The sequence below is a fragment of the Rhinoraja longicauda genome, chromosome 22 (genome assembly GCF_053455715.1).
Source record: "Rhinoraja longicauda isolate Sanriku21f chromosome 22, sRhiLon1.1, whole genome shotgun sequence".
In the NCBI taxonomy this organism is placed as follows: domain Eukaryota; kingdom Metazoa; phylum Chordata; class Chondrichthyes; order Rajiformes; family Arhynchobatidae; genus Rhinoraja; species Rhinoraja longicauda.
The window spans coordinates 34269938-34341823 of NC_135974.1; the positions used below are offsets into that span (position 1 = coordinate 34269938).

General features: G+C 43.7%; 2 protein-coding genes across 10 annotated transcripts; one reads left to right on the plus strand and one right to left on the minus strand.

Moving 5' to 3' along the window:
• Window positions 1–5064: 5064 nt before the first annotated feature.
• Window positions 5065–33196, plus strand: LOC144604549 (uncharacterized). Of its 8 annotated transcripts, none has more exons than XR_013548734.1 (6): window positions 5065–5300; window positions 12478–12630; window positions 16937–17137; window positions 21961–22074; window positions 26303–26369; window positions 28782–33196. XR_013548734.1 is itself a non-coding variant. In XM_078419100.1 (6 exons), the coding sequence occupies exons 1-5, from the start codon at window positions 8364–8366 to the stop codon at window positions 28335–28337; spliced, it is 495 nt and encodes a 164-aa protein (XP_078275226.1). In that variant the 5' UTR covers window positions 8098–8363; the 3' UTR covers window positions 28338–28370; window positions 28782–33196. The 8 variants fall into 8 exon arrangements, 2 of the variants coding, with proteins under 2 accessions (XP_078275226.1, XP_078275227.1); XR_013548732.1 differs by lacking the exons at window positions 5065–5300; window positions 12478–12630 and adding exons at window positions 8098–8406; window positions 28258–28370; XM_078419100.1 differs by lacking the exons at window positions 5065–5300; window positions 12478–12630 and adding exons at window positions 8098–8406; window positions 28258–28370 and having other exon boundaries at window positions 21961–22064.
• A 5828-nt stretch (window positions 33197–39024) lies between these two features.
• On the minus strand, window positions 39025–69624 carry LOC144604550 (YTH domain-containing family protein 1-like). Of its 2 annotated transcripts, none has more exons than XM_078419102.1 (6): window positions 69385–69624; window positions 65247–65271; window positions 64041–64120; window positions 53841–55370; window positions 47372–47411; window positions 39025–40470 (listed from the first exon to the last, which is right to left on the minus strand). In XM_078419102.1, the coding sequence occupies exons 1-6, from the start codon at window positions 69409–69411 to the stop codon at window positions 40427–40429; spliced, it is 1746 nt and encodes a 581-aa protein (XP_078275228.1). In that variant the 5' UTR covers window positions 69412–69624; the 3' UTR covers window positions 39025–40426. The 2 variants fall into 2 exon arrangements, with proteins under 2 accessions (XP_078275228.1, XP_078275229.1); XM_078419103.1 differs by having other exon boundaries at window positions 69381–69624.
• Between the last annotated feature and the right edge of the window lie 2262 nt (window positions 69625–71886).

A 71886-nucleotide genomic window follows, 5' to 3' on the forward strand; every position in this document is an offset into this window, starting at 1 on the left:
TATACGTTTCGATAAGATCTCCTCTCATCCTTCTAAACCGAAGATAGACACAAAATGCTGGAGCAACTCAGCGGGGCCCTCTGAAGAAGACCCTCTCGACCCGAAACGTCACCCATCCCTTCTCTCCAGAGATGCTGCCTGTCCCGCTGAGTTACTCCATCATTTGTATCTACCATCAAAATAAAACTCCTGTTCGAAATCGCCTTCAGATTCGGTAACTGCACTGAGGTCTCTCGTTTGACTGTAAACAAACAATGCCTCAAAAGCGTAACTGAAAAAGGAAAGTCGTCTTTATTTTTGTTTTCGTCTACAGCGTGCGAATTTCATCCGAGTGATCGGTTTCCTTATTTTGCCTGGCGAATCTGAGCCCAACACCCAAGTGCGGTGGTTCATCAACTTAATCTGAACAGACGGCAATACTCTTGTTGGGTTGCGATTGTTTAGGCAGGTGCTGTACAAAATCTTCTCTCTTGCCAATGCAATGTTTACATCCATGACTTTCATTCTCAACCATGGACGCCAAATGCCTCTTGCAACTCAAAGAAGCAACCTTCCCCCCCCCCCCCCCCAACTCCCCCTCCCCACTCCTCCTCTGGTCGGCGAAAGGGAAATGTTATTGGGCAGCTGAATGGCGCTTGGTGCCAATGGCCAGTATTGAACATATTTCCCCAACTGTCTCTAAATTTCGTTTGTCATGGTATTAAATGGTGGAGGAAGCAACAAAAAATAATTAGCTGATTGAGAATATTTATTGTGTTATTTTAAAATGGCAATAAAAGTCACCAATTCATGAAAGTCCGGTTTTTGAGCAAATCGCCCTTGTAGATAGATACAAAGTGCTGGAGTAACTCAGCGGGTCAGGCAGCATCTCTGGAGAAAAAGGAATAGGTGGCGTTTCGGGTCGAGACCCATCTCCAGACTCTAAAATCCCAATCGCTCTTGCATTTGTTTCAATGGGTCAGAACAAAAGACGAAATTTCATCCAAAGATGATTTTAAACTAATAGATGATTTTTTTTTTAAAGGTCGCTTATCGTTTAATTACTCTGTTCAGAGTTACCAGCGCTATTTGGCGCAAACCTTCTAAATGATTGAAAATGGTGATTTCAAAGTCAAAATGTGTCCGCTCCCTCGCCCTCGGGTTTCAGATGTCCTACGTGAGTCTTACGTGGGACCAAACAACTTTACTGAACTTTAAGGTAGCTACGCCAAACTAACGCTGGGACACGCTTGGAATTATTCGTCTTTTCACGATGGTATGGCGCCCTACAAATACACCTTATTTTAACATGGTTCATTTACAAACCTTTTTACAACGTCAACTAAGATAAAAGACTTCTCGGCGAAGGATGGAAGATGTGTCTTTTAACCCGATAACCCGTCTAGTCCAAACCCTGCCCTTAGAGGTTGATACATAACTGAACACACAGGTACAGTTGTCGTTATTACATTGCAGAGCCATGTTGATTGATTCTGCTATTCCTGGCAGTGTACAGTAACTGGACCACACTCGCCCATCCGGGATGCAAGTCGCATTTTGTTCAAATGCAGTCCCATTTCTGATACAATTAACAGGGCCACTTAAACCGCGTACTCAACAGAGAGGGGGGGGGGGGGGAGGGGGGGTTCTCTCCAAAATTCCGGGAGTCACATGGGATAACACAGTCTTATCCTGACAAGGTGCATAAAAGTAATCTTGTGAAGGAGAGGGCCCCTTTGTGATGTGTAGGCGAGCACAATGTAGCGGCGGCAATGAGCGCCTTGCTTACCTGAAACTGACAGGATTTCAACATTTCCCGCGGGTGATTGCCTCAAAGTCGGGCGATTGCCTCAAAATCAGCCTAAAATCATCCATACTCCAATTTGGTCCAAGTATGTGGCTAAATAATACAGAACTCAAGTTAAAAGTGCCTCTGGTCGCACTTGGCCTGTGGCTGTTATGGGTTGTCGTGACCGATGGTCACAAGGAATGTGGCCTTATTACCATTTTGTTTTGTCCCCCGTCTCAAGCTGGCGTCCTTTCACGGTTCCCCATTCATTCAACGCATACTCTTTATTGTAAGAGACGCGCTTGTAGGCCTCGGATTGTTCCCTTTTAACAATGATTTCTTTTGTTTAAGCCTTTCTTTTATACTCCACGATAATGCCAATGGTACTCCACCACGAGGTCTCCACAAATGTTTGCAAAATTATACATTTATATCTTAAACTCAGAAACGGGCGCGCATACAACAGACATCAAAACATTTAACCCTAATTTGATAGCGAAACTGTAAAAAAAATATATCCAAGCACATTGTGGAGAAAAGTCCTTTCTGATCTGGGCGAGCGGGTACTTAAAAAGCGTTAATAATCTGTAACGTGCATTTTGGTTGTTAAAACAATACCTTGTGAAAACAAAACTAATTGGGATTAAGAACAATAGGAATCGTTTTCCAAGATAGACTGGATGCGGTGCTCCCTTCTTTCCTAAGAACAATTCTTTCTTGCTTTGATTATTTAAGGCCACAACAAGACATAACAATATCAAAAGGAAATATATCAGGAAAATAAGCAAGATTAAAATCCTTCAAAACCTAGAAAATGGACTTTGCAACGCGAAAATAAGAGTTGAAATGATTATATCGGGTTTGATTTTAGCTGCAAGTCAAATATGGTTCTTTTTTTTGTTTTGCAAATTCAGGAGAACGTGTATCAATTATTAGTTGAATTGGTGAATGATTTGTCAGTGGTAGGTTTGCAGCTGTGATCGCCAGCTCGTCATTCTGCCTGGAATGTGATTCTGATCAGGCCGGACAACGGTTAAAAAAAAAAAATCCCATTCAGTGCACTGAGCGATTCCCATGAGGCGAAGACCTATATTAACATTGTCTTCAAATGCAACCACGACTACAACGCTCGGCAAAAGAACCCACCACTAACACGAGGCCGGGTCAGATATATGGAGCTGTAAAAATATCAAAGGGTGTTAGCGGGCCTAAAAACGTCATGTTTTGTCTGCAAAAAATATATATATATTAAGCAAGGAATGTTGTTTCATTTAAAGGGGGCGGGTTGGTCGGACGGACCCTATTAAACCAATCGACCAGGGGGGGTCGATCGTTGTTTTCCACTCTATTGTTAGGGGTTTTGTTTAAAGTTCATTGATTCTGGAAATGGAATCGCCTCAGCATCCTCTCGAACCACATGAAAGGGGAGGGGGGGGGATGGGGGGGGGGGGTCAGTTTAGCTTCACGACACATCATTTTTAAGTATGAGTGGGCCTGTGATAAGATTCCCGCATTAACTGGGATAGATCTTGACGTTTTCTGAACTGTCCTCTGCTTTAAAACAATTCACATTCTTGGACTAGCACCTCTAGTTTTAGTTTCCCGGGTTATTATTTTCCATCCTCACGTCCATAATCGGCCTACTCGGAGACATCACACGACTGGTCTGGTCGTTTAAGGAGAGAAAAATTCTGAAAATTAATTGTTTCAAATTGCAATAAGGGACCTTGTATCTCGTGAGTTGATCAAACTACATTTTGGAAATCAGTTTAAAGTGTTGAGGTGGAAAGTGGAGAAAAAAAATCCATCAATCCTAAACGATTTGGGGTATTTTTTTTTTGGGGGGGTGGGTATACATAAATTGTTCCCGTTATCCACGTCTACCTAAGTCTGCGCATCCCTTTGCATTGTGATGTTGAACCACGCATTTCAAGAAATAGAATGAAATAGGCTCATTTGAACGCATGGAACAAATATATATAAGAGGGATATCGGCATCGAAGTAGAGAAAAGTAGACAATGTTTGGGGAAAAATTAATGGTATTACCAAACTAAATTTTGGACATAATGGATTTTCATGCCAAGCCACTATTTAACATTGCCTTGCTATCAGCAACGGCTGTATATCTGACTGCCTTGTTCCGCCTCGCTTCATTACACACGGTTTGATTTAAAGTCCAGTGCACAGTCCGAAAGGACGACAGGTGAAGTGATTTGGTACAACCGCGCCTCGGAGCCGCAACCACGGTGGTTGAGGATAAATACTGCACTTAACAGTACATTAAAAAATGTTGTAAGGAAATATTAAAATAAGGAGATAGAGCTTATGGCTTTCATCAATCCCTTAAAATTGCCCTGCAAGACAAGGCCAGGAATCAGCGTCATTGTTGGGTAATTATATATATTTAAAAACTGACAATCTACTAGAAAAATGCAAAACTATTGGGTGATATGATTCTTTATTTGTTTTAATAACTTCAAATGTATCGTGCCCCCACCCCCCCAAAAAAAAAAATCGCTGTGCATTGTACATAAGAAGCGTGATGGGGCCGGTCATTCAATTTAACTCCAATTTTTTTTTAAACTATGCATTATATTGTAAAGCATCTAAATCGTTTTCCGACTTTACTAATGGAACTATTCTGCTGGAAGATGTGTCCTTCGTTGTGTGTGTGTGTGTGTGTGTGTGTGTGTGTGTGTGTGTGTGTGCGTGTGCGTGTGTGCGTATGTGTGTGTGTGTGGGGTGTGTGTGTGTGTGTGTGTGTGCGTATGTGTGTGTGTGGGGTGTGTGTGTGTGTGTGTGTGTGCGTGTGTGTGTGTGTGTGCGTGTGTGTGTGTGTGCGTGTGTGTGTGTGTGTGTGTGTGTGTGTAACATCTTTACTAGCATGGATAATTCAGTCATTGCAGGCGAAAATACGGTGCGTGACAATAAAGGCTGGTGTTCGCGTTTAGAATGATGGGTTTATGTGAAAATGTAAAAGTGCGTTTTTAATTTTTTTTTTGTGTTTTATAACAAAATCCACGATTATAATTTGTCTAATATTCCCCACTGCAGATGCTTACATAACTGACCCCTGCGATAAGCAGTGGCTGTATGTGCGCTATTGAAGCGTGTCCATTGAGGCGTGCAAAAGGGGGGGGGGTTTGAAACTCCCCGGGGTGTTTATTTTCTGCCTAGGCCAGAGATAGAACGAGAGCAAGGAGGAGGGGGAGGGGGAGGGGGACGGTGGTGGTGGAGGGGAGGGGGGAGGGGAGGGGTGGAGAGAGAGAGAGAGAGAGAGAGAGAGAGAGAGAGAGAGAGAGAGAGAGAGAGAGAGAGAGCGAGTGTCATTGTAACGTTCAGGGCGCAGCCTCGCTCAGATGGAGATGTGGAGACGCCGACAACCCGGGAGCTCGGCGTGCGCCATCGACGGCACTGAATGAGTTTGCCAGTAAAATATCAGCTTCTTTTACAGATATGAATCATGAAAAACGAGGAGAGCCGGCGGGCTGAAGGTCGGAGTGACCGCTGTTTGCACGGAAGCTGAAGCAGGCTAGTGACTTTACTGTTTATTGCAGCGATGTCTGGTCCAAACCCGTCTCGGAGATCAATTTGCCTTTGAGCCATTGGTCAAAATTAAGAAATCATTTAATATTGATCTACCAAAGGGTAGGGCGCGGGAGCGGGAGCTTGCTAAGGCGGCGGAGTGGTGGATGGGGGGGTCTATACATGGTCAGAAGGGTTTGGCCGCTAGAAATTGCCGCTGCCGTTCCCCTTGCAGTAAAACGCAGCGTTTCTCTGCAGCCTCTTGTGTCGAGCGTTAAGGCGGCCGCTAAACCTGAACCAGCGACCCTCTCCAGCTAATGGATGCATTGTGCGTTGTCGAGAGGGCAGCGCGCCTTCTTATGGACTCACCGTCCATCATGTAGTTTGAGGTGCAGCCTAATACACGTGCCGCACCAGCCCCAAGCCCGAGCAGAATGAGCGGCACAATTGCAAGGGTCTCATTTTTGATCTCCGCGTTATATTCGCGGTCAAGCCTAATGCAAGGATTTGGGAAGTTTGGTTTTGGGGTTTTTTTTTGGTGATTTTTTTGTTGTTGAAAGAAGGCACTGGATGCAATGGTCAGAATCCCTCCACGTAGCGGTTCTTTGTCTGGCTTTTTTTTTTAAATCAGTGGGTGGTGGGAGAGGGGGGGGGGGGGGGTGGGGGGGAGAAAGGAAGAAAATGGCGAGCGACAGTCGTTTACATTTTCTTCCGGTATTCCAATCAATTTGCCTGCGCTTCATGACGCGCCACAACAATAAGCATATCGTCGCCATTCGGAATATGGCCACCAAATTGATATATATATTTTTAATCGCATGCATGTAAATCGCAATCCCATCCAGTAAAAATAATAAAGACTTCACCCTCAAAGCCCATTTGGCGCCTTCTACAAAAACTATCTGACCAGGGCTGGTCATTTCACGTCTATCTCTGGGTTTGTACTAACACTCCGCACCAAATGTTTTAGCCAAGATCAAAGAATTTACAATTAATAATCGATTGTACCTCAATCTCAAACCTACTTGTGCATGCATTGCAATTGTATGTTTCACAAAGGCCAATTGTACACCGCATTTAAACTAATATTATTATTATTATTAATTTAATACGTTGCTCTTAAAAAATAATTTCGTTGTTTTATCTTCGCCGAGCATTCACCAATAGAGTACTGTATTAAATAGCTGATTCGAGTTTTCGATTCTCGGTTTCCACAAGGGGAAAGCTACCACGTATTGTTAAGTGCAGGAAGGAACTGCGGATGTATTGTTAAGTGCTCGCCCAGATTCGTTGCAAAGTGCTGGTGTGGGATAGAATTACGTTCAGAGTTTGGTGCTGTAATATGTCGGTGACTTAAAGCACAATACAGTTCATGCTCCACGAAATGGCTGAAATATGTGTACACGCTATATTGGTTTGATTCGAGAAAGAAATATAAATGTTGTGGTGCTTTGATTCAACAAGGCTTAACGTGTGTGCATTTGTTTTAATTAAACCTTTCAGCCGAGCCCAAATCTTGCATGTTTTCAATGTCCTTGTATGCAGTTAGTGCACTGTATAGAACGACTCTCTGCAGCCTGAAGTAGGGTCTCGACCCGAAATGTCACCCATTCCTTCTCTCCAGAGAGACGCTGGCTGTGTCCCGCTGAGTTACTCCAGCACTATGTGTCTATCTTCGGTTTAAACCAGCACCTGCAGTTCCTTCCTACGACTGCCTGCCACCGAGGCATTTGGATGTGTGTTGCCAGATCTTGCTTGGTTTCACAGGCAGCAGAAATTCACCCCTGTCAGAGCAGTGTGTGGATTTAGTAACAGTGAGATCACCCTCATAGGGTTTTTTTAAAAAAATAGTGCTGATTCGCTTCAACACCATGGACAGCGACCAATTCGTTTACATGGTCCAGCACTTAGGTCTGGTTTCAATAACTTACAATTATGGCCTTTAATGCTGTTTACACGACTGGTCATTGAAATTAACCTGAAGTTTAACAATAAAAATCTAGGCATGGACAATGTCAATTGCCGTGAATGTCCAACAGCGGGGATAGGTGTGTGATATATAGGCACAAGGAACTGTAGATGCTGGTTTACATGTGTGATGTGTACAGAGGAGGCAGGGAGCGCTTTATGGTTGTAACTGTGGAATATTAAAGAATCGGGAATTTTTGATCAAGATCAAAATGGTAGTGGATTTTCGGCTTCAGTCGCCGGCAAATTGCACCAAACGCGATTAGGCATGGGCCTGCGGCGAGCTCAGAACTATCTTGCAGGTCTTGTGTTCCAGCGACGCATCAATTGGAATAACCCGCCTGCAAGATCGCGGTAGTGTAGGATTTCACTCTTAGTTTCAAGGGCATCCTACTGGTCGGGGTTTGGTTAATGGCGCAGTGTGACTGCCCCACCAATGACGTCATGGGTCCCAATGTAATCCTCTTGATCTGAACCCAATCAGCAGATGTGGCGCTTGTCTGGATGGGGTGGATTAATCCGTTAGACTGGATCAGCTCAGATCAGCTGCGCGCCACGACTGGACCAGCCTGCCACTAGTCCCATAAAGAGACGGGATAAATTGTAGAACCTCGTCCGCCTCTTTAAACAGTCCGGGACGGAGGTGAGGAAGAACAAGAGCTCGGACCACCGTTTGGCGTCTACGATCTCCCTCCTCTCTCTTTCTCTCTCTCTCTCTCTCTCTCCCTCTCTCTCTCCCTCTCTCTCCCTCCCTCTCTCTCCCTCTCTCTCCCTCTCTTTCCCTCTCTCTCTCCCTCTCCCTCTCTCTCCCTCTCTCTCCCTCTCTTTCCCTCTCTCTCCCTCTCTCCCTCTCTCTCCCTCTCTCTCCCTCTCTCTCTCTCCCTCCCTCCCTCTCTCCCTCCCTCTCCCCCTCTCTCCCTCTCTCTCTCGCTCCCTCTCTCCACTATTCACAGAACGAGATGGCCAGGAGAGCAGAGAGATCAGTCGCCTCTTTTTCTTTCCACCACCTCCTCCTCCTTCTCCTCGCTCTGCACTCCTCTGGTGAAGCGAGCGAGAGAACAAAACAAAAAAAAACCCTAACGCGTTTGGAGCTCGTTCACAATGGATGGTCCGGGCACATTCGCTGCTGGTGACTATGGAACCGGTAAAGCTGCTCAAGGCTAGTGTGGTGTTGTAGTGCTGAGTATCTGTGGGTTTGGGCGGAACAAGGTCTTGGTACGCTCTTATTTGGGAAGAAAAGAGTGGATTTTGCAACCGATCTGAAACAGCTGGAGATTGAACGTGGAGATTAAAATGGAAACATGGGCGCGAGGCTCCTGTGATATTAGAGATTTTAAATATATTTATATATATATAAACTTTTCTTGGACAACGGCGGCGGTGGGGAAGGGAGGGATGTGGATAACAACCGATGAAGATTGTGTGGCTTTTCTGCTGTGTGTTCTACCCAGCCATTTCGACAGGACGTTTGTAGATGGGAATGTGGAACCGTGTACCCTAGTACCTGCATGGTCGAGGTTGGGATTGCGAGCCAAGCGAGGTAGCTGGCTGGCTGATGCTGAGTCTTGCTCTCCGTGTTCACGGCGGACCTTGATTTAATATCCATACAATTAAGGCACGCGGTGAATGCCAAGAGAATGGCCGTCAGACTTCACTCACCTCCAGTGTAACCGGGCACAGCAGCCGGCAAAGCTCGCACAGTGTACGCGCATTTAATCACACAGCGCAAGCCTTTGTATAGTTTAAAAAAAAACTATTTAAGACACTGACACGTTAGCAAACCACAGTTTTAAAAGCAGGGTTTCAGTTTAAGTATTTAAGTGCTCTTCGTGCTTTCAAAATGGTTTAAAAAAAACAGAAAATAGGATAGTATACGCTCAAGGTTTAAAGTCAATGACAGACAGATTTATCATCTCTGAAAAACGCAGAGAGTGAAACAGTTTGTAATTATGATTTTGTTTATTTTTAAAGATTCCCCCCCCCCCCCCCCGCCCCCAATCTCTATCACCTTGTATCTGTATGTATCCTGCTGTCTTGTATATACAAAGCATCGTAGATCTTGTATATTTTCGGCGCTAGATTAGGCGCGTTCGCCTCTGTATGCCTTAATTCCCCACCATTAAATGACATTTACTTCCCAAAATGCCCGCTGGTTTCAGCAGTTGAAATTATTTTTTTGTGTTTGTACGTGTCTCGATAATGTCACAGACTCTGTTCACTTAACCGAGCCCTGAGGTTAATGGCAATCGCCCTTCGTTGCTCCATGACATTTTATAATAAAATAATGTCATAAAATGATGTAAGTTTCTAAAGAATGGATTTAGATGGGAGGGGAGGGGGAGAGGGGGGAGGGGGGAGGCTAGCAGAATCTCGAAACAGGAATATTTAACACTAACATTTTATTTTTAGAGAAAATTTCCAGCAAAAATCCAGCTTTTTAATTTGTTGCGTGCGGACTTATTCCTGTTCATAAAATGACCTCGATTTAGTTTTGATTCAATCCCATTAGTTTTTTCCCTCTTTCCTCGCGGATTGCTAACAAATACAGTATTCGCAGATGTCAAATTGAGGTCGCACATATTACAAGATTTCATTTTAAGCGGATTATTTAAGAGATACAGAAATAGGCGATGTGATAATTGCCATCTGCGGTGGTTAAAATCGAGGCTTTGTTTCAATACAACATTTGCTTCGCTCGAACCGAGATTTCAACATCAGATTTGAAGGGTTCCTTAGATCCCGATTGAGTCGTTCACTCAACTCCCCATAACAGTTAGTTCAAAGTGACTCTTGCAGAGTGGCTGATTTGTTAAAATATAGTGTATGCATTGGCCTTATTTTTAAAAAATGGTTAACTATTAAAGCCAACTATTAAAGAAAGCGGCGTTTAATTCCATCTGTTCTTAAAGCAATAACATTCATTAATTTTAACAAATCGATCTTATGATATATAATTTCCACCCGCTTCATCTCATTATAGGTGAGATTCGTACAAAATAATTTGTTTTGATTTTTTAATATGGGATTGCTAGGAATGAATGCGAATTTATATATATTTTTAGAGGGGGGAGGGGAAAGAAAAAAAAGTGTCGTTTCTGCTTATAGTGTTATGCATTTCCAGCGACTAAACATGGTTTAGAATTAGTGTGAGGAGGGAACTCGCAGCTTCTGTAGGTATGAACGCGTTTGAGAAGCAGGGATATGCTTATGGCGCTGTGTGAGACACGCCTGGAATAGATGCGGTTTTGTTGCATTGCGCTTCAAAATGTAGACCTATTGCGCGTGTGTGTGTGTGTGTGTGTTTGTGTATGCACACGCTAAATCTAACAGAGCACCCAATCCTTCTCTCCAGAGATGCTGCCTGACCCGCTGAGATACTCCAGCATTTTGTGTCTATCTTCTGTTTAAACCAGCGTCTGCAGTTGCTTCCTACACTGAGTGTACATTTGTTTTTTTGTGCGTGTGTGTGTGGGTGGGTGGGTGGGTGGGTGGATGGAGAATACCAGTGAGCAGATAGATGCACGACAGTGCACATTGTATGGCCCTGGTTACTGGGCTAACGCAGATAAGGAAAACAAGGAACTCGGAAATCGCATTAGATCCCCTTAAAAGATGAAGGATGTTGCATTTTGGCATAACAGTCTTTATTCTTATTTATCAAATCTTGGACATTCGCGATCTTCCCTCCAATCTGTTGGTTAATAAAATCCCAAAGAGAGCCAATATTAGTCCACGTGAGCGTGGGCGCTTGGTGGAACTAAATTGTTGTTGTCTTCTTTGATGGTTTTCTTTGTGGACTGTTAACAACATTGTCCTTGTGATAGAGGGGGGCGGGCTTCCCTTTCACGGGCATGCGATGCAGTTACACCGAGGTCGACGTAACCCACCCCCCCCCCCAAAAAAACCTTAGTTCTACCCTGAAGAGACTACATGTAGGTTGTTTTAAGCGAACGCCAGCCAGCTCGCTGCACAATGCGGTAGAGTTGACCCTTCAACGTGGGACTGCGGTGGCGGATGTTAAGAGTGCGCCCCCTTACAAGCGTACGTCCAACATCACCCAACCCTGCAATGCCCAGGAATTGGAACCAAGATCTCCCCCTCTCTTCCCTCCCCCCTCCCCCCCACCGTTTGTTTATGCCAATAACATCTGCAATTTGGAAACCTGCAGTTACTTCAATTCTGGGGTGGGGGGGGGGGGGGGGGAGGGGAGAATGCTCTAGTGCAAATGAAACCAGATCAACTTGACATCGTTACCCCAGGCAAACGAGAATGCGCAGAGCATTATCCCTTGTCTAACTGTTGACCACTTGCTCTGAATGCCACAAAGCTGGCGATCATGACAAAATCTCAGCAATTGTGCTAAAACGTGGGTGTTTATCATTTAAGCAAGGGGCAATGAGCGTCAAATTAGAAATCTCTGGCACCTCCAGACTCAGGAACAGCTTCATCCCCACGACCATAGCTGCCATGAACCGGTCCTGCTGAGCCGGATGGTCACATCGCACAGTGAACCGGCACAGATCTACTTGCACTTTATTCTGTTTTAAAACTGTTCCAATTTGTTTCATTGGGCTGTTTAAATTAATACTGACTAGCTAATTAATTTATTGCATCGTATGGGAGGCGCATTCCCAATCTCGTTGTACCCCTGTACAATGACAATAAAGATATATTGTATTGTATAAAGCGGACAATCGTGAGAAAGTCTCAAATGATGGTAAAACGTGTGGAGTGTTATTATTGGTGCAAGGGGTGACGAGAGTTGAGTTAGACATTTCAATTTTTCCAACCAGTATTCTCCTGAACGAGTGTTCTTCTTTTTTTATAATATAGGCGCCTTTGTTTAACGTTTCATCCAAATGACAGCTCTTCCAACAACGCGGTTCTTGCACTGCAATGTCAGGTTCAGAGTTCAAGTCCCGGACTAGATCTTGAGTGGACAGTAATGTGAAGGCAGAACGGCGACCACTGACGCAACGCGTTGGAAGCGAGAACTTCGTGCAGTCCTTCCTGCAATGAGCTCATTCTGCAGCAACGCTAGGATGCATTTTGCCGAATGAGCAGAAAGAAATCGGGAACTGGATCCGCGATATAAAATGACGACTATGGCTAATTTTGCTGACCGTTTAAAACATTCAAAGTGCCCGTTGCTTTACTGATATTTTTTTAAACGTCGTGCATTATTTCAATTTTCTAATCATATCTTTTTTTATAGGATCAGTGTAGGAAGGAATTGCAGATGTTGTTTTAAACCGAAGATAGACACAAAATTTTGGAGGATCTCAGCGGGACAGGCAGCATCTCTGGAGAAAAGGAATAGGTGACGTTTCGGGTCGAGACCCTTCTTCAGACTGGCACCAGGACAAGGGTTAGACTATTATAGGATCATGTCAGATTTGACAGGGATTTTTTTTCAGGTTAGGATGGAAAATGGAGCCCCCCAAAATAAATCAGGATTCAACTAAAATCTAAACGTGAAAGACACGCAGGATATTTATAGCTGAAATTCAGATAGGTTTTCCAAACATTGATCGCTCTTAAGCAGATCAATGAGTTGCATTCCGGTGCAGTTTGACTCCACTGTTAACAGTGGCGTCTAACCTTCTCTGTGTGGAAAAAGAAAGCGTGTTCACTGATCCGCGGGAGTTCATGTTACGCTAATGGCTTTTTAGTTTCCGACATTAATATATTGGAGATTGAGCTTATATCTGAAGGTAATGGAACATGTTCGCCCGTTGATGAAATGTCGATGTTTAAAGCTTGCAGCGCGGATAATTCATCCGGCGCCATACGGACAAGACTTTATCTGGGTCTGGAGGTTTCACTGTTAGAATGGCCTCAGTCCTGATTATTTACAACAACAACTTTCCCTGATTTAGCGCCCGCGATACCCTAAAACGCCCATTTGCAATTGACAGGATTTTTAACAAAAATCAAAAATTGTTCAAGATAGACACAAAATGCTGGCGTAACTCAGCGGGTCAGGCAGCATCTATGGAGAGAAGGAATGGGTGACATTTCGGGTCGAGACCCTTCTTCAGACTGAGAGTCAAGGGAGAGGGAAACGAGAGATATGGAAGGGCAAGGTGTGAAAACGAGAGATCAAAGGGGATGGAGCTCGGTTCAGATACTTGAAAGTGATTTTAAAAAGCAGAGTGGAAGGATTTATGGGGGGGGGGAGGAGGGGGGGTTTCAGAGTGAAGATAGACACAAAAAGCTGGAGTAACTCAGCGGGACAGGCAGCATCTCTGGAGAGAAGGAATGGGTGACTTATTCAGTCTGAAGAAGGGTCTCGACCCGAAACGTCACCCATTCCTTCTCTCCAGAGATGCTGCCTGTCCCGCTGAGTTACTCCAGCATGTTGTGGCTTTCTTCGGCTTAAACCAGCATCTGCAGTTCCTTCTTACTGATGTCAGTGCGACGTGTCTTATAGGCGGCAGGTATCCAGGTCAATGGTGAAACGACCAACGTCGCTGGCGATCCCGAAAGGGGGGGGAGTTGAACACATTCATGGTCGCCCACTTTATTTTTTAACAATTATCTACGACAGATGTAGATGATTCGGTGACACGGAATCTGTAGACTTACAGAGAGAGACACAGTTACCGCAAACGCTGCAATGTTGCGCAAAACGCAGAGCTGGAGGAACTCAGCGGGGCGGGCAGCATCTGTGGAAGGAATGGAATAGGCAGGCGAGGTTTCGGACCAGTCTCAGTCTGCAGAAGCCCACCCTGCCCACCCCCTCCCCACCCCGCCCAACCCGCCGAGTTACTCCGCCACTTTGTGTTCTACATAGACATTATAGGTCGTTTTGTTTTTAAAGAAACTATTTTCTTTAAAGAGCAATCGAGGTGGGAATGGTTGAACTCCAACTGTCAACAATGACCCAACCACACACCATTTCTTCCCCTCTTGCGGTGTCTGTTATTTCAGAAGAAATGATCACAGTCTAACATTAACAGAGGAGATATCCCGGACTAAATGAGCCGCAGTATCGCAAACCGGCTTCAAATTGGCGATCATTTATGTTAAAACTTGCAATGGAATTTTTAAAAAAGTTACCGTATTCTGAGATACAAATGCTGGAAATAGGCAGCGTCCCACAGCAACAGAGATGCGGGTTCGATCCTGACCTTGGGTGCCGCCTGTGTGAAGTTCGCACGTTCTCCCGGTTTGCTTCCACATCCCACAGACGTGCGGGGTTGTAGGTTAATTGGTCCTCTGTTAATTGCACCTCGTGTGTTTTGAGAGTGGACGAGAAAGTGGGATAACGTGGGACTAGCGTGAACGGGTGATGGTCGGCGTGAACTCGGTGGGCCGAAGGGCCGGATTCAATCCTTTTATCTTTAAAACTAAAACAGGTCGGTGATTTTAGGATGAGGATCAGGGACAAGTCAAGTGTGTAGGAAAAAAACCTGCAGATGCTGGTTTAAGTCGAAGGTATTTATTCACAACATGCTGGAGTAACTCAGCGGGTCAGGCAGCATCTCTGGAGAGAAGGAATGGGTGACGTTTCGGGTCGAGACCCTTCTTCAGACTGATGTTAGGGGTGGGGGCGAGTGTCCCCTCAGTCTGAAGAAGGGTCTCGACCCGAAACGTCACCCATTCCTTCTCTCCAGAGATGCTGCCTGTCCCGCTGAGTTACTCCAGCATCTTGCGTCTACCTACGGGTCATGTCAAATTCCAAATTTGGGCTTCGAGCTTTCTGATGAAAATCACATTTATATTTTTATGAATCCCACTCTGCAATTGCAAAATTTCCTGTTACTGTTTCATAAATTATTTTGATACGAAAATATGGGCTCCACCTTAAGCGTTTTTCCAATTTATAAATCTGTTATTTGCATAGTTTATATTCAAAATCTTCGTACATTTTTGTTTCAATTAATATAAAATTTTGCCCGCTTTTTCTATGTTTATGTCTTGTTTTATACTTCACAAACGTAATTTTAAATATGACCAAACATAAACGAGATTTCGGTTTTTAAACATGCCCCAAAGTCCAAATCAGACACAGTTAGTGTCGTCTTCCCCGCTGCCAACAATGAACCATTCAACATTTCCTTGAGTATCATCTGCTTTGATCTGTGTCTTTCACCCCTTACCCTTCCCACATCTCTCCCCCCCCCCCCCCGAACCACAGACTGAAGAAGGGTCTCGACCCGAAACGTCGCCCATACCTATCCTCCAGAGATGCCGCCTGTCCCGCTGAGTTACTCCAGCATTTTGTGTCTATCTTTGATGATTTGACTTTATGCAAGCTGACCCGGGTTGGTCATTAAGTGAACTTTATCAATGCATCACGCCGCTGAAGATCTCTGACACACGTTAACTATATAAATATGAAATTCGAGTTTAGCTTGCCTACTAAAAAAAAAGTTTATTTTCCAAAACGATTCTTTGCTACCGATAATCATATATACCGAGAGAACAGGAGAGACCAACGTCTTAGAATATATCGACACAAGGAACTTCAGATGCTGGTTTACCAATAAAAAGTGCTGGAGTAACTCAGCAGGCCAGGCAACATCTCTGGAGAACATGGATAGGCACAAAGTGCCGAGGTAACTCAGCGGGTCAGGCAGCATCCTGACTACGGGTGCTGTCTGTATGGAGTTTGCACGTTCTCCCCGTGACCGCGTGGGTTTTCTCCGGGTGTCCCGGTTTCCACCCACACTCCAAAGACGTACAGATTTGTAGGTTAATTGGCTTCTGTAAAAAAATAATGTAAATTGTCCCCTGTGTGTGTGTGTGTGTGTGTGTAGGATATTGTGTCAGGGGTGATCGCTGGTCGGTGCAGACTCGATGGGCCGAAGGGCCTGTTTCCGCACTGTATCTTTAAAGTCTAAAAGACCCAGGTCAACACATGAGCACAGCTTCCATACAATTGCCTTACAACATATGTGCCCGTGTTTAGGTTGCATCTAAACATGCTCCAAGACAATAGACAATAGGTGCAGGAGTAGGCCATTCGGCCCTTCGAGCCAGCACCACCATTCAATGTGATCATGGCTGATCATTCTCAATCAGTACCCCATTCCTGCCTTCTCCCCATACACCCTGACTCCGCTATCCTTAAGAGCTCTATCTAGCTCTCTCTTGAAAGTATCCAGAGAATTGGCCTCCACTGCCTTCTGAGGCAGAGAATTCCACAGATTTACAACTCTCTGAGTGAAAAAGTTTTTCCTCATCTCCGTTCTAAATTGCCTACCCCTTATTCTTAAACTGTGGCCCCTGGTTCTGGACTCCCCCAACATTGGGAACATGTTTCCTGCCTCTAACGTGTCCAACCCCTTAATAATCTTATATGTTTCCTGGTTCCAAAGACATCCTGGTTTTGTAGTTAATGGTATATACCCTGACCACACATCACGTTTGGTTTCACGAAGATAGACACAAAGATGCTGGAGTAACTCAGCGGGTCAGGCGGCATCTCTGGAGAACATGAATAGGTAACGTTTTACAGAGTGCTGGAGTAACTCAGCGGGTCAGGCAGCATCTCTGGAGGGCAAGAACAGGTAACGTTTCCCATTTCTGTCGTGCTAGGAAATGTCACCCATTCCTTCTCTCCAGAGATGCTGCCTGACCCGCTGAGTTACTCCAGCATTTTGGGTCGACATGCAGTCTGAATGTTGCCTATGTGTGATTAATATGTGCCCTTTCTCCATTTTAAGGCTCCCAACCCTCGAAGCACCCTGCTGTTCAATCTTCTGCTCATCTATCCGGACAAGGTTGGCGTGCCCTGTACATTGATAGAAATGCCGGATTCCTACCTCCTTCCTGCAGTTCGCAACAATACTGCTTTCTGCCGCGTTTTGTTGACAACAGACTGCATTATCGGTTAACCTGCTCACCTTCTCCCATTCACCATGCAGGTAAATGGAATATTTTATCCTTCTATTTATCACTTGGCTCTCTAAATTTTTTACCAAATCCAAGTGTTCATACATTTATTTTATCAATGTGAACGTTTTTTTTAATGCAATAAAGCTTTTAATTAAACATTAATTACCTGGCTATAGAATTCGTATACAAATCTAATATGCAATTATTCAGTGCAGAATATAACGCGGAAAGCATTACTTCCACGTTAGTAACCACAGAGCAGCACGTCATGTGGGACTGTGGGTGGATTAGGACCATCAATTGCATTATTAAAGCAGTTGGTGTCAGAGGGAGCAACATGCATTTGTCTGGAGCCAATCCCGCAGATTAATATTGGTCACTTCATAGCTTCCTGGACCATATCAACATGTTGGGAGATCCACCTCTACCTCACCTGGACCCACCCATCCTAAGCAGCTCTTCACTCTGCTCCTCGCCTCTGAACAAGGGTCCCCACCTGAAACGTCAGCCATCCATGTTCTTCAGGGATGCTTCCCGACCCACCGAGTTACTCTGGTACTGTGTGTCTTTTCTACACCCCTTTATATTGGCCATCTCCCCTCCACTGCTATTGAGGGCATGCAGCGTAGGTTTACTAGGTTAATTCCTGGAATGGCGGGACTGTAATATGTTGAAAGACTGGACACGTTGGAGGCAGGAAACATGTTCCCAATTTATTCACAAAATGCTGGAGTAACTCAGCAGGTCAGGCAGCATCTCGGGAGAGAAGGAATGGGTGACGTTTCGGGTCGAGACCCTTCTTCACATGTTCCCAATGTTGGGGGAGTCCAGAACAAGGGGCCACAGTTTAAGAATAAGGGTTAGGCCATTTAGAACTGAGATGAGGAAAAACCTTTTCAGTCAGAGAGTTGTGAATCTGTGGAATTCTCTGCCTCAGAAGGCAGTGGAGGCCAATTCTCTGAATGCATTCAAGAGAGAGCTAGATAGAGCACTTAAGGATAGCGGAGTCAGGGGGTATGGGGAGAAGGCAGGAACGGGGTACTGATTGAGAATGATCAACCATGATCACATTGAATGGCGGTGCTGGCTCGAAGGGCCGAATGGCCTACTCCTGCACCTATTGTCTATTGTCACTCTTTCAGACCAAAGGATGGGTCTCAACCCATTGTTCATTCCCTCTTCAGATGCTGCCTGTCCCCGAGTTCCTCCAGTAGCTCGAGATTGAGTTTTCAGTTCAAGATTCCAGCAGCCTTCATCTCTCCACTGTCCCTCCTCCCACACTGTTCCCATTCTTGGAATTGTATGGATATTAGAACAGTAAAACGGCATTGGGTGCAACCCATCCATGTTAGCATCATAAAGTCACAAAGCATGGAAGCAGGCCCTTGACCAAGTTGCCCCATCGACACTAGTTCCACTGTTTACAATTTTACTTCAGAGATACAGCGCAGAAACAGGCTCCTCAGCCCACCGAGTCCATGCCCACCAGCAATCACCTTGAACACGAGCATTTCCTGCACACCAGGGTCAATTTACAATTCCTTTTTAAAAACTGAAGCCAATTAACCTGCAAACCTCTATGTCTTTGGAGGGTGGGAGGAACTCGGAGCAAACCTTCGTGGTTACAGGGAGAATGTACAAACTCCGTACAGACAGCACCCGTAGTCAGGATCGAACCAGGTTTCTGGCGCTGTAAGGCAGTAACTCTACCTCTGCGCCATAATGCCGCCCCTGCACCATCTGCCTGTGTTTGGCCCATATCCATCCAAACCTTTCCTATCCATGGACCCATCCAAGTATTTTTTAAATGTTGGTACTTATCTGACACCCAATCTTTCTTATATTCCTTTCCCTCCCCTGTTCAACCACCTGACCACTCACTTTCTTATATTCCTTTGTTCAACCACCTGACCACTCACTTTTAAACATTGAAATGACCTCTATTGTGGATAGAATATATTTTCGCATTAAGTTTATTTTTCCCTTTCCAAACAAACTATCTTGCAGTTGTTCCTGTTATATGCATCCTTTAGCCTGCAGCCTGTAACAGTGTAGTGTGCATTAACATTGAAGAAACTCTCTGTGCATCTCATTGTATATTATCTGCCTTTGTTATGGTTTATTTTCCAATGTAAATGGCAATATAAGTGTTTATTCATAATGTGGATTTAATAAATCTGTTTTTAACCTTAAACTGGAATTAATCGCATTGTGTAGAAATGCATAGTATACTTTTTAGTTAAGATAGACAAAATGCTGGAGTAACTCAGTGGGTCAGGCAGCAACAGACAATAGACAATAGGTGCAGGAGTAGGCCATTCGGCCCTTCGAGCCAGTACCGTCATTCAATGTGATCATGGCTGATCATTGTCAATCAGTACCCCGTTCCTGCCTTCTCCCCATACCCCCTGACTCCGCTATCCTTGAGCTCAATCTAGCTCTCTCTTGAATGCATTCAGAGAATTGGCCTCCACTGCCTTCTGAGGCAGTGAGGCACATATGGAGTATATTGCAGATTAATTGATCTTAGATTTATTGATTAAATAAATTGACTTGCAGCTACAGAATTATGTATTAAAACCAGCAAGAAACAACCAGCTTTATTGCTCCCTTTGATTCCAGATATATTGTCTTAAAATATTAGCATGGAATATAATTGAGAAGTTTAAACTATTCAGTATTAAACTTTAGATCTTTTAATAATGTCTTGGACTACAAACATGTTTCCATTCAGGCTACAGTTTTTGGCTCAAAAGATATTATTGACAAATGAATGGAACATTTTCTCAATGAAAAACAGTGATAAAGGAATGTAATAAGTTAATGTAATGTGTACATGTTCTAAGATCAGCGACCATCAAGGACAAACTGCAGATGAAGTGTCAGAAATGTGGAGTAAGGGTTTTGGCAAACTTCCATAGATTGACCGGATTAAATGGGTATTAGATACAAGATGAGGTTGGACAATCTTCGATTGTTTTCTCTGGAGTATTAGAGGCTGAGGACAGACCTGGTAGAAGTACATAAAATTATAAGCATAGATAGGGTAGGTAGCCAAAACCTTTTCCCCGCCAGGGTGGAAATGATGAAGACTAGAGGCCATAGGTTTATGGTGAGAGGGGCAAAGTTGAAATACAGAGGGTGGTGGGTGTCTGGGGTGGAGGTAGAGATAGATATGATAGTGGCACCCTAAAGCTTTTTGGATGGGCATGTAGATACGCATGGAATGGAGGGAGATGGGTCGCGTGCAGGCAGAAGAGATTAGTTTAACATGGTGTTATGTTCTGCATGGAAGTTGTGGGCCTCAGGGCATGTTCTGATGCTGTACTGTTCTGCTTTCTGCATGTACATAGCCTTGAAGTAGTACAGAGATCCACTGCATGGAGTGTGGAAACTTTGCTGAATAAGACCAGGTCTCGAAATGAAGTCTCACATTTTGGTTTAGTGCATTTGGGCAGATTAGATTTCAGGCTCACATTAACACTATCACATTACCAGCTCTGCCTCAGTACATTCGCATTATTTCACGCAAGTGTATCGCATAGAGGATATAGCGAATTGCATGAATTTTTAATAATGACGCAATTCTGGCGAGATATAATTATTTTGACATGGTTTAAATAATTCAATGAGTTTTGATGGTGAATACAGTACATGTTATCCACATGGACTTTCAGAAGGTATTGGGGTATACAATGTGACAGGCTAGCTAGCAGAATTGGGCTTGTGGGAATTATGGGATCAAGGCATGGACAGATCAACCTAAACGATGCATGGTGGAGAGTGAATGGTTGTTTTTCAGATTGGATGCTGGTAGACCCTGGTGTTCTGCTGTGGTCAATGCTGCAACCATAGATTGTTGATGCCACATGGGTGCCCAGGATAACATTTCCAAGTCAGCACTGGCCGATGGTTGGGGATACAGTCAGCAGTGAGGAGAATGTGAACCACAAGACGATTTGGACAGGCCATCCGAAAGGCCTGCAAGTCAGAGAGGTGACATTTAATGTAGAGAAGTGCTATAATTTGCCAGATAGAATAAAGAGAGATGGTTTCGACATAAGGCAGTTCTCAGACTTTACTTTGGACTTTAGAAATACAGCGTAGAAACAGGCCCTTTGGCCCACAGTGTCCACTCCGACCAGTACACTAGCTCTATCCTACACACACAGGGGACAATTTACAGTTAACCCAAGCCAATTAAGCTACAAACCTGCACGTCTTTAGAGCGTGGGAGGAAAGCGGAGCACCCGGAGAAAACCCACGCGGGCACCTGGGGAACGTGCAAGCTCCGTACAGACAGCACCTGCAGTCGGGATCGAACCTGGGTCTCCGGTGCTGTAAGGCAGCAACTCTACCGCTGCACCACCCCTTAAGTTGTGCAGAAATGGGGGGACTCGTTGGAAAACAAACCCTTCAAAGTGGATGTTATGTGGAGTGATTAGTAAAACATACAGGGTTCTTGGAATGATTAGTAGAGGCACAGAGTACAAAAGCAAATGGGTTATTTGGAGCCCAGACGGGGTTCAAGTGCACTCTCGTCGTTTTGTCCGGATTAAAGGAGATGCCAGTTCACCAGTTGCCAGAAAAAAATGTTTTCATTTAATACAGATGCAATGGATTGAATGACCATCCCCTCCTATAACAGTTCAATGATTCTAAACTACCAGCTGAATTTTGAAATCATTTGTAAATGTGACCGATGTTTCTATCAGTAATTACACAAATCATTGGTTATATTTGATCAGTTCCAGTAGAGTTTCCAGTTTTTGAGGCTGCCAAATAAACACAATGGAACAACCTTTATCTAGGAATGTTCTTCACGTGAATTCTGTCTTCTGCTCTCCTAAAGGTGGCGATACACAGGGGGAGACATCATGTCTTACTGGATGGAGCACGATCTACAGGCTTCCGCACCGCCTACAAACCGACTGTCTGCATGTACAAGTTGGGACTGTGAGTAGAGGCAAGTTATTGGATAATGGAAGGTATGGAAACAGTCCACCCTACATTTGTCACCAGAACACAACACTTATTCACTTTTAGGATCATGATTGAATCTTCTGATTTCTCCCTCCCATCTTGGGTTGCCAACTGTCCCGTATTAGCCGGGACATCCCGTATTTTGGGCTAAATTGGTTTGTCCCGTTCGGGACCGCCCTCGTCCCGTGTTGGTAGGGTCGCCAACTTCCTCACTCCCAAAGAAGGGACAAAGGGTGACGTCATCGCCCCCGCGCCCCACGTCACCTCACCCAGCCAGCGGCCACGTGCTCCCGGCCCGGGCAGCCGCCATTATTGGTGGAGCGGGAGCACGTGGCCGCTGGCTGGGTGAGGTCACGTGGGGCGCGGGCGGGGCGGTGATGTCACCTTGTCCCGTATTTGGGAGTGAGGAAGTTGGCAACCCTACTCCCATCCCACCCCTCCTCCTCCCCCTCTTCCATACCAAGGAAACTCCAGCAATCTTCTAACAACAAGGACCTTTGCAATGCCCATTTTCCATGCACATAGGGATTAAATGATAAACCAGATCTGTGTAAATTAGCTGTATGTTTTGAGGGACAACATTGAGGGACAACAAAAGCTTAATCGGCATTTGGATTCCCTCCAGAGATAGTAATCAAAACCACGAAGGAATACGGTGAACCTGTCAACCCATATTTACCTAATTAACTTTACTTAATTATTTACCACATTCACTTTTAATGCGCGGTATAAACAGAATATAACTCGAAGACCTTTGGGAAATCATTTATTTCACATGACTGATGCTTATCATTAATGAGGATGGATGGAGTTGCAGTCAGATAGAGTCAGGACATACTACGACCCACTTCACACCATTACTGGCTGTGAACTACCCCCGCGAGTTTCGGCTTAGCCCAGGAAGCTGAACGTTTGAAGTTAACACTGCTGGTAAAGAGCTTTCTGCACCGTACCATAAAAGAGGAATTCAGGATTAATTGACAGTGAATCAAGGAGCGTGCTGCCTTTATCCCCCAAGCCCCATTACATACCCACATCTTACAAAGACCACGGCGCTACACACAAAAACACAAGTCCAGTTGGTGTTTGCATGCTGGGATGATGTTTTGATTTTTTTTTAAATTATCATTTAGATAGTTAATTAGGAGAATTGGAAACTAACCATTAGTAGCTTGGCAATTTCATCTATTTTTGTAAAAATATATAAAAGTAAAATCTTGCCTGCTCATCAGAGAAGAAGGAATCCCAAATCACTATTTTTATACCACATTTCAGCCACTATTCCATTTTTAAATATTTTAAAGATATTTTTTTCCATTTGAAAAAATGTTCTACAAACAAAAATCATGTTGCTCATTATTAGTCACTATTTCCAAGATTCTTCTTCTATTACTTAAATGCAAAATACCAAATTTCATCAAGCAAGTTCATATTTAGTCCACAATGATTGTGCAATAAATTGATTTAATTCTTGCGTAGAATTCTTGCCTAATGAGTTCTCCCTGGAGCATCCAAGATTTCAACATCTTCACCCAGGCTTCACCTCATTGTCTGTTCCTGGAATTAGCTAGAAAAGATGTGAAGAAATCACTTACTGTTTGTTCACTCACTTATTCAAGAATGTTTCATTCTTGAAAAATTATCAAGTTTGGTCGATAGTCTGATGGTTTGAAATGTAGGGACCCTTCCAAAGATTAAAATAGGAAAGGAGAGGAGTTAAATCAAAGGAGGGAGATTGGCCAAACAAAGACCGGATTTTAAAAATTATTATAAATTACTAATAGCATCTGATCACGAGGAGAGTCAAAACTCCACAGTTGGGATGCTGATGGAAATGTTTTAAGTAGAATTGTATCAAAACCAGTTTAAGATAATAATCAATGCTGATTCTAAAAATAGTCAAAGAGACAGTAACGTAAAAGATCAAAATAGGATAAATATGGAAATGAACTAGTCCCAAAGACATGCGCGTTTGTAGGTTAATTGGCCTCTGTAAATTGCCCCTAGTATGTGGGGTTGCATAGAACTTGTATGAACAGCTTTTAGTTTAGAGATACAGCGTGGAAACAGGCCCTTCGACCCACCGAGTCCGCACCGGCCAGCGATCCCGCACACTAGCACTATGCTACACACTCGGGGAAGTGGACAGAGTCACAGGGAGATGTAAACAAATTCCTGGGCCTTTAAGTTGCCGAACTAGGCTCTTATGCAATAAGCCAACACGCTTTCTACGGTACGCTGACAGAAGCTCGAGAGTATTCGTTGACGTACCGAGTCTCCAAAGGAAGTAGAGGCGATGATGGGCTATCAGGGTGGATTTTCACAGATGCACATGCTTAGGAACTTGAAGTTGTTGGCTCTCTCCATCGACTCGATGAAGGCACGTTTATAGCACTTCTTGTACATCCCCTCCATACCTTGTGGTGGACTGGGCAATGTCCATCAGTTTCTGCAGCCTCTCGTGTTTTTCCGTGAAATGCTGTTGTTTAGAATTTGAGCCTTTGACAGATTATCATTGCACTGGACCACTAATATAATCAGTGCATGCAAGGCTAGTTATTTTTTTAAATATCATCTACAACCTTACCTTTTTATTCTTTGGACTTTAATAATAATAATAATTTATTTGAAAAAGGGACAATGTACATTAATTGACATTCAAACAAATGTAAATGTACTCGAGTTAGCCAAGAGGCTAGTTTTCATCGACAGTCCAGATGTTGTTAGGCCTGATGTTGTTAGGCATCCTTGATGGCGAAGCTGTAGCAGTTGGTTGCGGCCTGCAGATGCTCCTCCTTTAGAGACACAGCGCAGAATCAGGCCCTTCGGCCCACCAAGTCAGCACCAATGTACTAGCCCCATGTACTCGCACTGTCCTCCACATCAGCGACAATTTATAATTTTACTGAAGCCAATTAACCTACAGACCTGTACGTCTTTGGAGTGTGAGAGAAAGCCAGAGCACCCGGAGAGAACCCACCTCACAGGGAGAACGTACAAACTCCGTACAGACAGCTCCTGGAGTCAGGATCTAACCCAGGTCTCTGGTGTTGTGAGGCAGCAACTCCACTGCTGCACCACTGTGCCGCCCTTTTAAAACTGCAATTCCTTCTAAATAATTACTAATCCTTATTTCTTCTACCATGCTGAAATTCCTTCTGAAACATTCCTCAAGCTGCAAAATTCTTCCCAAAGTACCCTGAACAGAACACAGTGAGGGGCAAGGATGGGTTTTCATAAGTGATAGGGGAGCAGAATTAGACCATTCAGCCCATCAGGTCTACTCCGCCATTCAATCGTAGCTGATCTATCTCTCCCTTCCTTCTCCGTGGATTGTCACCTTGTCGTGGTGGAGAAGCTTGTGTGGTCCTGAGATCCTGAGAGCGATGCCGTCTGGAGCTACGCTCCTGGTAGGGTCACCCATGGCGGTACGGTCGAGGGGGAGGTCCCTGACAAAGAGCAATCCAACCAAGACCTCAACGGTGGAACAGGCGGAGGATGATGGCTGACTTTAGTGGAGCGTCACAACGGCTGGGAAGGCGGATGAAAAAGGGTCCCCGGTCGTCTTGGACTCCGTGCCACTGGATCCTGATCCAGATCTGTCAAGGACCGTGTGGTGGCTGTCTGTGCACCAGTCTCCCCACGTTAAACAAAGTCACGCACAGGCGTCCTATCAAGACAGTTATACTCGCTTCGATTGACCACCAATGATGATTTCTCCCTCTCAACCCCATTCTCCTGCCTTCTCCCAGAACCCCTGACACTTTTGTTAAAGGGTTTAACAATTAGTTTATTTTTATTGTTCTCCTTGCCTTGCCTTTATCAATAAATGCCAAAGATCCATTTTAACAGCCTCACTTTGGCCTGCTACCTTCAACACTGTGTTTACATTTACTCCCTTTCCTGACTGTTCCCAGCAACATTTATAATTTCACACCTCCCACCAATACATCCAACATTTCACTGGTACATTCATGCCCTCTTGTTTGGTCGGCTTGTAGCCCACACATTTCTGTAACTATTTAATCTTTGTTGCTTTCCGTCCCGTTACACACATTCCCCCTTTCAACTTTCCTGCACCGCTCCTTATTCCTGACACCTGCAAGAACACTTAACTGCTGACCAATTCCAGTTGTGACACAAGGTAATCTTCCTGAAATGTTAACTTCACATCTCTCTCTCTCACTCTCTCTCTCTCACTCTCTCCACAGATGCTGCATGACCTGCTGAATAATTCCAGAAAATTGTGTTTTTATCTCCATCTTAAACCCACCGTAGGTTAGTATCTCATGTGCATGTTCATTACAGTGCAGTTGTGCATTGTGCTGTGTTTAACAGTGGGAGGGCAGATCAAATGAATGGTCATCTACAGGTTCATCCCACAGATAATTGACTCTTTACCATAACACGCCACCTTAGTTTAGTTTAGAGATACAGCGCGGAAACCGGCCCTTTGGCCCACCAAGTCTGCACAGACCAGCGATCCCCGCACAGTAACACTATATCCTACACACACTGAAGACAATTTTACAACTATACAAAGCCAACTAGCCTGCAAACCTGCACATCTTTGGAATGTGGGAGGAACCCCGGACACCCGGAGAAAACCCACGCAAGTCACGGGGAGAACGTACAAATTCCGTACAGACAGCACCCGTAGACAGGATCGAACCAGCCTCTGGCGCTGTAAGGCAGCAACTCTACCGCTGTGCCACCGTGCCACCCCTCTATTGTAAAGAAAACATTTGGTCTTTTTACGAGAATATAAATACACTTTCCTCGTGCACAAAAATTATTAATTTAGTTTAGAGATACAACATGAAAACAGGCCCATCGGCCCACTGGGTCCGCCGGCCATCAATTCCCCATTCACACTAGTTCTATGTTCTCCCACTTTCACATCCACTCCCTACACCCGAGGAGGAAGTGACTTTACTTTAGGCTTCAGGGATACAGCACAAAAACAGGCCCTTCGTCCCACAGAGTCCACGTCGACCTGCAATCACTGGGGACGATTTACTGAAGCCAATTAACCAGCAAACCCACACGTCTTTGAATATGGGAGTAAACTCACAGTCACAGGGAGATCATGCAAACTCCGCACAGTCAGCACCAGAGGTCAGGATCGAACCCGACTGTCTGGTGCTACAAAAACATAGTACATGTAGAACCACAGCTGATCAGATTTTTGATGGCAATTACCCTACAATCAGCCAGTTGTTTCTCCAGTTCTTAACCCATAGTCTGAATGCAAATTCCTTCCAATCTTTTCTCGAAGAAGCAAAACCCTACGATTAAAAAGTTTGCCAAAATCCTTGCAAGGAAGGACTCTACTCTGATAAGCTTTGATCTCACTTTTATATTTTGTTCAAACGCCACAAATCGGTGGGAATTAGCACAGACTCGTTCATGCAAGAGTGTCAGACAGCCTAAATATATGTACCATTACTACAGGTAGCTCTGAAAGATTATCACGAGTGTGTTAAACCACTCTGAGCAAAGGCAATGGGAATGTGGCAAGTCTAAGCAATGGATTAATCGATAGTCAAGTCAAGTCAAGTCAATTTTATTTGTATAGCACATTTAAAAACAACCCACGTTGACCAAAGTGCTGTACATCTCATTAGGTACTAAGGAAAAAAATGAAACATACAATAGCACGCAAACAGTTCACAGCGCCTCCTCAATGAGCCTCAAACGCTAGGGAGTAGAAATAGGTTTTGAGCCTGGACTTAAAGGAGTCGATGGAGGGGGCAGTTCTGATGGGGAGAGGGATGCTGTTCCACAGTCTAGGAGCTGCAACCGCAAAAGCGCGGTCACCCCTGAGCTTAAGCCTAGACCGCGGGATAGTGAGTAGAAGCAAAATCCGCGGGATAGTGATAGAAGCAAAGCAAAATAGATACGGCAACCTTCAAAATAAAACAAAGCGCTGGAGGAACTCAGCATCACAGAGGAAAATGGACAAGTTATATTTTGGTTCAGAACCCTTCTTCAGACTGATGGGTTCTGACCCAAAATGGTGTTTGTCATTTTCTCTCCACAGATGCTGCCTGACCTCCTGTGTTCCTCCAGCACTTTGTTTTTTTAAATCACAACTCCAGCATCTGTGGTCTCTTGCATTAACCTTATAAGAAACCTTCTCCTTTATTGAACATTCCACCCACAGGTGGGCTGGGAACATCAGCACACGCCACAACATTAACTTTACACTCCATTAGTTTCTCATCTCCAAAGAAGTCCATGTAGTACTAAAGGACACAAAGTGCCGGAGCACCTCAGGTAAGGCAGCACCTCTGGAGAACATGGATAGGTAATGTTTCAGATCAAGACTCTTCTTCAAAATGATTGAAGGAGGGGGGGGGAAGTGAAGAAAGCTGAAAAGGGGAGAGGCAGGACAGAGCGTAGGAAGTAATAGGTAGATACAGGCAAGGGAGGGGGAGTATGACAAGCACAGTTTGAACAAAAGCGGGAGACAAGAACAGAAGGTGTGAGAGTTTTAGAGAGTTGCAGATTGTGAAGCCATGTGGAGGAGTGGGGTGTGGGGGGGGGGAATATGGGGCCACTGGGTGGGGGTGGGGGGGGTGGGAGGGGGGATATAGGGGGGCACAAGGTGGGGGGGAGGTGTGCTTTCTATGTAGTACAAGGCAGGGACTATAACCATTTACAGGAGTGCATTCTCTTACCTTCTAGTTGCTTAATACCATCGTGAAATATTTTCAAGATGTTTTCAAGATAGAAAAATGATGTACTGAACAATCCGACCAAAGTCTAGTTTTTTTTCTGGACCGTGAGTGATTTTCTTCTTCCAGAGAGCAAATGCAATCGAACCAACAAAGTCAAGTCACACTCCGAAGATTGGTAATTGTAACCAACACCTGATTCTATCTCTCCACACACACCAATCACCAATGTTTACCATGCGAGCTACTTAGTTCAGTAACTAACTACCTGTACTTGAGAATAAGTAAGAGCATAGAAAAGGTTTACACCTGAGATAATCTCTGAGTTTTGTTTGATGCTAAACGAGTGCAGAAAAAAAAGTTTTTTTTTTAGCTTTTATTGAAACAGAAAATAGTTCAATATAAACGCAGGGATGTAATGCTGAGGCTTTATGCAGACCGCATTTGGAGTATTGTGAACAGTTTTGGGCCCCATATCTGTGGAAGGATGTGCTGGCGTTGGAGAGGGTCCAGAGGAGGTTTACGAGAATGATCCCAGGAATGATTGGGTTAACATATGATGAGCGTTTTACAGCACTGGGTCGCTGGAGTTTAGAAGGATCAGGCGGAACCTCTTTGAACTTTACCGAATAGTGGAAAGGCCTGGATAGAATGGATGTGGAGAGGATGTTTCCACTGGTGGGACAGTCTTGGACCAGAGACTACCGTCACAAGGAGAACATACAAACTCCGTACAGACAAGCACCCGTAGCCAGGATCAAACCCGGGTCTCTGGAGCTGTAAGGCAGCAACTCTACCGCTGCGCCACCGTGCCGCACCTACTTTGGGCATCTCAGAATGATCTGATAGGCTGGCCATCCGTGTGAGTAGCTTCCTTCTTATAAAAGAAGAGCTGAGATGGGCTGTGAAGTTCATAATCTGAGGAGTCCTCTGAATGATGTTCAACTTGACAAATGCCTGTATCCGACATCGTTCATAAGTTCTAGGGAATTAGGCCATTCGGCCCATTAAGGAGAAACCATGCATCAGTTGGATTTGGAATATTGGTTCTTCAACAGCACCAATGTCAATCTTCCACGGTCCGTGGTCTTTTAATAAACCACACTTTGATCTGGGCAGGTCATAAGGTATAGGAGTAGAATTAGGCCATTCGGCCCATCGTCTACCCCAACATTCAATCATGGCTGATCTATCTCTCCCTCCTAACCCCATTCTCCTGCCTTCTCCCCCTAACCTCTGATACCCGTACTAATCTGGTCCTTAGCATTAAGTTGATAGACGCAGTGCTGGACCCATGGAGGTTCCAACAATTGGCCTACCAGGGCACCTCCTTGCCCGAGGTCATCTGTTGCCGGCCCTGATTTGCCCAGTTCGTTTTGTTTCAGCATTGCTTGCTCCACTCACCCGACTACAATCCGTCTGAAGAAAGGTCCAGACCTGAAATGTCGCCTAACCCTGTTCTCCAGAGACGCTGCCTGACCCGCTGAGTTGCAGCAACATTTTGTGTCTTTAGTTTGGGTAATAATAGACAGTGAGCGAAGGAAAAGCAACTGAATTTAATAGTAACAGTGGACTTGTGGAAAAAGGCAGCAATCATCCATTTTGAATGCATAAAACATATGGTATGAGGTTAATGAATTATTTGCACAGATGGAGATAAATGGCTTTGATCTAATTGCCATTGAAGAGTTAAGAGTTGATAGTAACTAAGGTTATAAAAATGGATATTTAAGGGTGCAGCACTTCAAGACAACTGGGATGATAATACAAGATAATTGCCTGGAAAGGTATCACTAAGTGCTAAATGCACCATATAATAAACAGATTAGCATGTTTAGCAGTGATCTCATTTCTCGGCAGACTTCAAGAGCATTGTGGCATTGCGTCCATATCTCATTTGTGATTTATGATCTCTGGATTTTGGTGGAAAATAACTTTGAGATTCCATCTAACAATCATATTATTTTAACCAGTTTGTTAGATCCATGCAGGAAAATGTCACGATGCTACTTGAAAAATGATAATTTGATGGTGATGCTATGGATTTTGAACAATATCACAGGCAATTCTCTGTAAAATTGGAAAATGGAATATGTTTTCTCCACGCTCAATCTCTAAACTAGCGGTCCTGAGCCACTACCTCGCCCTTCTGAGACCCTCGGACTATCTTTAATGAGACTTTACTGGAATTTATCTTGCACAAAACGTTAATCCTGTAGCTGTACAGTGTGGACGGCTCGATAGTCTTTCCACTGTCTGATTAGCATGCAACAAAAAGCTTATCACTATACATCCGATCACGTCACAACAAACTAACCTAAAACGAAACCATACTTATGAGTTACTCCAGCACTTTGTGTCTTTTTTTCTGTAAGCCAGCCATGTATTGTCTTTCCGCTGACTGATTAGCACGCAACAAAAAGCTTTTCACTGCACCTCGGTCGGTGCATGTGACAATAACCCAAACTCAACTAAACAAAGATGGTCAGAAACCAGAATCATTCTGCATGAAGATTAAGAAATAATGAAGGATGAACAGTGTTATAAAGGATTGATCCATACCAATATCAAGAGAGGAAGTAAGTTGGTAAGAAAGTTAATGTGATAAACATGTGGAACTTCACAAATCAAATCAGAAAAAGTACTTCAGAATTTCTTTTTGTATTCATCTCAAGAAATTTCCCAAGAGAATTTCTGGACACAACATAGGACCAGGTAACTTTAGTTTTTTTTCAACGCAATGAAATAGCATCTTATGCTAAAGTATAAAACAAAATGGAATTTCACATCAAGTTTGATGGTGATTTAGGAAGAGTTCTAAATGTAAACAGACCATGTGAAGCAAGTATTGAAACATATTTTAAGTATGCCAATAATTTAACAACTTAATTACATCATATCCGAAACTTTTACTTTGGAACGCAATACTGGTTTTGAGCTTGATTTCACACTGCTGTATTCTGAGTAATAGACAATAGACAAAAGGTGCAGGAGTAGGCCATTCGGCCCTTCGAGCCAGCACCGCCATTCAATGTGATCATGGCTGATCATTCTCAATCAGTACCCCGTTCCTGCCTTCTCCCCATACCTCCTGACTCCGCTATCCTTAAGAGCTCTATCTAGCTCTCTCTTGAATGCATTCAGAGAATTGGCATCCACTGCCTTCTGAGGCAGAGAATTCCACAGATTCACAACTCTCTGACTGAAAAAGTGTTTCCTCATCTCCTTTGGGGTAGGTTCTAAATGGCCTACCCCTTATTCTTAAACTGTGGCCCCTGGTTCTGGACTCCCCCAACCTTGGGAACATGTTTCCTGCCTCCAACGTGTCCAACCCCTTAATAATCTTATACGTTTCGATAAGATCCCCTCTCATCCTTCTAAATTCCAGTGTATACAAGCCTAGTCGCTCCAGCCTTTCAACATATGACTGTCCCGCCATTCCGGGAATTAACCTGGTAAACCTACGCTGCACGCCACAGTAAAATAAGAGAGTCTATTAAAATCATACTTGGCTAATTTCCATGCACGATAATTGAGAAGAGAAAGATCGGAAATGAAAGGAGGAGGTAAACAGATGCAGAATCAGGATGGAGAGAATCCATTAGATGCGGCAAGATCGATATCCAATCATTTTGAATCAGACAGGGCGGAGTATAATGCACAGAATAGTTCCCACCACATTAACAATTGTGCATAATTTTAAAATAATTTTCGAAATTTGCACAACTGTGGCACAGCTGGTAGAGCCACTACTTCTCAGCGCCAGAGATCCAGGTTCGACCCTAACCTCAGCTACTGTTTGCGTGGAGTTTGCACGTTTTTCCCTCCCACATCCAAAGGACGTGCGGGTTTGTAGGCTAATTGAACGCTGCAAATTCCCCCTAGTGTGCGGGGAGTGGACGTGAAACTGGGAATTACATAGAGCTGGTGTGGACAGGTGGTCAATGGTCGGTGTGGCCTCGATGGGACTGAGGGCCCGATTTGAGACGATAGAACTTTATTTATCCCAGGAGGAAAATTGATCTGCCAACAGTCATGAAACACAAGGTACATGAAACATGACAATAAAGTGATGAGTGGAAAGGATTGTGGATGTGCAAAGATTGAGGATGGGGGGGAGAAGTCAGTCTACCCCACGACCGAAGGGGAAGGAGTTGTACAGTTTGATAGCCACAGGGAAGAGATCTATGCTCTATCTCTAAACTAGGACTGGTTTACACTCAGTTTGTACCAGGTTGATATTCAAAAAGGTCCCATATGCCAACACTCAGGTATGAGAGCCAAAGTATCTCAGATGATTAATCTTGCTGTTCTTCCCCCATGCTGGAGGTTGATTTATGTACATGCTTCATTTGGGTTTTCTTTCTGATATTGTATTGTTTTATCGCAGCTTTTATATTCAGATTTTGGCAGATACTAAATAAATTTTGAGATAATTTAACGTCTGCTGCCACTTCTTGCAAGCCTGCCATTGCCCTTTTTTGAAGAGCATTTGTTGATATTGGTCGTGCCTGAGTTGGATTCCATCTATTGAGTCAAGGCAAAGACCAGAGTTATCAACTTGGGCCCTCTGCAACAAAACATATACCCAGAGATGTTGCCTGACCTGCTGAGTTACTCCAGCTTTTTGGGTCAGTCTTCGGTTTAACCGGCATCTGGGGTCCCTCCTGACACACATCTGTATTCTCTTTCTCGGCTCAGCTCCCATCCTAGCTGTTAGATGTTGGACCATTTCTTGCACAACCTTGCTGCCCTCCATGCGCCGGAGTTGAGGGCGATCCTACATCCTTTGCATCACAGAGAAAGCTCCGATGTAGATCGGGTTCTGTTAAAGGTCAAAGACAAAGGAGAAGATAACAAGATAACAGTCCATTACCCAGAGTCGGGGCATCAAGAACCAAAGCACACAGGTTTAATTTGAGAGGGGAACGATAAAGGCAAAGATAAGATAGGAACTTGACGGATTATTTTTACACACAGAGGGTGGTGGGTATATGGAATAAATTGACAGAGGATGTAGTTGAGGCAAGTACTACAACAACATTTAAAAGAAAATTTGGACAGGTGCTTGGAAAGGAAAGATTTAGTGGGATATGGACTGGTGGGACTGGCATAGAGGGGACATCTTGGTCGGCATGGGCAAGTTGGGCCGAAGGGCCTGATTCCGTGCTGTATGACAATGACTCGAACCAAAATACTAGAGATCAGGAAAAGTTGAGATAGTAACAAGAAACATCAGAAATGCACAGAAGAGGATAACTGATTTAGCGTTTCAGGTTGATGATATTTCACTCGAATTGGAAAACGTCACCTATTTAACTATTTTTTAATCATGAGCAGAGTATGAAAAAGAATGGGCAAAGGTAGAATTGATTAAATAATGAAAGGGATTAGTAATGGCACAGCAGACATAGGTAGACACGAAATGCTGGAGTAACTCAGCGGGTCAGGCAGCATCTCTGGAGAGAAGGAATGGGTGACGTTCTGGGTCGAGACCCTTCTTGAAAGGTCTCAACCCGAAACATCACCTATTCCCTCTCTCCAGAGATGCTGCCTGACCCGCCGAGTTACTCCAGCATTTTGTGTCTACCTTCGATATAAACCAGCACATGCAGTTTTCTTTCCAACACAGCAGACGTAAGATGTGCTCAGAGGCAACCAAATAGATGATAGAAGAGTCACGATCAATGACGTGGTGCAAATCCAAAATATTACAATTCCTTGAATTTAAGTGGTTCAGTGGAGCGTTGCGAAAGGCTGGGAACAGTGATTGAGGGGGGGGGGGATGACAATAGAATCATATCATGGTTTTGATTGAATGTGCATAATTGAGGGCAGAAGTGGGGGAAATGGGATGGAACAGACTACGGATCTAACAGGAGAGGATTTTTGTGATCTGAGGAAAAAGACATTCAAGAAGCGTTGGTGTGGAAGGAGGAGAAACTCGATGAACGGCAAGATGGAAGGAAGGCAAATCAAAGTAACTGGGGAAGTAAGATGGTGTGCAGGGGAAATTATTTAATAAATAATCCCCAGAAACTGAAATATATGTCTGAGATGCATCGGAGATGGACCACGTTAGAGTGAGAGTTGGGGCAAGAGTATGATTAAAAGACTAAGCACCAGTGCCAAAAATTCTGTACATATTTATATAATAAAATATAAATAAATGGCAGCAGGGTGGTGCAGCGGTAGAATTGCTGCCTTCCAGCCGGAGACCTGGGTTCAATCCTGACTACGAGTGTTGTCTGTGTGGAGTTTGCACGTTCTCCCTGTGACCACTTTGGTTTTCTCCGGTTCTCGGGTTTCCTCCCACACTCCAAAGACGTGCGGGTTTGTAGGTTAATTGGCTTCTCTACATTGCCCCTGTAGTGTGTGTAGGATGCAAAACAGTGAATAACATAGTAGTGTGAACAGGCCATCGTTAGTCAACATAGGCTCGGTGGGCCACTGGGCCTGTGTCCACGCTGTAACTCTAACGCAAACTAAAGGCGGTAGGTGGGACTAGCTTAGATGGGGGGGGGGGCATCTTGGTTGAGCCTATGGACAAGTTGGGCCGAAGGGCCTGTTTCTATGCTCTTAATATTGACCCTAATATTGTCTTTAGAAAGATTTGGAGATGAAAACTGGTGTGCAGTTCTGGTCGCCAAATTATAGGAAGGATGTCGACAAAATGGAGAGGGTACAGAGGAGATTTACTAGAATGTTGCCTGGGTTTCAGCTACAGAGAGAGGTTGAACAGGTTGGGTCTTTATTCTTTGGAGGGGGTTGAGGGGGGACTTGATAGAGGTTTTTTAAATTTTGAGAGGGACGGACAGAGTTGACGTGGGTAGGCTTTTCCCTTTGAGAGTGGAGAAGATTCCAACAAGGGGACATAGCTTCAGAATTGAGGGACAAAAGTTTAGGGGTAACATGAGGGGTAACTTCTTTACTCAGAGGGTGGTGGCTGTATGGAATGGGCTTCCGGTGGAAGTGGTGGAGGCTGGCTCGATTTTATTATTTAAGAGTAACAGAGTAACAGAGTAAATTGGATAGGTATATGGATAAGAGGGGATTAGAGGGTTATGGTCTGAGTGCAGGTAGATGAGACTAGGTCAGGGAGAGTGGTCGGCGTGGACTGGTAGGGCCGAACGGGCCTGTTTCCGTGCTGTAGTTGTTATATGGTTATATGGTTAAAATAGTGTCTGAACTGTATCATGCTGCCATCTAGAGCCTGTTTTATGGATGAACGCATTCTCTGCATGAATGTAATGCCAAGTGAGTTGGTTATCACCTACAGAGTAGCTGCTACTTTACCAACCTCAAAACCTGTCTTGGATTATAGTTGGGATTAAAATGATTTCCTACACTATTTTCTCACACATGTGGTTTACCAATTCTTCAATCGATATCAATCATCTTCATTTTGTGGCCCGTGCCCATTTCAGGCACTGAAGTATGGATCAATATTAATTAATGCACACCACTTACTGAAAGTGACATTCCACCAGCAACCTTAATGATTTATAATCTCAAAGCACTTTGAATGACTGCAATAATATTCCAACTCTACATGATTTGGGGAGAAAAGATCTCAAGAACAAAAATCAGTAGGAGTTATCTCACACAAACATAAGTGAGGCTCTTACACGCTGTTTTTGTGGGCATTTCTGCCAAACCGAGAAATAAATACCTTGTTTAAGTGTGAAGAACGCATACATTTACTGAGATACAAGGGACTGCAGATGCTGGTTTGCAAGAAAGACCGAGTGCTGGCATATCTCAGCAGGTCAGGCTGCATCTCTGGAGAACATGGATAGGTACAAAGTGCTGGAGTAAAGTTCAGTCTGAAGGGTCTCAACCCAAAACGTCACCCATTCCTTCTCTCCAGAGGTGCTGGCTGTCCCGGAATTATTCCAACATTTTGTGTCTACCTTTGATTTTAAACCAGCACAATAGGTGCAGGAGGAGGCCATTCGGCCCTTCGAGCCAGCACCGCCATTCAATGTGATCATGGCTGATCATTCTCAATCAGTACCCCGTTCCTGCCTTCTCCCCATACCCCCTGACTCCACTATCCTTAAGAGCTCTATCTAAGCACCTGCAGTTCTTTCCTACACATGGAAATTAGTGGACTGCGACAAAGAGCACAATGCACGTTTACACACACGTGCAGTCCAGCAGTGACAGGCCAACTGCAGCCTTCATCACCACCTCGTTGAATGCAATGGATGCTGTTCTGCCCCCACCCACCACCATAACTTTGGCTGCACACACAGCTCTCTCCAGTCCAGCAGTGACAGGCAGCACAGTGAAGCAGCCGGTAGAGTTGCTGCCTTCGAGACCCGGATTCAATCGTGAGGTTGGGTGCCATCAGTGTGGAGTTTGAACATTCTCCCTCTGACCGCGTGGGTTTCCCCCCACTTCCCAAACACGTGCAGGTTTGTGTTAATTGCCTCTGTAAATTGTCCCCAATGTGCAGCAAATGGATGCAAAAGTGGAACATAGAACTAGTGTAAACAGGTGACCAAGTGGCCCAAAGGGCCTGTTTCCCTGCTGCATCTTTCAATCAATTGCTTTACCACTCAGAGTTGCTTGTGCGGCTTCCTTCAAGACTATTCCATCGTACTCCTGATTTGAGCCTTGTAGACGAGACAAAATGTGGTCACAACTTCAGCCTAGTTTAGAGGATATTGATGGCAGGGGGGAAAATGGTGCCTTTCAATGGCAAGGCTAATTAGCTGCTGACCATTTAAGTGGTGAACAGAGCTGTACAGCCAATCAAAAGCTGTACAGCCACATCCATGTTAGGGAGTAAGCCCCCCACAGGATCTCGGCAGTGGCTCATCACATGGACTTCATCAGGTTGTAAGTGACAGGAGCAGAATTAGGCCATTCAGCCTATCAAGTCTACTCCACCATTCAATCATGGTTGATCTATCACTCCCTTCTCCTGCCTTCTACCCATAATCCTGCTAGTCACCAACAAAGGATGGCATTCAACTTAGTGTCCATCCGTGCAGGAAAGAACTTATTGGTTTAAACTGGAGATAGACACAAAAATCTAGAGTAACTTAGCAGGACAGGCAGCATCTCTGGAGAGAAGAAATGGGTGATATCTCGGGTCAAGACCCTGCTTCAGACTGAAAGTCACGGGAAAAGGAAACGAGAGATATAGACGATGATGTAGAGACACAAAACAAATGAATGAAAGATTTGCAAAAAAGTAACAATGATAAAGGAAACAGGCCATTGTTAGCTGTTTGCTAGATGAGAACAAAAAGCTGGTGTGACTTGGGTGGAAGAGGAATGGAGAGAGGGAATGCAGGGCTCACTGTATAGTATAGGTGGTAACCCTTTCAGTGCTCCTGGAGATCAGCCGAGGGCAGAGTTCCCACTAAGTTGCTGGCAGAGTGGCACAGGGCAGCTGCCAACACAGCAGCATGGATGTCTGTGCTGCTATTATTCAGTACGAATGATACCAGCGCTTTCATTTCTGGGAATGCATCCTGTTCATAAGCAAGGTACCTGTGCACATCCATTGGAGGGGGGAATCTAGACTTTATTACCAAAACTAATGACTTTCATTACCCACTTTAGACATTTTATCGATTCAAAATCAGCCAGAAAAATCATGTTGGACAATCCATTTTATCCGGCGTGCACACACACACCAATGGGAAGCTGAAAAATATTACTCTATTGCCATACAAATCAGAGGTCCGTCTCAAAAGGCTGAACTCAATGCATTTATAGGGGAAAAAAACCCTGCAGATGCTGGTTTAAATTAAAGTTCGACACAAAATGCTGGAGTAACTCAGCGGGGCAGGCAGCATCTCAGGAGAGAAGGAATGGGTGACGTTTCGGGTCGAGACCCTTCTTCAGACTGATGTCAGGGGAGGGGGCGGGACAAAGATAGCATGTAGTCGGAGACCGGAAGGCCAGTGGGAGAAATGGGAAGGGGATAATTAAATCGTAGAGTCGGAAGGAAGGAGCTCTCTAACTTCACATAGTCCCTGCTTTTCCTCTCTATCTCCTCCCCCTTCCCAGTTCTCCCACGAGTCTTCCTGTCTCCGACTACATCCTATCTTTGTCCCACCCCCTTGAGTGGAAGAAACCTTCTGCTATGAATACAGCTTCAAATAGGGGCACCAAATTTTACCAGTTGCCTTGTCACATGCCCAGCTTTTATATATTCACCCCATGGCATAACACAGGTATATCATCCGACAAAAATTTGCACCAAAGAAAACAATAAACTTGGTCAAAGAGCAAGGTTTTAATGAGCTACTGAAAAGCAAAAGTGAATCTAATTTTAATTAGAGAGTTGCATTAACTAGTTTTGGGTTAACAATTTTGAACTGAAGGATGAGAGGGAAAAGAATAGCATCTTAATACACTGATCTTTTCTAAAAATCATATATATCTAAAACTATTCATCAAGGCCGTTTCACCTGTAGGTTATTGCTGAACGTAACGGAGTGTTCAACAGCACTGTACGCCCATGATACTGACCAACTCACCACCCCCCCCTACCACCACATCCCCCATTTGCAAAATTCATGACAATCTCACACGATTAATTGACATTTCTTAAGAGAAATTTACAAAATTTGATTCAGAATTCAATGCAACTCATGCATAGTTATTCATTGCACATTTTCTTTTTTACAAATACAGTTCATCCAAACATGAATGGCAAAAAAGCTGAACATAATTGAACTGAGCCATGAAGAATAAATCACTTGTTCTTGCTAAACAGATATTGTTTATTAAGGCTTGTATTCTCCTAGAAGACAGAAAATCAACCCAATGATGTTCATTTACCTTACAGGCAATATTCAATAGACATAACTAAAATTGTCTAAATAAGTCTAAATGATAAGTTTATTTCTTTAAATTGAGGTCAATTTTTATAACTAAGTTTAGAAGAGTTAATTGTTTTGCTTCCTAATGATAGTAAAGTTCCTCTACAATAAACACGTGCAAGTTTCTGTGAATTAAAACAACAGGCATGAGCACCATTTCATGCTTTCTCCAAGTTGGTGGCATTTTCAATGGTTCCCTCGTTTCACAGACGGTACAGCAAAGTACAGCTTTCGGACAGAAAAATAACCGAAATATTTCATCTCGGAAGAATCAAGAGACCTTGGCATCAATTTATAATTTGAGACATCAACCATCATTTCCACTATTTGCCCCTACATTAAAGCTCAGCTTTATAGAAGGAAAAATAAAATGGCCTTGGGATTTTCATGAAAGAATGCAAATTAAAGGCAGCGTGAAAACATAAAAGGAAGCTCAAAGTTTTAAACACACATCACCAAAAACTAGTAACGTTGAAAGCATCACATCATTCAAACTACAGAAGGCTGATGCAGTAATATGTCCCATAAAAGGAGCATGAAAATCTTCATATGGTTGCTAAACAAATGCGAGATAAAGCTTCAGTGTAACAGAAAGTTACCAGTGACTGCGACAGCATTTAGGTGCAAAATTACTAACAAAATGCAGACCAGTCTGGGGAAAAAAATAATCAAAAAACAGAAGAGTATTAAAAACATGATATAGCTTAATTCCCCTGCACATAAAGATATTACTGGAGCAGAAAGCTTTGATTTTTCATTCTGACGCTGGTATCTCAGCACCAGGGATTCAGTTTGTCTTAGTTATTCATCAAGTCAAATGTTTCCTTATCATTTGCTTCGATTCAGGTACTCCTGCAGGGAAAAAAAGAAAAAAGGTCAAAGGAACCATTTCCTTAAAAACTACATTCCAAACAATGTACCAACCAATTCTTAGATTTTCAACAATACTTTGCAATCCATCAAAAATTATCTTTTGTCCACTTGCTTGGTATTGGGGTAGAAACAGTGTCCTTGTTTGATTCCAATTACAAGCATGCATCATTTCAGAGTATTGCCAAAACCATTTGTTAATTTGCTGGAAATTGGGTAACCATAAAAACAATGCACTGTAGTTGACTGGAGATCGTTGAAAACAAATATCGCACAGAATGTAAACCGAGACTTCAACTCAAAAGAATGACCATGTCCACTTTTGTTAATTTGCTGGAAGCTAGTCAACTATAAGAACAATGCACTGTAGTTGGGAGATAATTGAAATAAAAAAATTTGCAAAGATTGTAAAGCAAGTCTCCAACTGAAAAAGGATGGCCGTGTCCAATTAACTCCACATTTCAGGTAATAATCCAGAGCCAGTGATGCTGAAGGAGGCGGTTCTTTTCGATGCCAGTCCATTTCCCTTATGCATCTTGCACAGTGTGAAAACCCCACACAAATTTCTCAGCAGTTCTTTACTACTTGTAGATTTAAAAAAATATTAAACATACAACATACTAGCCCCGAATGTCTCTCGTTATCACAACCCTCTTGCAGGTAAGCAGGAGTTTCAAGTTCACAACCATGCTGGAGCTCTATCAGAATGATTCCTCTCTGTTAAAATTGGGTCAAAAGAAGATTATGCAGTTAGCAACTTTTAATGTTCAGTTCCCATAAGTCCCACACTGAAATTCATTTTGTTTGGGGCAATTGTACGTGCAGTGTAGTCTTGCCCCTGTAAATGAGGGCATCGCTAATGTGGCCAGCAGATTTCTTAAAGCTTGGTTGTCATTCCCAAAGTTGACTAAATATTGAAGATGGACACAAAATGCTGGAGTAACTCAGTGGGTGTTTGCATTCTACTCTGCAGTTTTCTTTTGTGTAATCTAGGTATTTCAATATGGACATTAGGGAAAAACTGCCAAGATCTGCCCACATCAAACGACAGGCAAGTCTGTAACTGAGCTGTTCCAGGCCATTGGAACACATTCCATTTTACACCATTCTACTTAGCAGTGCCAACCTCTACAAATTTCACAGCTATTACACTGGGAAAACTACCCACTAAGCGCACACTAACTACAGCAGCCCATTAAACAAAACATTAAAGAGTCAAGTCAAGCTTTTAATTTAACTTCAATACCTTTAATCTTTTCATGTTTAGCATTTTAAATGTTTAAAACATACATCCATGGTGATTATTTATGTTGTGTATGTCAACATAATATGGCATTCATATTCACAAGCAAAGAATGTGGGACGGGGACCTTAAACCAAGGCTCCATGCAGTGCCATGTTGCTCTGGGCTTTGCAAACATCTGAGACAGGACTCCAAGTGGAAGACTGCACCCCAGATCACAATGGTAGCAAGAGCAAGCAATCTTGGTATCTGCAGAAAATCCACTGCGTTATGTGGCCGAGTCTTGTACCAACATGGGAATGGCATTGCCGTTTAAAACTGACCCAAAAATTCCAATCTACTCTGAAGGCTGGTTTCCAACCAAAGGGTGGATCACTTGTACCTGAAACTTAAGCCAGAATATTGAGTGATTGACATCAGATTACCTATAGAAGATGAAGTGCAAGTCTGGTATTCGCAAAAGCACAATTTGAGTCTAAATAACTCAATAAATGTGTGTCCCAACACAGTAGAAAATTAGGACATTCTTTTTACTGTCCTTTCTAACAAAAATCTCATATTTTAGCTCAAGGTTAAAGAGACATTTACAATTACAAGAAAATTAGCTTTTTACTCCAAGTCGAACAATTAATTTCTTAAACTACAGGTTTACACTTACGTTCTCTGTCCACAAATCTACCTAGCACCCATCCCTTAACTTCAGGATTTATTTAGCCAATCCATTTTCCTGGAAGCAAAAGGAAATGGTGCTATTTCTATTTTTTTTATATCAGACTTTAAAATCAAAGAAATAATGCAGATATTCCAACGGGATCCTTCCACAAGCAAACATGTTTATTTGATGAGATAAATCTTGAGGCTTCTCCAAAGCAAGGGTCTCATTACCCACACTACCTACTGTGACCACTTGATCACTCCAACTGGAATGATTTATGAGAAGTGGTTTGTGATTTGTGACGTTAGAATATCTTCCCTTCTAGAATAGGGAAAGAAAGATTCCGTCAGTGGAAATAAATTTCTAAAGATGTCCAAAATGCATTTAACAATGACACTAATCCTTGGCCTTAGAGTTCTTTGCATTTTTTTTAGGATGTAGGGTTAGGATAAAAAACAATCAAAACCAATGCAGTGTTTCTGTCTGGAGAATAACGAACAGATTAAGAGCCAAGACTAAGTGTGCTTTAAAAGTAAACGAGGGCAGGGTTAAGGATTAATACAATCTTAAATGCCAGAAAATGAAAACATGCTAAGTGAGCTCTGGGTTTGGATGGAGAGTTGAAAGACATGGTGTAAACATTTAGGTGCATCAAAATGGGAAAGAATCAAAAGCCTCTGAAGAACACCAAAACAGGACATAAGCCCAAAGGAGAATGCAACATTGCAATCCACTGTGCCAGCTAAAAAGGTCAACCCAGATTAACAGAAGCAAAACCTGAAATGTCACCCATTCCTTCTCTCCAAGAACGCTGCCTGTCCCGCTGAGTTACTCCAGCATTTTGTGTCTATCTTCCATTTTAACCAGCATCTGCAGTTCCCTCCCACACATTGATTTCACTGATCTGTCTTTGCTCGAGTTTTGTGGCCCTAGCTGATATGTTCTGCTATAAATGTGTATAAGGAAGTGTCACTAACATAATTAAGTCATCATCACAGATGCAATATAACTGTTTACACAACATTTGTAATCAGTAAAATGGTGTGCCCCCAATAAAGTCTGCAATAGGATTGCTCAAATGGCTGAAAATGTCAATACAGCCTTGTGCCAAGGTGCAGCTCAAATTCTCAAGAAAAATTCCCGAATACCTTAAACTTGGAAACTAGTTTACATCTTGTGTTCAGTACATTTTAACTTTTGTTTAGGTAGAAGGGCCGAATGGCCTCCTCCTGCACCTATTTTCTATGTTAGATAAAATATTGCCTGGGCTGTTTTTACAACCCTACTATAAACTGCTCATTGAGAACAAGTGGTAACCTAATGTCTAGGAAGGAACTGCAGATGCAGGTTTACACCGAATACAGACACAAAATGCTGAGTAACTCAGTAGGACAGGCTGCATCTCTGGAGAGAAATGTTTTGGGTCGAGACCCTTCGTCAGACTTCAGTCTAAGTTACTTCCGTATTTTGTGTCCATCTTAAGTGGTGACCTAACGTGCTTTAAGGAAGGATCTCTTATTTCACGTGTTAACTTAGTTTATTTTCTCATAGACGCTGCCTAACCTTTTTCCGGTTTCCAGATTCTGCACTTATTTAAATTTGCATGTTCCCAGATTGGGGTTTCTAGGTGCCACAAAAGACGAGGTAATCAGACAGTTTTATTTGTCCAATTATTAATGCATCTTTTTGCTGAAACGTAATCACAAGTACATTTTCTGCAAGTGTGACCATTTTCTGCAAGTGTGACCATTTTCTGCAAGTGTGACCATTTTCCTTTGTAAAGCTAATTATGCCATTTGGAAATTAAAGACGGCTTCCAATAAACTGAACACAAACAGGCTAATAGTGCAAATCAACATGATGCTGGTTACAATAGAGCCATCTCATTTATATTGATATCAACACTGATAAAGCAGGGGCAGTTCTCTTACAATTCACTCAATGGCAATTGAGCCTTGTTTGGCAAACCAGTCACACCATGAATGCAGTTGTTCTTTCAATTGTAAGAATTCAATTTAAATAATATGTAGCATGAAACTTTTATATAAGTGTGAACTGGAATGGAAACAAGTTGATAAAATGAAAAACGAATTGGTATATTATCATTTGCAATTGGGATAAACATTGGATACAAGGCAGCACAGTGGCACAGCTGTTAGAGCTGCTGCCTTACAGCACTAGAGACCTGTGTTCGATCCTGAACTCATGAGTTATGTGTTCTCCCTGTCACCACTTGGGTTTCCTCCCGGTGCTCTGGTATCCCCCCATCTCAAAGATGTGCGGGGTTGTAGGTTAAATCGGCTGTAAAATGTGCCCCTAATGTGTAGGCAGTGACATAAGAGAGAACTAGTGTGAACAAGTGATTGATGCTTAGTTTGAACTCGATGGACTGAAGGGCCTGTTTCCATGCTGTATGTCTAAACTAAACATCTTCCTACCCTGCATGCCAGAAGAAATATTTTGAATTCCAGGAAATGAAGCTTTATTTTGCACTTCCTGAGAATTGGTAGAGGCATTTCCTCTACTTTAAGTAGGAATTAAGTGCAATGTAGCCAGTGAAAGGGTCAAAATATGACACAGCTTGTCACAAAGAAGGAAAGGCCTCTGAGAGGCTTTAAGTTCCAACTTGTCCTGCTGCACCAGTTGCGTACATGGTCCAGTCATTAAAAACACTTCCACCATTGTCATCTGCTTTCCTTCTTGACTTTGCTGAGGATTTGGCTCTACGAAAACCAAATGCAATGGAATCTATTTCAACAAGAGTATAGATATCACTGAAAATATGCCTCATGTATGTAGATTGCACCCCACATCGGGGGCAAGATCTTATGAAATTGAGGGGCAGCCATTCCAATTCCAATATCTTGGCAAAACTTGGGCAAATAACTTGTTTCCCAGTCTCCCCTTGGCATCGAGCTGGAATTTAACACCACGGAAAGATGATCCCCTTGTCGCTCTAGATTAAGTTTTCTATTGGGGCTTACCAGAGGTCTTTGGTGCAAAACTTGAAGAGGATGAGGACTGATGCAGCCGTTCTGATGCAGCTCATTCTCCCTGAAGCTTGGATGACTGTGCCTTCAAAGGAGCGGTGGCTGGAAGGGGAAGAGGAGTGGGATGACTTTGAGCACGTGCCAGCCAGAGGCAAGTCAGACACCGATGCTTCAGCCATCTTGGAGTTTGTGATCTAATGCAATCTTTGAATCGAGGCTACCCAACTCTACTAACCGTGGAAAGTTTGACAATTCACATTGTGCCACACTGTCGTCATCAAACAAGCAATAGTCATGATGGGAAATGAAAGGAAAGCCCAGAATAGAATTCATTCTAAATAACCGTAACCACAATGTCAAACACAGACGGGCGTGGTACTGTAGATCCTCTCTCACTCATGATAGTTGTGATCACACCCATTTTCAATAGGAGAAAGAACTGAGGAGTGCCAGCATGGGGAATGCAGTAAAAGGTATTAAAAAAACATTGGCCACAAGTGGGACAGACATCCTAAAACCTCCCACATGATCACTGGCTTTGGATCATTACCAAGGTTTTTGCAGAGCAACCAAAATTAACTTTCATTTTAGTTTTTGCACTTGTTAGCGATTCCAAATATTGTTCTATCACAACCACAAGTTTCCTTCAATAAAGCAGAAAGTTACAAACAATATTAAGAACACCCACAATGTTACAGTGTAAATTAAATCATAGACCACAGTACAAAAAAACGCAACAGTATGTTGAATAAATAAGCTTTCAATCACAAAATACAGACAAAAATACAAAGGCAAATCCAGCTACTGGCTTTTCCCCCAAGTTTAACATTGCTACAGTTTTAGTATACAAATCCATTCAGGCACATTGCTAACTATATCTATGCAACTGGGTTTTATTAGGTTCGAGCAGACACAATTGCAACAAAAATCTAACTTTTAAAAAAAAGTTTGGAACAATAGGGTATAAAAATCATTCAGATGTTTAATTAAGTATGCCTAGCAGAATAATAGCAAGCTTTTGTTCTCATTCCTGCATATAACTGATCCCAAACACGATTATTATCAATTGGTCACATTTTTAAAGACAATGCAAACCTGGCTCTCAATGTTTTTTTTGACAAGTGTGAATGTAGCATTCTGGTCACTTCCAAAACTCAGTCTGAAATTTGCAATCTGCAATGTCGCACAATTCTAGGCAAAAACCTACATTTGGCCATAGGCTAGGTGCAACTAGGTTCTAAAACCATCTGGCATTACCGTAGTTCAGTCAAGAAATAAAACCATAGCTGCCAGATATATACCAAAAGCAATATCGAAACTGGAAATTAAAAAAATGAAAATACGTAGCCAGGTAAGTGAATTGAAAATACCAACTAGGAAAGATTTATTTTCAATGTTTAAATCTCCCCCCTTTCGAATAGTTGAATGTGTGTTCCGCAATATATTTCAATATATGATAACTTTAATCAATTACGATTCTTTACTATATGTGCCAGTTTCTTTTTCAAAAATTTGACCCAAGCACTAGACAGCCTCCAGGCCAAAGATTCTACTGCCTGGAGTCACAAGACGACACAGATGCTGGAAGCTGAAGCAAACACAAAGTGCTGGAGAAACTCAGCGGTCAGGCAGCATCTGTGGAGGGAACGGACAGGTGACATTTCAGATCAGGACCCTTCTTCAGGCTGAAGAGTCCCCACCTGAAACATCATCTATCCATTCCTTCCACAGATGCTGGCTGATCCCACAAGTTTTGTTAATTCTACAGTCTGATCTGAATATGATCGGCTTCCCAGGTCTGAGTTACAAATGGAGAAATTGAAGCTATGTAAGAACTCTGTAACAAATGTGTTTTTTATTTCTATTTGTACATATGCTTTTCAAAAATTAAAATTAAAAACAAAAAACAAATGGAGAATAACTGTAAACCAAAGGCAACCAAAATTCCACAAGCTTTTTTTCAAAAACACTAATAAATTGTTTTATAATATTTACCTTGTAAATAATGAGAAGCCACTGGCAGAGAAACTTTGTCCTGAAAATTTAAAACAAAAAGGCATGTCTATTCAATTTGTCAGTATATTACGTAGGTCAAGGGTAACACATTAACACATTCAACAACACAAATCCCTTCATAAGACCTTATGAATAAATCTGTACATCAAGTTTTCTATGTAGACACAAAAAGCAATATAGATATTACATTTGATTATTGGATAAGATTACCAAATTGGAAAATATCATTGTGTTATTTTATCACAATATTAAGATGTGTAGGAAAATAACTGCAGATGCTGGTACAAATCGATGGTATCACAAAATGCTGAAGTAACTCAGCAGGTCAGGCAGCATCTCTGGAGAGAAGGAATGGGTGACGTTTCGGGTCGAGACCCTTCTTCAGACTGCCTACAGCGTGAGGCAGACTACAATCTTGACCTGATTACATTTTTATATTAAACTGCTGTGATCACCGAAATATAACTTGTATTGGGACAGTCATCATGAATATGAAAGTGATTGGCATAGCAGTCAGTACTGCTGTCTCAAAGCACCAGACATTTGAGTTTGTTCCTGATCTATTGTGCTCTCTGCATGGAGTCTACCTACACGTACTCCCATGGCACTGGTCTCCTCCCACATGCTACAGGTGTGCTGCTGTTACAGTAATTGGTTACTGTAAATTGCCTTGTATAAGTGGAATGGTGTGAGAATCAGTGGGGGGAAAGAATGCTGAGAGGCAAGAGGAAAATGCATTTAGGAAAGGATTGGTATAGACTGTGCTGGCTCGAAGGGCAAAATGGCCTCCTCCTGCACCTATTGTCTATTGTTTAATGGTTGACAACGACACACTAGACCAAAAGGGCCTGTTTTCATGCGTGTCTCAAAGAATTGGGATATCAATAAGCTATTAAAAACGTAGCAATTTTGTAAAAATAAAATCCAAAAGATATAAAAAATTTGTATGAGAATATTTAACTTTTAAATTATACCAACTTTTTTTATTTAAAAAAAGATTCTTGTCTTCCTCGACCCATGCATTGCACTGCTAGTGTAGGTTTACATGGTCTATTCATGGCTGACAACAAAGACGCCTCACTTAGTTACTTCCTTTCCTCCTGCGCTAAACAAATCGGCGTGATGTAGTGTGACCTTGATAACTAAATACACCCTGGTCCCTCCCTCCCAAGGGCATATTCTCTTTCTTATTGCAGCTCACCTTTCACATCTCCTTTAAAAACTGCAATTCTCCCCAAAAGCCAAACCACGTTCTTCACTGACACAATCTCCTTCCTTCCTTCTCGTTCATGAATGACTCATTCTTAAGGCGATTGCAAAGTATTGCAAGGCACGCCTGAACATCGCCCTGAAATTCTCTAAATTTCCCCAGTAAATCTGGACTATCGTCATCTGTTCAAGAGCCTCCTATTCCGCCTCCCCCCCCCCCCCCGCCCACCAAAGCACACCATGTCTCAGTGGCAAAAGATGACAAATCTCTGCCTTGCATCTTAACTTCACATTTCCTCTCTATTTTCTTCCCATGCCTTGTGAGCTCCTGGTGGTGTTATATTCCTTCTCCTGCCTTCTGCTCCCTATCCGGTTAAATTTATTACCCAATTTCCTTTAATGGCTTGATGCGAGCCGACGTTCTGAAAAGGTCCAGTGTTAAAAAGTATCCCTCTTGAACAGTATGGCCATTGAAAATTACTGCTGCAGCTTCTATTTCCATAGATATTGTAAGGATGGCACCCTTTTATTTCTTGCTTAAAATCTTACCCACAGCACAGAATGAACATCAGAAGTGACTCTGGTGCATCGGTCTCAATTTGCTTTTCAGAGGTTGATCTCACCATTATTTCCCAGGATGTCTTTCTTGTCAACGTCAGTACAAGTTTCACATGGTTTCACTCTCACCTAGCAAGCATTGTTTGAACATTCCCAGCAATGACACCTTTTTGCTCCACCACACTATTTCTGCTGGAGTCTCCCAACTATCTACTGCATCCGGTGCTCTCGACGGGACCTCCATAACGTCAGAGAGACCAGGCGTAGGCTTAGTTACTGTTCTGCCATGTACTTGTGCTTGGTCCACCAAGGCCTACTGAATCTCCAGGTTGTTAACCATTTTGTTCTGCCCCTCCCCTCCTCCACCGGTGAAGGAAGCAGACTTGCTGCTGTACGGCCGTAGAGTTGTTGCCTTACAGCACCAGAGATGCGGGTTTGATCCTGACTACAGGTGCTGTCTGAAGAAGGGTCTCGACCCGAAACGTCACCCATTCTTTCTCTCCAGGGATGATGCCTGACCCGCTGAGTTACTCCAGCACTTTGTGTCTACCTGCCTGAAAGGAGTTTGCACATTTTCCCTGTGACCATGTGGGTTTTCTCCAGGTGCTCCAGTTTCCTCCTGTATTCCAAGGACATGCAAGTTTGTAGGTTAATTGGCTTCTGTAAAATTGTACCTAGTGTGTAGGATAGAACTAGTGTAAGGGTGATTGTTGGTTGGCGTGGACTCGGTGGGCCAAAGGGCCTGTATAAATCTGGTGGTCAAATGACTTTCTGTGAATTAACAATTCTGTGGTTCCACCCAGGCCTACAAGGCACTATTCAGCTTTTTCTGCTTCAAAAGGATTGATGTTATTTTCAAACGGTAATGATCAATAATTTTACAGAAGAAACTGGGATCAATGTTTTTAGTAAATTAATAATCAGGATAGAAACATTAACCTTATTCTTTGCTTTTGTGCTATTCTATTGCAAAGTGGATGAGCTAAAACAGAAAGCTATACTTTTATTTCCCATTAAATCGATCAATGTACAACTTACTCGAAAGGAAACGGAACAAAGCTGACTCAAATACCAGTGAATCAAAACTATTTCTGCTCATTGCAATGATCTAGCTGGCTGAACACATGCATGGATCACAGAAATCAAGAAACATTAATAATGTGCTCGCTACATTTAGCAAGAGGCTGTCATCGGCAGCATGAACACTGCAATCATGGACCAGACAAGAATCATCCTGTCTGCATGGCAACCTGAACAAGCCTAGATTTTTTACTAGGTAATGCAGCCAATTTTCATATTTGCCATTTTCTTCACAATCCACTGGATCAGATCTAGATTGCACCCTTTATAAAACCCTACCCCAAAATTTGAAGAGATAATTGGGCATTTTCTGCAAAAGAACGGCAAACTACTCTTTAGACTTTACTTTAGATTTTACAGATATCACGCAGAAGCAGGCCCTTCGGTCCACCAAGTCTGCACCGACCAGCAATCAACCCTTGCAGTACACGCTAGGAACAATTTACAATATTACCAAAGCCAATTAACCTACAAGCTGTTAAGTCTTTGGAGTATGAGAGGAAACAGTCTGAAGAAGAGTCTCGACCCGAAACGTCACCCATTCCTTCTCTCCCGAGATGCTGCCTGACCTGCTGAGTTACTCCAGCATTTTGTGAATAAATACCTTCGATTTGTACCAGCATCTGCAGTTATCTACTTATAAAACCTATGCGGTCACAGGGATAACGTACAAACTCCATACAGACATTGCCCGTAGTCAGGTTTGAATCCAGGTCTCTGCAGTGAGGCAGCATCTCTACCACTGCACCATTGTCACCCCTAAAGATCATTGCACAGGTAAAAGCAAAAATATACTCCAACAGTGTAAAACCACTTCCATAAATAAAAATACACCTAACCAAAGATTTTATTATAGTTAAGTCCCATTTGGATCAAGAAGATGATCACATGACAATAAAATACCTTTTACCAATATCAGGAAGGAAAGAAATACTGCCAGAGTAAACAGACTAGAATTTGAGTACTTTATAGCTGATCAAGTTCTCATGGACTAATCAATAACGGACACTCAACCTAATACCAGTAAATGCTCCTTATCAACCTCCTTGAATCTGGAAAAAAGCAGTGGATTATTCAGCCTCTTAAAGCTGTCCTGCCATTTAATTAGATTGTGGCCTCTCAATTTCATTTGCTCACCTTTAGTCAAGTACTGAACATTTCAGATGATTTAAAAACCTGAATACTTTTATTTGCCAGGAGTGGGCTGGGTGTAGGAATTCCAGATTTTCACTTCTACCGTTTGCGTGAAAAAAAAAGTGTTTTCTCTCAATTGTGTGGCTTTAATTTTGTAATCACAATCTGTTGTTTGCATTCCCGCAGGAATTAATTTCCCTACATTCACACTGGCAAGTTACGTTTATTTCAGACAGCCCAATTAGATCTAAACTGAATCGCATTAAGACCAGATCTCCCGCTGAAATGCCTGCATCCTTGGATCCGTGCCTACTGTAACTACCGACTTTATGAAACTGTTACTCGATGTTGGGAGGCGAGAGTGTGTATTTCCAAGAAGGAAACTACCGCGGAACACCGCAGATGAAATGCAACAGGATATTCTCAAAAGTTTCATCTTACTATCATTATGACTGGGCAATCAGAATGTTTACATCACTTTACTTCTGGAACTGGTGCGTTACAATGCTGAGAACTATATCCTGTATTCTGTGTCTCTCCCCTCGTTCTACCTATTGTACTCGAGTTAGGCTTGATTATATTCTTGTATGGTATCTGACCTGATTGGAAAGCATGCAAAAGAAAGCATTTCACTGTACCTCAGTACACACGACAATAATAATAAATCTAAATACGTAATAATGTACCTCCAGTAAAGTAGCAAATTGTTTTTTGTTATTTCTGAACAACTGTTTGAAAACAATGAGGTTGTCTAGAATTTATCTGTTTTATAGAGTCATAGATGGAGTCAGTCATACGGCATGGAAACAGGCCCTTCGGCCCAACTTGCCCACACCCACCATTATGTCCCATTTACACTAGTCCCACCTGCCTGCCTTTGGCCCATATCCTTCTAAACCTATCTTATCCATGTACCTGTCTAAATGTTTCTTAAACGTTGCGATAATAACCATTTCAACTACCTGCTCGTTCCATAAACCCACCACCCTTTGTGCGAAAAGGTAACCCCTCAGGTTCCTGTTAAATCTCCCCTCCCCCCTCTCATTAAACCTATGGTTATCCGTGACTTTAATGAACTAAAGAAAAATAAGTGTGGATAAATTAGTCTTTGGACACGAATGCCGTCCCTTTCTCTGTGACATTAGGAATAATATTTTTCACCCACAGATTTGTAAATCTGTGGAATTCTCTGCCACAGAAGGCAATGGAGGGCAATTCATTGGATATTTTCAAGAGAGAGTTAGATTTAGCTCTTAGGGCTAAAGGAATCAAGGGATATGGGGAAAAAGCAGGAATGGGGTACTGATTTTGGATGATCAGCCATGATCATATTGAATGGCAGTGCTGGCTCGAAGGGCCGAATGGCCTAATCCTGCACCTATTCTCTATGTTTCTATATCGTTCTTAATTACATAATCGAATTTATGCTTTTCTAAATGTTGGCCAGCCAACAATCAAAACTGTTTAAGTAGAACTATTTGAACACATTAAACAGCTGTTTTAAGTGATTACTTGTTGAATCTCGGCTTCAAGCGACGCCCAATTATTCCTCACAAAACTAAATAAAATTTGAAGATACAAGGAACTGGTTTACACTCGAGTAACTCAGCGAGTCGGCCAGCATCTGAGGAAAACATGGATATAGCCAGGATCCAAAACTTCACCCATCCATGTTCTTCAAACATACTGTCTGACACGCTGAGTTAAAAAAAAATTCCCAGTGTGAAAAATGACGTGCAAATTGCAATATCATGGTTAGTTTGCAGAAAAACTACTGTGTTGAAACATTACCGACTAACTAACATGAGAAAAATGGATTTTGCACCTTGGAGATACGAAAATAATGTTTCCGGGAGAAAAAAGGAACTAAAATGCTTCAATCTTGAGGAAAACACACAAAGTGCTGTTGGAACTCAGCAGGTTAGGCAGCATCGCTACAGGACATGGATGGGCGGTGATTTGGGTCAGAAACCTTCTTCACACTGATAGTGACAGGGAGAAAGCTGGAAAAGGACAAAGCCTGGCAAGTGATAGGTGGATACAGGTGAAGGAGGTTTTTGATTGGCAGATGGGTGGAGTAAGTGACAAAGACTAGAGGTGAAAAGGGCATCATATGAGGAGAGAAGGAGTGAAATATAAACCCAGAGGAAGGGATATGGGCGAAAAGGGAGACGGGAGGAGAAAGAGAGAAATGGGAGACTCAGGAATGGCAGGCGAGTATAAGCAGAGGAGAGGAGTCGGGTAACTGTGGGGCATTGAAATGGTTATTCTGTCATCTGTAGAAGTACTGAATGACATTGCCTAAGCTGCACCAACAATTATATTCAAATTTTATTACACTGAATTTTCTAAGGCAGCTACATTAATTGTTCAGCAAAATCTATACAATAAACTTAAATTTTGCAACACGAGACCAAGTTGGCTCACATTTATATTATAGGCGCATAGATGCCCCAACAGGACTCACCTTACGTACAACTTCCTCCTCTTCCTGACGCTTTTCGTAATGTGAAAAGTCATCAAAAATTGAAGTGGTGTGCTTGTACGTCGCGATAATTTTGAGCACTTGCTTGGCTTTCTCTAATGGAACCTCCTGTGTGTCTCGAGAGTTAGTGACTGGTTTATTGTCATTGTTTTCCAAGCGGATATGCCTCAGCTGGTTATTAGGCACGTCCTTTACAAAGATCCACTTGACATCGAATTTGCCTTTCCACTTGTCCTGTGACCAAACCCCAGCACATGTGCCGTAGTCCACTGCCGATTTCATTTCTGCCACTCCACAAAAATGTCCACTGCCATTTACGCTGAATAGTAAGTAAACAGGACCTTTGCCAGCCATCGAGCGATATGCACTGTCCAAGCGCTTATTGCCATGTTCTGTACTGCACCAAATGGAGTACTTGATAGAGCGATGGATATCATCCTCGGAGTAGCTCTTGATAATAAACACACGACCGTTTTTGACATTCCAGTCAAAGTCTTTTGGATTGTAGCTGTAAGCAGCCTTCAGTTTTTCGAGGACAGGGTGAGTCTCACTGCTCGGTGGAGAGCTAACGGGGACATTACCCAGCGAGTTGTTTTCATTGCCAGCTCCGTTATTTTGACCAAAAGTCGCACCTCTGTTGCGAGGGGCGATCCAACGGTTCTGCGGGGGCTGCTGAGGGTTCTGAAATGGTTGCTGTGGAATCTGCAACTGCTGTGGTGGTGGAGGCTGAGTCAACTGTTGCAGAGGAACTGCCTGAGTAGGGGGGGCCTGATGAGGTGGAGGCGCTTTTGGTACAGGTCCTTTATTGTCCCACGTACCAATGTCCATATTGTGTTTTATAGGAGGTGGGGGCAACGAAGAGCTTCCCACCGATGCTGCAGTCTTTGGTTTTAGTTTGGGTTGAGGCTTGGCTGGTTTACTTGCAATGGCAGCCCATGACGTTGGCTTTGGAGCAGAGACACCAGCGGTTGAGCCATTTCCAGGCGCTGCATTCGTCATACCTGGGCTGTTCACCACAGACCCCACCGTCTTCACACCTGATGATGTCACTGCTCCACCAATCTTTAATCCAACCATCCCTTGTTCAATGCTATTCATGCCTGGAGCTTTATTCAAAGTATCATTCGGAAACCCTGCCTGTCCATCAACTATCGTCCCACCCAAAGAACTCGGCGGGTAACTATAGCTACTGCCATATGCTGAGCTCGGTGTTTGTTGTCCCTGAGACCCACCTGTTCCCCAAGCAGAAAACCCAGGGTTTTCAGGAAAGAAGTTGAATCTATGTTGATTTAAGTAGGGGGTGCTCCCCAGACCCCCAGGCTGACCAAAGACAGCATCATGCATGAAATGGTGGTCTCCGTTGCTCAGCTGTCCATAAGTTGTTAAGTATGGAATCGGAGGATCACCGCCAGTGGACCATGGTGCTGCTTCACTGAGGGAATAGGAAAACCCAATGGAAGGAGCATAATAGCTCGACAGATATGGATCAGTCATTGAAGGATAGCTGTTATTCTGTTGATTAAAAAAAACAATAGTTAAAGAACTATGTGACAGTCAATCATTTTCATCTTTCTATTTTTTTCATTCAAACACAATTAAACTTAATCCACATGATTAATCTGAATATCTTCAAGATTGTGACTGGCAGCAGAACAGTGATTTATTAAACGTTCAAATAATCAAATGTACGACCTAAAGTACAAATATAATTAACCTTCTGAATCCCCACCATCCATGACTTGGGTGTTGTGGAAATAAACCAACTTAGTACAAAAGGTACACAGGATCAGCCAAGATAAAGGTATGTTTGAACAGAAAATGCCACAGCAAAGCTACAATAAAAACTCTACATTCAAGTTTAAATAATTTGCTAAATTTGTACAAATGATAAATAATGTTCAGAAATAGTCATAATTTTGTTCGCACTAACATTAATTTTCAAAAGCATTTAAGAACATTGATGTGCTGAAAGAGGGGCACAAATATCCAAGACCAGTAAACATCTTAGCGGCAGTGCCAATGGCCATTCACCCAGTTTCAAATGCAGCTCTGGTCAAACTCCAATAACCTACAATCTGATTGTTCACTTTCTAGCTCACTTGGTGGTGTTTCCATGCCCCTTCAAACTTACCTGGCTCATAGAAAAATGGTTATACTATTGTGTAACATATTTTTAAAAAGTGAATTGAAATGTGTAGGAGTATTAACAGAAATAGCACCCCAATAATCTGAAAAATCTGCCAGTTCAGCAGCACCAAAGTCCCGAGGTTGCTAGATAATGGAGTTTTACTCGACCCAATCCTACAAAAGCAACATGCCAAGCAAACACCAATTTTAAAAAACAATTCCACTAATTTACAAAGCTGGATGGACATTAGACTTACATAAAATGATTCCCCCACTCGTCCAGAATTTTCAACACATTAACAATTTCTCTGAGAAGCTGAGCTGACATTAAATTATTGTATTTTCACTGGAGGATAGATTGCAAAGATTGCATTGGATGCATGTCAAAAATCAAAGCCATTGCATTTAGATTTAGAGATACTGCGTGGAAACAGGCCCTTCGGCCCACCGAGTCCGCGCCGCCCAGCAATCCCCGCACATTAACACTATCCTACACACACTAGGGACAATTTTTTAATATTTACCCAGTCAATTAACCTACAAACCTGTACGTCTTTGGAATGTGGGAGGAAACCGAAGATCTCGGAGAAAACCCACGCAGGTCCCGGGGAGAACGTACAAACTCCTTACAGACAGCGCCCGAGGTCAGGATCGAACTCGAGTCTCCAGCGCTGCATTCGCTGTAAGGCAGCAACTCTACCGCTGCGCCACCGTGCTGCATTTTAGAATTTAGATTCTGCCATAATGCATTGAAAATTAGCCTGGAAAAACTGGGATGCACATTGATTCGATCATCAACCTGTGGGCAAGAACATCCAAACATTCTCTGGTAGAGTTAACCAAATAACGATAAGCAAGCCTAGCTGGTTTCCTACTACTAAATCAAGAAAATTGAAATTAACTCCCTGACTGGGGTCAGTAGAAACAAGGGCCCAAATCTAGAATTTTTCAAATTGGCATATTAAATTGGCATATTCATAACATTTTCGACATGTTGAAGGTGCGTTGTGTTGATTGAATACATTCTAAGGTACAACTAAATGCAATGTTCCTTAAATAAATGGCCATGCAGGAAGTGAATCCCAATGACTACTGCATAAATGCTTTCAGACGTTGACACGTTGTTCCTTTGTTAATTTAGAAAATGAATCATCTGTTAAAACACCAAAATTATGAGACAGAAGGGTAGCCATTTGGACCAATACTCCTCAAGGTGGGTAAACACTAACTATGCCATTCTCACTTCCCAGCACTTATTCTTTCTGAAGTCTGAAGAAGTGTCTCGACCTGAAACGTCACCCATTCCTTCTCCCCAGAGATGCTGCCTGTCCCGCTGAGTTACTCCATCTTTGGTTTAAACCTTTGGTGTAAATTTCCCCGGTGTGGGACGAATAAAGGAATATATTATTATTATTATAAACCAGCATCTGGAGTTCCTTCTTACACACTTAGTTGTTTACATTCATTTTAAACACATTTTCCTCTAGTCAAGTGTTTTTTATTGTCATATGCCTCGAAACGGAACAATGAAATTCTTACTTGCAGCAGCACAGCAGATATGTAAACACAGTACATATGGATAGTGACAATAAATAATTCTCCTAATTATGAAAACCTTGTCTTGCTGGTTATTGTAGTGAAGTAATGACTCCCAGTAGAAACATTCTTGATTTGTATATTCTCTCAAAGCCCCTCATAAACCATTTAAATGTTCATTCCAATCCCTCAACTTTGAAAAATCAAATAGGTGCAGATGGCAGAAGTGTGGAATAAAAACAGGAAAGTGAAAGAAATAGAATCAATGTTGATACGTGGGGGTGAGTTTATGATGAATCACAGTCCTGTCTATTCCACTGCTCAGGCAACAATCTATCTCCACAGGATGCAAAATAATCAAATAAATGTATACTGCACCACTGATAGCTGTTCCTTATAATCTATTAACCATACTTGTTTGTGAAGCTAGATTAAGTTTTCCTCTCATAAATTGATATGAAAATAATCCTGAAAGGTCTAATACCCAGAATCTGTTAATTACAAAATTCGATACGAATTTAATCTAATCAACAATTATTTATTACCATGCACATTCTAAATTTTGGACTGTAAATATCAGATTAAGATGCATAAGGACCAAATCATGGAGAAATAGACAATAGGTGCAGGAGTAGGCCATTCGGCCCTTCGAGCCAGCTGATCATTCTCAAATGGCTGAATAATTTGTACAAAGCTTCAAAAATGCACACCAGGTTAGTCACAAATGTTACAAGCAACATCAACAAGACCATGACCAATTTCACTGGAACACTTACTTAAATGATTATATTATGTGGCATGGATATCATTTGAGCGTTCTTTCACATCTCTCCCATGAGGGTAAATTACATGTCGATATTACAAACCTAACTTAGAATTACTGCAGATGGCCAGCCCACTATGGTCCAGAAGTCAAACCACGCAAAAGCCAATTGATCTGAGCAAAATTGTACTGCAAGTAATTCAAAATATGCATTTAAGATTCATTTAAAAGAGAGGTGGAAAGGCTATATCTCAGAACTTAGATGGAAGGGATTTGTCCTTGATCATTTCTTGCCAAGTCCACGTTTACTGTTGCAAAACCCTTCCATCTGAACTGCCACTGAACATCTAGCGTTAGGAATTATTAATATGATTGTGTCAGGGTTTAGTCCGACAGAGTGTAGAGTCCACTAAATCTACCCAGCTCAAGATGGTGTGCTGTCTTTTTGTTGATGGAAAGCATGGGTATAAACCAAGAGGCCACAGCAAACAGTTGTAGTATGTGGTGCAATGTAGACAATGGATGAAGCAAGATGCCATGTCATGGATAGTGCTGAGCATCTGGAGTACAGTAGCAGCTGGTCATCTGTAAAAACCAGCATCTGAAGTTGTTTTCCCTATACAATAGCAGCTGCATGCATAAAGGAAGTGGTGAGTAGTCTGTCACAATCACAACCTGCACCTTGCAAACACTTGAGTCAGGTGAAAGACACACTGCATTATACTCTGTTCTGATAATGGTGTCACTATGAATGAACCAGTTTAATTGTTGGTCAATTGGGTTGGCAATTTTTGGTCAATTGTGCTAAGACATCACAGAAATTATGAGACAAAAAATAAACATTTGGACCAATATGCCTTGAGATCAGGGTAACACTAATTATTTTGCTCTCACGTCTTAGGTTGATGGTAGAGAATGACTGCTGGTGATGCCACTGAATTCAATGCAAGATGGTTAGCTTCTTTCCTTAGCTGTTGCCTACCACTCGGGTGGCATAAATGCAGCTTGCATGTGCAAATAAACTTTTATTTCTGAGCAATTCAGTACATGCTTAACGATGACAGAACTTTTACAACTGCCTTTCCAAGATTTGTTAGTTATTTTAAAGTAGTACAACCTCTGATTGACCAAGAATCAACAACTATTCTTGAAATTCTAATGTCACTTTATGTAAATTTTAGAGAACAAATGGGTACAAAATCACCTGAAAGCTTTTCTAATGCGCTACAATGCTAAGAACTGTATCTTTTACATCTTCCCCTTTACTCTACCTATTGTACTTGAGTTTAACCTGATTGTATTTGTCTATGGTATCATCAAATCTGAAGGGATAGCATGCAAAATAAAGCTTTTCACCTCAGAACACGTGAACAATCTAAACCCAATCAATAGATCAGTTGTCTTGACAAGCAAAGATGGTTGAATACAATTCTAATACTGGGGCCATGTGTTGCAAAAAAAAAATCCTCAGATCAACAATTATTCAATGCGATAAAAAGGGATTTTAGGAAAATATATTGAAAATAGATTACCAAGGATTTATTTTTAAACGCACCATGGTTATTCACAACACAGAAGGAAACAGGAAACAAACTCAAACAATAAAATCAAAATCTGATAGCAGTCATTTTGCTGGCTTTCTTTTGAAACAGAATTAGAATACTGGTAATTTAGAGAATCAATTGAGATTTTTAAATTATTCAAATATGAAAAATTGTTATTTAAAATATAGTCAAGCAGACTACCTTTTCAAGAATTCCATCTCAAAGAAAATTGGTACGATATTCCAGGCATGGTACAATTAAATTTATACCGTTTAAAGTGACTTAAAAGCCTTCTTGTGCTCAATTTTCTTTATTTCAAACAAAATTGCATTACCTACTTGCTTTGTAACCTACGTGTACATAGACAATTAGATTGTTAATTTTAAATGTAATTAATTGATTTTGGTTTTCCAAACGGCACTGAGAATAAGGCAAACATTCTTGGAGCTAGGTCAGAGAGCAGTCATTATCTCATTGAATGGCAGAAAGATGCAAGAGGCAATTGGTATGGCCTGAATCTATAGTCCCTGTCCTTAAACCACATCACATTTAGATTCATTTTCTTGGGTGCAAATGGCTTAATTCAGCTTAACCAGTTCTTTTAATGTTACAGTTGAAACACAAGGTACGTGCTATTACACCAGGGTAAGCACACAACCAAGAAAATCAAGCCCAATGCCATCTATATACTAAAACTCTCGTTTGTTATCTTGTTTGTGACTGAACTTCAGCTAAAACGGTACAATTTTAGGCCCACCTTACTCACCATTGTCACTTTAGTGATAATGCAAGTAGTTTTATTGAAATCAGTCTTATATTTTTTAAGTTATTCACATTTTTAAGTTTAAAAGGAGGGGAGGGGAGGAAGTGGGGGAGAAGGGAGGGGGGGTTGAGGAGAGTGGGGAGGGGGGGACAGGGTGCTACACCAATGCAGGAGAGGTTTGGGCCCAACGGGTCCACTTGGTCTAGTAGTATCTAAACTACCTATACACATTTATGCGATAGGGCAATAGCTAGAAAAAAATCAGAAATGTTTTAATATAAAGGGAACTGTAACCAGTGGCCAGAATGTCATGCAAAAATATTGTTGACAGGCAGTTATTTTGTTCCAATATTCAGCTTTTGAAAATATTCAAATGGTTTTGCAATTATAGGCTGCACAACTAAAATAATCGTTTTGTGAATATTAAGAAAATTCATTACACAGTTAACTTCAATGCAATTTTCAGTTAACTCTGAGAACATTTGGGATAAATTAACAAAATAAATTAAGATTAACAGGTCGTTCATTGTATCCATTAATGGGCGACCAGAGGTAAGCAAAATATTTTAAACATCAACTCAATTGGAGCGCATGGCATATTTCTTTGGAGACACCAATTCATCAATGTCTTTAAAAGGTTCATCATTGTAGATACAAAAGAGAAGGACCTCGAGCTAAAACATCATCGTCTATGTTCTGCAGGGAGGCTTCCTGACTTGCTGAGTTATTCTAGCACTTTGGGTCCGTTTGTGTATTAACTAGGATCTGCAGTTCTTCACTTAGACATTTACTACAGATGCCAGGCACTTGAATGGCACAGTAACCCATCCAATGAGCAACCCGGTCATATGACCCAGGATGGTGTCAGTTTGATATTATGTGCCCAGTTGGTTGATGTATTGGTAGACATGCCATTTATTGGCCACACTGCCTTGAGCAGATGGAGCTCTGGATTCCGATCACTATCACAAAACATCTACCAGAAATAGATGTAATTATACTCGGAATATTAGAATTAAATCAAACATTTAGAACAACACAAAGAAACTTTATGGATTATAGTTTAATAACAGGAAAAAAATTAATTTTAAAATTTTGGAAAGGCCCTACGGCCCCCACAATCAAAATGTGGATTATAGAAATGACGGAGACCTTAAACGTGGAAAGAATCAGATTTTCCCTGTTGGACAAACAGGAATTATTCATTGGAACATGGTCTCCTTTTATTGATTACTTAAAGGGTCAGAATGGTTCAGCACAGGAACCTGACTAGCACTCGGACTAAAGAATGGATGAAATGCTATACTTTGAAATGTACGAATATATCTCGAATTAAGTTTTTGTTATTTTAATAAATTTCTCCATTCTTCTTTAACTAACTTTTTCCTTATCTTTATAATTTGTTTTTGTTTTTGTTTTTATTTTTCTTCTCTCTCTTTTCTTTCTTTACTTCATCTATTTCTTTAGTTCTATCTAGTTTTTTTAAAAAAAGGGGCAAAAGGTATTGGAGACAATATAATAATAATTGACAATATTATCAATTTAAAAATGTATGACTGTAAAGATGTAAACAGGTTATGTACCTATCTCCAATAAAAAAAAAAATTTTAAAAAAATTTAAAAAAAAGAAATAGATGTATATGAACACTGGACAGTGCTGGAATAAGATGGACACAAAGTGCTGGAGTAACTTAGCGGGCCAGGCAGCATCTCTGGAGAAAAAGGATGGGTGATGTTTCAGGCCAGGATGCTTCTTCAGACCTGACTAGAAATGTCACCCATCCTTTTTCTTCAGAGATGCTGCCTGACCCGCTGAATTGCTCCAGCACTCCGTGTCTATTTTTGGAAGAAAACCAGCATCTGCAGTTCTGTTTCTACAGACCGGGAATAAGGCAGACTGAAGGTGTCCTGCACCAGTCTTCAATCAAGCAGCAGACATCAATGCAGACAGGAAAGAAATAAAGACACCAATTCAAGATTATTGTGTGAACTAGACAGATGGCTAACTCAATTTTTTTTAAGGATAACTTATTGGAGAAACCCAATAGGTTGGTTGCTCGTAGGATTTCTGATTAGGTGATCTCTAAATAGTGAATTGACTAAAAGGCACAACATGGAAACAGGCCCTTCGGTCCCCTTCGGTTCCTTAAGACCACGCTGATCATCGAACCCCCGTTCACACTAGTTCTATATTATCCCACTTTCACATCCTCTCGCACACAAGTGGCAATTTACAGAGGCCAGTTACCCTACAAACCTGCACACCTTTGGGATGCGGGAGGAAATGGGAGAGCCCAGAGGAAACCTACACAATCACAGGGAGAATGTGCAAACCACACCGAAGTCAGGAGCGAACCTGGTCACTGGCACTGTGAGACACCAGCCCTACCAGCTATGCCACCCTTACGAAATGTAATTGTCAGTGAATTTAATAGTCAGTTTTCTTTACATCCTATAGGTGTCATCATGATGGAACAAACCTACTCTCATTCAATAAGTCACTTCAATAGAATCAAAGCATCCACTGCAAATACGTATCAGCAACATTACATTAGTTGTGATCCAAAAAAGAGATATCAAATCCACTGAACCATTTAATTATCAGGGTTAATAAAATGGCTAAATGTCATCAAGGGAATGTCGATGCACTCAAACTGCTCAGTTACTGAATGTGACACTTGAAATACATTCAAAAGCTCTGCCTACAGTAATCAACCCGAGTTCTTCAGTTATTTTATTCGTCAACTATCGCCCTTTACATCTTCAGTTTTTGCAGAAAACACTCCCACTATGGAATCCAGAGAACTGATCCCACAAACATCAGCCCAATCATGAAAGCTTCCTTAAATTAGCATGAAAATATATGCCAACATGAAAATTCAAAACATGAAACAAAATATTAAAGCACAAATAAAAGATCACGACAAATAGATTTAATCATACATAATTAGATTTCTGGCATCGATTAATAGTTTAACTTTCCAATAAGGGTGTACAGTTGAGATCTTTTGTATGGAAGATTAAGAACGATGCACTGTATAACAAATAAGGTACATGGTTTCAAGTGGTATTTGTACAACTAATGTTTCAAACCGTACATATAATTGGCACACAGGATTTCTTTACCACATGGGAAGTAACTGCATTCATAATGTCAAATATATATATATTCCAGTTGATATGTTCATTTTGTATCCCAACACAACATTCAATTAAGCGCACAAGCCTTAAACAAGATATATCCAATATCTTCCATATAAATGTATTTTCAGATCTACCTGAAGCCCCACAATACACAAAGCGTTACTCCTCAAAATTAAAGTGCATAGCTTTTTTTAATTACTCTATCCAATCATCCAAGGAAGGAAGTCTTCCCCATTTATTATAGCTTGATTTGGCAGGTTAGATAGTCCCCAGATCATTAAATACAAAATGTATAATAAACTCACTTGATTAGATTGGCTGCTTAGGTATGGCTCAAAATCATTGTCGTGCACTGTATCTTTTTGATGCAGTGAACCATTTTGCACTGTAAAACAAGACATTCTGGTGAATGTTGAGATCACTTACATAAATCATCAAAACTTCCAGTTATAAAACAAGCCACAAATGCCAGAAATCAATAGCAAAACAAATCCACAGTTATTTGTCTGTGAACACCATGTGGTTTAAGCATTTTGCTAAAATTTCAACATTGTGAAGATTCAACAGGGAGGGAGAAAATTTTATTTTATTGTCGAAAAATGAAAATAAATGTTCAAGTGCAAAGCAGATGGATATGATCTCTCCTTTGTACAAACTGGGGGAACCTTGGCCTTAATTTATAACTTTATCCAGTATTTCAGGAAATCAAAAGCAGGACAAACCTACAATTATCCATCAGCCTTGGCATTTAGAAGGGCATTTTGCTAAAACATTGCAACAATTCAATGGGGGGAAATAAAATCTGATTTCACTGTAGACTGAATTTACAACTGGATGCATCAAATGCAGAGCAGAAGCATATGATCTCTCTTAATGAAAACAGTACATTATCTCTCCTTTCTACCAACTAGCAAGGGGACACACACGTGGCCTTAACTCACAACCTGACCCAACATTTCTGAAAACAAATAGTAAAAACAAATCCACAATCATCCAACTTATACATTAAATGGCCTTAGTATTTTGTTTAGAGCGGGAAATCGTGATTTTATTGTAGTGATGAAATTCAATTCACTGCAAGGCAGAAGTACATGATCCCTCCGGGTCAGGCAGCATCTCGGGAGAAGGAATGGGGAACGTTTCGGGTCGAGACCCTTCTTCATTCTGAAGGGTCTCAAACCAAAACGTCACCCATTCCTTCTCTCCCGAAATGCTGCCTGACCCGCTGAGTCACTCAGCAATTTGTGTCTACCTTCGATTTAAACCAGCACCTACAGTTCTTTTCTGTACATGATCTCTCCTTTGTGCAAACTGAGGGGTTGGGAGAGACTTGGCCGTAATTCAAAGGTTTAGCTAACATTTCCTCCAGTTTTTTCTCCCCGGCGCCTTTGCAGGGATGGGGGAGGAGAGGGGGGGAGGGACAGATCACCCCTCTAACACCACAATAGCGGGATAAACACAAGGGCAATATCACACTTTATTGAAGAGCCTGTGTGGCAGCCAAGTCTTACCTTTATTCTCTTGTCCTTTTGCTCTCTGTTGAAAGAGGAGGGGGGGGGGGAGGAGGAGGGGGAAAGGGGGAGGAGGAGGGGGAAAGGGGAGTAGGAGGGGGAAGGGGGATGAGGAGGGGGAAGGGGGAGAGGAGGGGAGAAGGAGGAGGTGGGGGGAAGGGGGAGGAGGAGGGGGAAGGGGAGGAGGAGGGGGAAGGTGAGGGGGAAGGGGAGGGGGAGGAGGAGGGGGAAGGGGAGGAGGGGGAAGGGGATGAGATGGGGGGGAAGGGGGAGAAGAGGGGGAAAGGGGGAGAAGAGAGTGAGGGGGAGAAGAGGGGGAAAGGGGGAGAAGAGGGGGAAAGGGGAGAAGAGAGAGAAGAGGGGGAAAGGGGAGAAGAGGGGGAAAGGGGGAGAAGAGGGGGAAAGGGGAGATGAGGGGGAAAGGGGAGAAGTGGGGGGAAATAGAAGAGGGGGAAAGGGGGAGAAGAGGGGGAAAGGGGGAGAAGAGGGGGAAAGGGGGAGAAGAGGGGGAAAGGGGGGAGGGGAGAAGAGGGGGAAGGGGGAGGGGAGAAGAGGGGGAAAGGGGAGAAGAGGGGGAGAAGAGGAAAGAGGGGGAGGGGGAAAGGGGGAAAAGAAGGGGAGGGGGAGAAGAGGGGGAAGGGAGAAGAGGGGGAAAGGGGGAGAAGAGGGGGAAAGGGGAGAAGAGGAAAGAGGGGGAAAGGGGGGAGGGGGAAAGGGAAATAGGGGGAGAAGAGGTGGAAAGGGGGGAGACGAGGGGGAAGGAGGGAGAAGAGGGGGAAGGGGGAGAAGAGGGGAAAAGGGGGAGAAGAGGGGGAAAGGGGGGAGAAGAGGGGAGGAGAGAAGAGGGGGAGGGGAGAAGAGGGGTAGGGGAGAAGAGGGGTAGGGGAGAAGAGGGGTAGGGGAGAAGAGGGGTAGGGGGAGAAGAGGGGGAGTAGAGGGGAAAGGGGGAGAAGAGGGGGAAGGGGAGAAGGGGGAGAAGAGGGGGGAGAAGAGGTGGAATGGGGAGAAGAGCGGGAAAGGGGGGGAGAAGAGGGGGGAAAGGGGGAGAAGAAGGGGAAAGGGGGAGAAGAGGGGGAAAGGGGAGAAGAGGGGGAAAGGGGGGAGAAGAGGGGGAAAGGGGGAGAAGATGGGGAGAGGGGGAAGAAGAGGGGAAAGGGGGAAGAAGGGGGGAGAAGAGGGGAAAGGGGGTAGAAGAGGGGGAAATGGGGAAAGGGGGGAGAAGAGGAGGAAAGGGGGAGAAGAGGGGGAAATGGGGAAAGTGGGGAGAAGATGGGGAAAGGGGGGAGAAGAGGGGGAAAGGAGGGAGAAGAGGGGAGAAGAGGGGGAAAGGGGGAGAAAGAGGGGGGAGAAGAGGTGGAATGGGGAGAAGAGCGGGAAAGGGGGGAGAAGAGGGGAAAGGGGGGAGAAGAGGGGAGGGGGAGTAGAGGGGAAAGGGGGTGTAGAGGGGAAAGGGGGAGAAGAGGGGGAAGGGGGGAGAAGAGGGGGAAGGGGGGAGAAGAGGGGGAAGGGGGGAGAAGAGGGGGAAAGGGGGAGAAAGAGGGGGAGAAGAGGTGGAATGGGAGAAGAGCGGGAAAGGGGGGGGAGAAGGGGAAAGGGGGAGAAGAGGGGGAAAGGGGGGAGAAGAGGGGGAAAGGGGGGGAGAAGAGGGGGAAAGGGAGAAGAGGAAAGAGGGGGAGGGGAAAGGGGGAGAAGAAGGGGAGGAGGAGAAGAGGGGGAGGGAGGGGAGAAGAGGGGGAAGGGAGAAGAGGGAAAGGGGGAGAAGAGGGGAATGGGGAGAAGAGGGGAAAGGGGAGAAGAGGGGGAAAGGGGAGAAGAGGAAAGAGGAGGAAAGGGGAGAAGAGGAAAGAGGGGGAAAGGGGAGAGGAGGTAAGAGGGGAAAGGGGGGAGGGGAAAGAGGGGGAGAAGAGGTGGAAGTGGGGAGAAGAGGTGGAAAGGGGGGAGAAGAGGTGGAAAGGGGGAGAAGAGGTGGAAAGGGGGAGAAGAGGTGGAAAGGGGGGAGAAGAGGGGAAGGGGGGAGAAGAGGGGAAAAGGGGAGAAGAGGGGAAAAGGGGGAGAAGAGGGGGAAAGGGGGAGAAGAGGGGAAAAGGGGGAGAAGAGGGGGAAAGGGGGAGAAGAGAAGAGGGGAGGAGAGAAGAGGGGGAGGGGAGAAGAGGGAGAAGGGAGAAGAGGGGGAGTAGAGGGGGAAGGGGGAGAAGAGGGGGAAGGGGAGAAGAGGGGGAAGGGGGAGAGAGGGGGAGGGGGAGAAGAGGGGGAAGGGGGAGAGAGGGGGAGAAGAGGTGGAATGGGGAGAGAGCGGGGAAAGGGGGGAGAAGAGGGGGAAAGGGGGGGAGAAGGGGAAAGGGGGGAGAAGAGGGGGAAAGGGGGGAGAAGAGGGGAAGTAGAGGGGGAAAGGGGGAGAAGAGGGGTAAAGGGGGAGAAGATGGGGAAAGGGGGAGAAGAGGGGAAAGGGGGGAGAAGAGGGGAAAGGGGGGAGAGGAGGGGGAAGATGGGGAAAGGGGGGGAAGATGGGGAAAGGGGGAGAAGAGGGAAAGGGGGGAGAAGAGGGGAAAGGGGGGAGAAGAGGGAAAGGGGGGAGAAGAGGGGAAATGGGGAAAGGGGGAGAAGAGGAGGAAAGGGGGAGAAGAGGGGGAAATGGGGAAAGGGGGGAGAAGAGGGGGAGGGGGAGTAGAGGGGAAAGGGGGAGTAGAGGGGAAACGGGGAGAAGAGGGGGAAGGGGGAGAAGAGGGGGAAGGGGGAGAAGAGGGGAAGGGGGAGAAGAGGGGAGAAGAGGGGGAAAGGGGGGAGAAGAGGGGGAAAGGGGGGGAGAAGAGGGGGAAAGGGGGAGAAGAGGGGGAAAGGGGGGAGAAGAGGGGGAAAGGGGGGGAGAAGAGGGGGAAAGGGGGAGAAGAAGAGGGGAAAGGGGGGAGAAGAGGGGGAAAGGGGGGAGAAGAGGGGGAAAGGGGGGAAATGAGAGAAGAGGGGGAAAGGGGAAAATGAGAGAAGAGGGGAAAGAAGAGGGGGAAAGGGGGGAGAAGAGGGGGGTGGTGGAGAAGGGGGGTGGAGAAGGGGGGGTGGAGGAGAAGGGGGGGTGGAGGAGAAGGGGGGAGTGGAGAAGGGGGGGTTGGAGAGTTGAGGTGGAGATGGGAAGGTGATGGTGAAAGGAAAGAGAGGAAGGAAACATGGAAAAGAGGGGGGGGGGGGCAGGAAGAATGGAGGCCGGCGGCGGCAGTGAGGTGGGGAGGGAAATAAAGAGAAAAAGGCGTTAGTAGTAGTGAGGGTGGTGTTGGAGGGGGGGGTCGCTCCCGGGGCAGTGAGGGGGCGAGTGGCGGGCGAGTGGATGGGGGGGGGGGGGGGCGGGCGAGTGGATGGGGGGGGGGGGGCGGGCGAGTGGATGGGGTGGGGGGGGGGCGGGCGAGTGGATGGGGGGGGCGGGTGAGTGGATGGGGGGGGGCGGGTGAGTGGATGGGAGGGGGGGGCGGGTGAGTGGATGGGAGGGGGGGGCGGGCGAGTGGATGGGGGGGGGGCGGGCGAGTGGATGGGGGGGGCGGGTGAGTGGATGGGGGGGGGCGGGTGAGTGGATGGGAGGGGGGGGCGGGTGAGTGGATGGGGGGGGGGCGGGCGAGTGGATGGGGGGGGCGGGGTGAGTGGATGGGAGGGGGGGGGCGGGCGAGTGGATGGGGGGGGGGGGGCGGGTGAGTGGATGGGGGGGCGGGTGAGTGGATGGGGGGGTGGGGGGGCGGGTGAGTGGATGGGGGGGGGGGGCGGGCGAGTGGATGGGGGGGGGGGGCGGGTGAGTGGATGGGGGGGGGGGGGCGGGTGAGTGGATGGGGGGGGGGGGCGGGTGAGTGGATGGGGGGGGGGGGGCGGGTGAGTGGATGGGGGGGGGGGGCGGGTGAGTGGATGGGGGGGGGGGGGCGGGTGAGTGGATGGGGGGGGGGCGAGCGGGAGGCGGCGGCGACGAGTTGATGGAGAGAGGGAGGGAGGGAGGGAGGGAGGAAGGAGGTGAGTGGAGGGAGGGAGGGGGCGAGTGAGTGAGGGGAGGGAGGGAGGCGGCGGTGGCGAGTGGACAACAAAGGCCGGGCGGGAGCGGGCGGGCGGGAGCGGGCGGGCGGGCGGGCGGGCGGGAGCGGGCGGGCGGGCGCGGGCGCGGCCTACCTACCTGAGGGTCAACGCTTGTGGCCGACATCGCCTCACCAAGGCAGCGCTCGGGCTGCAGGCGACCGGACCGGACCGGACCGGATGGGACCAGTGAGGGCGGGCTGACCAGGCCGCGCTGTCTCCCCGCTACCCCTCTCTCTCTCTCTCTCTCTCTCTCTCTCTTTCCTTCGCACTCTCTACCCCCCTCGGCCGCCGCTTCCTCCGACGCCTCAGCCGACGACGGCGACCATACTCGGGTTCCGATGACGTAGCGCGCAGCCAAGCGGAGGGGGGCGGGGAGCGGTCCGCCACTACTGATGACGTATTACGCAGGACCGTGCAATGGCCTTCTGACATTTGCACTTACACTCATCTGGCCTGCACTGTGCACAACTATGCAATGTGTGCACATAAATATCATTTGGTGATCATAAGTCTGTCATAAGATGATCAGTCTGAAGAAGGGTCTCGACCCTAAAACGTCACCCATTCCTTCTCTCCTGAGATGCTGCCTGACCTGCTGAGTTACTCCAACATTTTGTGAATAAATACCTTCGATTTGTACCAGCATCTGCAGTTATTTTCTTATAAGATCATAAGTGATAGGAGCAGAATTAGGCTATTCGGCCCAACAAGTCTACTCCGCCATTCAATCATGACTGATCTATCCCTCCTAACCAAGTTAAGTCAAGTTTATTTAGACAATAGACAATAGGTGCAGGAGGAGGCCATTCGGCCCTTCGAATGTGATCATGGCTGATCATTCTCAATCAGTACCCCGTTCCTGCCTTCTCCCCATACCCCCTGACTCCGCTATCCTTAAGAGATCTATCTAGCTCTCTCTTGAATGCATTCAGAGAATTGGCCTCCACTGCCTTCTGAGGCATACAAGATGTGCAGTGAAATGAAAGTGGCAATGCCTGCGGATTGTGCAAACAAAATTACAATTACAGCATAAAAATTAAAATTAATACAGAAAAAATATATATAGTCCCTGGAGTTATAATAGTTAACAGTCCACTCGCTTGTACTGTGCAGAACTATGCAATGTGTGCACATAAATATCATTTGGTGTTCATATGATCATAAGTGATGTAAGAAGTGTAGTTTTCCACAAATCGTTTAACTTCTCTATAAGCGTTTTATTACAAATACAATGCAGAGAACAAGTGAGAAAACCTATGCATGGCAAACATCTTGGTTACAAAGTGAAACGAATTTAATCAGCAGCATAATACAGATAACACTACAAAACCCAGGCATGGACCATAGATCAGGTCAGCAATATGAAAGTCAGGCATGGATCAATCCGCCTAGGGGATTGATCTACAAGTGATAGGAGCAGAATTAGGCCATTCCGCCCATCACGTTTACTCTGCCAATCAATCATGGCTGATCTATCTCTCCCTCATAACCCCATTCTCCTGCCTTCTCCCCATAACCCCTGACACCCGTACTAATCAAGAATCTGTCTATCTCTGCTTTAAATATATCCACTGAGCACTGACGGCTTCCACAGCCTTCTGTGGCAAAGAATTCCACAGATCCACAACCCTCCGACTAAAGAAAGTCCTCCTCATCTGCTTCCTAAAAGAACGTCCTTTAATTCTGAGTCTATGACCTCTCGTCTTAGACTCTCCCACTAGTGGAAACATCCTCTCCACATCCAACAATAGAAGCATTAAATAGGCATTCAAATCACACACCCTAAAACCCCCAAAAACACAGTCCAACAATAAAAACATCAAACAGGCACTCAAACCACCCAACCCCAAAAAAAAAACACACAAAAAAGAAACATCCATCAAAGAAACATCCATCACAGTGAGGAGAGAGAGGACTGGTGGAGACTCACTGTGATGGATGTTTCTTTGATGGATGTTTCTTTTTTGTGTGTTTTTTTTTGGGTTGGGTGGTTTGAGTGCCTGTTTGATGTTTTTATTGTTGGACTGTGTTTTTGGGGGTTTTAGGGTGTGTGATTTGAATGCCTATTTAATGCTTCTATTGTTGGACTGTGTTTTGGGGGGTTTTTGGGGTTGGGTAATTTGGGTGCCTGTTTAGTGCTTTTATTGTTGGACTGTGGGTGATTGAATTAACATTTTGTTCAAGATGGCCGCGCCGTTGTGTTTGGCTGCCTGCCACTGTATGTTTCTTTTTTTTCCTAGTCAGATGTGCAGCACTTTGGTCAACGTGGGTTGTTTTTAAATGTGCTATACAAATAAATTGACTTGACTTGACTTGACTCTATCCAAGGCTTTCACTATTCTGTACACCTGACAGTGCAAGAGACCTGCTTCTGGTGTCGAATATAAAAGCTGGGGCATCCAGTGGAGAAGAGGAGGGTGGTGAATCTGTGGAATTTATTGCCACAGACGACTGTGGAGGCCAAGTCAGAGATACAGTTGGCCCACCAGGTCCGCACCCACCGGCGATCCCCGCACATTAACACTATCATATACATACATGGGACACTTTACATTTACACCAAGCCAATTAACCTACAAACCTATAAGTGTTTGGAGTG

What these genes read in the sequence shown, in the direction of transcription:
- LOC144604550 (XM_078419102.1), bottom strand. Translation starts at nt 69,411, where the DNA reads ATGTCGGCCACAAGCGTTGACCCTCAG. An exon ending in CCACAAGCGTTGACCCTCAG is followed by an intron (nt 65,272 to 69,384) that starts GTAGGTAGGCCG and finishes CTCTTTCAACAG; the next exon opens with AGAGCAAAAGGACAAGAGAA. An exon ending in GGCTTCTCATTATTTACAAG is followed by an intron (nt 40,471 to 47,371) that starts GTAAATATTATA and finishes TTTTCCCTGCAG; the next exon opens with GAGTACCTGAATCGAAGCAA.
- LOC144604549 (XM_078419100.1), top strand. Translation starts at nt 8,364, where the DNA reads ATGGATGGTCCGGGCACATTCGCTGCTGGTGACTATGGAACCG. An exon ending in TGCATGTACAAGTTGGGACT is followed by an intron (nt 22,065 to 26,302) that starts GTGAGTAGAGGC and finishes CTCTCTCCACAG; the next exon opens with ATGCTGCATGACCTGCTGAA. An exon ending in CCATCTTAAACCCACCGTAG is followed by an intron (nt 26,370 to 28,257) that starts GTTAGTATCTCA and finishes TTCCACCCACAG; the next exon opens with GTGGGCTGGGAACATCAGCA.